The sequence below is a fragment of the Hylaeus anthracinus genome, unplaced genomic scaffold, assembly GCF_026225885.1.
Source record: "Hylaeus anthracinus isolate JK02 unplaced genomic scaffold, UHH_iyHylAnth1.0_haploid 11997, whole genome shotgun sequence".
NCBI lineage: Eukaryota > Metazoa > Arthropoda > Insecta > Hymenoptera > Colletidae > Hylaeus > Hylaeus anthracinus.
Window position 1 is genome coordinate 4,246,339 of NW_026534344.1, and position 69,490 is coordinate 4,315,828.

General features: G+C 42.9%; 7 protein-coding genes and 1 long non-coding RNA gene across 12 annotated transcripts in view; 2 read left to right on the forward strand and 6 right to left on the reverse strand.

Moving 5' to 3' along the window:
* Positions 1 to 15,341: 15,341 nt before the first annotated feature.
* Positions 15,342 to 16,955, reverse strand: LOC128889339 (uncharacterized). Its single transcript, XM_054146887.1, has 3 exons — positions 16,712 to 16,955; positions 15,973 to 16,443; positions 15,342 to 15,906 (listed from the first exon to the last, which is right to left on the reverse strand). Exons 1-3 carry the CDS (start codon positions 16,946 to 16,948, stop codon positions 15,622 to 15,624), a joined length of 993 nt encoding a protein of 330 aa, XP_054002862.1. The 5' UTR covers positions 16,949 to 16,955; the 3' UTR covers positions 15,342 to 15,621.
* A 2,189-nt stretch (positions 16,956 to 19,144) lies between these two features.
* LOC128889322 (5-oxoprolinase) lies at positions 19,145 to 28,017 on the reverse strand. Its single transcript, XM_054146863.1, has 20 exons — positions 26,969 to 28,017; positions 26,721 to 26,906; positions 26,421 to 26,659; positions 26,178 to 26,340; positions 26,011 to 26,096; positions 25,599 to 25,800; positions 25,202 to 25,462; positions 24,997 to 25,122; positions 24,714 to 24,915; positions 24,293 to 24,645; positions 23,909 to 24,186; positions 23,569 to 23,829; positions 21,443 to 21,548; positions 21,198 to 21,365; positions 20,875 to 21,119; positions 20,684 to 20,795; positions 20,378 to 20,602; positions 20,105 to 20,286; positions 19,553 to 19,712; positions 19,145 to 19,387 (listed from the first exon to the last, which is right to left on the reverse strand). Exons 1-20 carry the CDS (start codon positions 27,131 to 27,133, stop codon positions 19,247 to 19,249), a joined length of 3,861 nt encoding a protein of 1,286 aa, XP_054002838.1. The 5' UTR covers positions 27,134 to 28,017; the 3' UTR covers positions 19,145 to 19,246.
* A 131-nt stretch (positions 28,018 to 28,148) lies between these two features.
* LOC128889331 (long-chain fatty acid transport protein 4) lies at positions 28,149 to 37,200 on the reverse strand. 2 transcript variants are annotated; one of them, XM_054146876.1, is made up of 14 exons: positions 36,925 to 37,200; positions 31,465 to 31,615; positions 31,134 to 31,371; positions 30,818 to 31,046; positions 30,416 to 30,617; positions 30,142 to 30,334; positions 29,921 to 30,064; positions 29,583 to 29,720; positions 29,426 to 29,492; positions 29,258 to 29,348; positions 28,952 to 29,105; positions 28,827 to 28,882; positions 28,603 to 28,749; positions 28,149 to 28,496 (listed from the first exon to the last, which is right to left on the reverse strand). In XM_054146876.1, exons 1-13 carry the CDS (start codon positions 37,041 to 37,043, stop codon positions 28,651 to 28,653), a joined length of 1,881 nt encoding a protein of 626 aa, XP_054002851.1. In that variant the 5' UTR covers positions 37,044 to 37,200; the 3' UTR covers positions 28,149 to 28,496; positions 28,603 to 28,650. The 2 variants fall into 2 exon arrangements, with proteins under 2 accessions (XP_054002851.1, XP_054002850.1); XM_054146875.1 differs by having other exon boundaries at positions 28,149 to 28,749.
* A 651-nt stretch (positions 37,201 to 37,851) lies between these two features.
* On the reverse strand, positions 37,852 to 39,650 carry LOC128889345 (uncharacterized). Of its 2 annotated transcripts, XM_054146894.1 has the most exons (6): positions 39,452 to 39,650; positions 39,298 to 39,347; positions 39,149 to 39,208; positions 38,820 to 39,052; positions 38,279 to 38,354; positions 37,852 to 38,012 (listed from the first exon to the last, which is right to left on the reverse strand). In XM_054146894.1, exons 1-5 carry the CDS (start codon positions 39,515 to 39,517, stop codon positions 38,317 to 38,319), a joined length of 447 nt encoding a protein of 148 aa, XP_054002869.1. In that variant the 5' UTR covers positions 39,518 to 39,650; the 3' UTR covers positions 37,852 to 38,012; positions 38,279 to 38,316. The 2 variants fall into 2 exon arrangements, with proteins under 2 accessions (XP_054002869.1, XP_054002870.1); XM_054146895.1 differs by lacking the exon at positions 38,279 to 38,354.
* Positions 39,651 to 42,464: 2,814 nt separating this feature from the next.
* LOC128889330 (uncharacterized) lies at positions 42,465 to 66,018 on the reverse strand. The gene is made up of 8 exons (XM_054146873.1): positions 65,814 to 66,018; positions 64,351 to 65,594; positions 62,465 to 62,608; positions 57,130 to 57,307; positions 47,231 to 47,442; positions 45,259 to 45,350; positions 44,262 to 44,454; positions 42,465 to 43,678 (listed from the first exon to the last, which is right to left on the reverse strand). Exons 2-8 carry the CDS (start codon positions 65,255 to 65,257, stop codon positions 43,398 to 43,400), a joined length of 2,007 nt encoding a protein of 668 aa, XP_054002848.1. The 5' UTR covers positions 65,258 to 65,594; positions 65,814 to 66,018; the 3' UTR covers positions 42,465 to 43,397.
* LOC128889348 (uncharacterized) lies at positions 52,172 to 53,968 on the forward strand. The gene is made up of 2 exons (XR_008460425.1): positions 52,172 to 52,410; positions 53,061 to 53,968. It is a non-coding gene; the product is annotated as an uncharacterized LOC128889348 (long non-coding RNA).
* A 1,139-nt stretch (positions 66,019 to 67,157) lies between the features above and the next one.
* On the reverse strand, positions 67,158 to 68,212 carry LOC128889341 (phosphatidylinositol-glycan biosynthesis class F protein). 2 transcript variants are annotated; one of them, XM_054146889.1, is made up of 2 exons: positions 68,072 to 68,210; positions 67,158 to 68,005 (listed from the first exon to the last, which is right to left on the reverse strand). In XM_054146889.1, the coding sequence occupies exon 2, from the start codon at positions 67,979 to 67,981 to the stop codon at positions 67,274 to 67,276; it is 708 nt and encodes a 235-aa protein (XP_054002864.1). In that variant the 5' UTR covers positions 67,982 to 68,005; positions 68,072 to 68,210; the 3' UTR covers positions 67,158 to 67,273. The 2 variants fall into 2 exon arrangements, with proteins under 2 accessions (XP_054002864.1, XP_054002865.1); XM_054146890.1 differs by having other exon boundaries at positions 67,160 to 67,993; positions 68,072 to 68,212.
* The window catches only part of LOC128889319 (E3 ubiquitin-protein ligase listerin), a 7,547-nt gene continuing 6,078 nt past the window's right edge, over positions 68,022 to 69,490 (forward strand). The window contains exons 1-5 of one of the 2 annotated variants that reach the window (XM_054146859.1): positions 68,022 to 68,151; positions 68,442 to 68,494; positions 68,783 to 68,992; positions 69,051 to 69,317; positions 69,407 to 69,490. The exon at positions 69,407 to 69,490 is cut by the window's right edge and continues 32 nt beyond it. In XM_054146859.1, the coding sequence (XP_054002834.1) occupies positions 68,450 to 68,494; positions 68,783 to 68,992; positions 69,051 to 69,317; positions 69,407 to 69,490 (606 nt within the window). In that variant the 5' untranslated portion in view covers positions 68,022 to 68,151; positions 68,442 to 68,449. Of the gene's footprint in view, positions 68,152 to 68,351; positions 68,495 to 68,782; positions 68,993 to 69,050; positions 69,318 to 69,406 lie in introns of those variants that run through there. The other variant, XM_054146858.1, reaches the window with a different exon arrangement.

Below are 69,490 nucleotides of genomic sequence, written 5' to 3' on the forward strand. Positions count from 1 at the left end.
CAAACCAATATGCCTGTCTTCAACGTTTTACGGAAGTTGCTCGTAATTGTCCGCGATCGTGTTTCTACTTCCTTGGATCGACCGGGGTTGTTATCCCTGCGGCTAACGCGGTACAACCCTGACACTTTAATAACAATCCCAGCGAACTTCGTATCCCGATACAAATACCCCGACGTCTCTGGTATTGTTTTTCCAGCGGTTCGTTTCTTTCTGTCGCGGCCGTTTCTCGATTCAATCCGTTTTTCCGTTGATGCGCAGACCCAGGTAAGCTTCGAAAACATGTGACACGAAAGGAGAATATAATAAGAAGTAAAGCTACAACTTATTCTGCGAATAAATCGCAATTTACAGGTTCGGAGACTTCTATTGTTTGACGTTTTCTTCAAAAAAAAATAGTTATACTTGCGTTTTCGCACTGAAAATTTCTGAAAAATTTCTGCGAACAGCACGCGACCAACAAAGGAATGAGTGAGCAAGGGGGGGGGAGGATAACGTTGTTGAAATTCGAAATTCTGATCACGAGTATTTTAGGAGGATACGCAAGAGAAATAGAGTTGCGAACTCAGGATCAAAGGGTTTTATGGAAGTAGATTCCCCTCTTTTCTGAATTCTTCTTGCTTCCACAGGACGTGCAAGAGTCTTAGGGCACTCGCTGCATTTATATGCATGTTCTTCAAATACAATAGCTTCGCAATTTTTCATTTGGTACAGTAATAAACGTACTATCGAGCAAATTATTCGAAATTCGAACGATATTAAGGTATTATTTGTTGTTCGAATAAAAACCACTCAACTCTGACCCCGCGGTGTACAAATATCCTTACGTGGAACGAAACGGTCAATCCGCGTCGTCATCGCTTCTGGCTTCTCGATCGCCCTTAGGTTTATCGGCTTTCTGCGGAACGGGGGGTGGCTAGTTGGCTGGCGGAAAAATAGAGGGAACGTCTGGGAGAAAAACGAGGGGAAAAAATCTCGGTGGAGAAAGCACGAGCGTAGACAGTGCGCGCTGACAGGAAAAGAAGAGAAAGGGCAGGGTAATCTTCGTACCCAAGGGTGCGCTCGATTCAACGTCTGGATTTTACCAATCCCCGCGACTCGATGGCCGACCAGCAAGGAGGAGAACGATAGAAATACGCACGCTGGTGTGGGTGGCAGTTTGAACAGACCAAGGTGAAAAGGTAGTGCGTTTCGGTGTGCAACGACCACCGCAACTCGGTCCTTGGCTTTGGCTTACTGGCTCTCCCGAGGGTTGAAAGAGGTACCGCGAGGACTGAACGAGAGAGAGAGAGTTGCGGTCCCCGAGGAGCGCCGGCAACGAGACGTTGAGGATGAGTTGAATTCCACTTCAGGTCACGTGCGTACCGAGAGATGTTAATCCCATTCAAAACAGGCGTGGTCCAATTAAAGACAGCGGTCACCGTACAACCACCTTTTCATTCCGATTATTCTTCGCGATAACGTATTACCACCCTGAACGTTATAATGGGGCTGTCTGTTACGTTGGACCGAAAATTGTAATTGAATATTTATTTCTATTCCGTAATAAAGTATAATCGGATCGTAATAAAATTCAGATTTTTAAATCTAAAATAGCCAAGCTGTTCCTTCGGTTGTACAAACAGACATTTTGCGTTACGTACAGAGGTTTGCGTTTATGCTGAGAAAGTGACGGCTGTCTGCTTTTCGGAAAGCTTCGCAATTAAACTGCTTAAGCTATACGCGTCACTTGCGATCTTGAGTGTAGGGTAAACAGTCTCCGTAAAACGAGCATCTAAGAGCAGACTGAGTCCGAGTGAACTTGACTTTTGGCTTGTCGAGAGCTCGTGTGATCGAACAGGAAAAGTTAACAGAAACAATTACGTAAAATTTCCTGAGCGTATTCTATGAGAATATCTTTAATTATATGGCTCGAGACTCGCGTATAAATCTAAAGCTTGTTATGATTTCTGTGTAAATTCAATTAATTTAGGTTTGATATTGCAATTTTGTTCGAGCGTTATACATTTTTGCGGTTACAGCGATGTCGAGTACAGAACCGCGGTTAGACCTGGGGAATCCGCGGAGTTTGAATGATGAGAGGAGGAGAGATGACTAATTCATACGATAATTACGGGTCTGGAAAATGCGAGAGGAAAATGCCACGACGTAAAGATCCTTAATGTCGTCGGTGCAGCATCCTGCGACGAGGAGAGGCGAGGTTGGGGCGAGGGTGATGGGCTGTTGTATCGTCGCGGTAGCTGGTAATTACGATAAAGCTTAATTTTCTGCAGGATGCCAAGAAATGCGATTTGTGGCTAACCTCTACGGTGAGTCGTGTCGAGGGAGAGCTTTGGTCGTGATTCTTAGAAGAAAAGTAATGCGTAGGATAAACGTGATATATTGGAGTCGAAATATGCTTGCACTGGGTATTAAAGCAGGGCGTTAATTGCAATCGATTTCGGTCAGACAGGTGAACATTGCGGTGGACAGTCCGACTGCAATTCGGTTACCTTGATATTAATAAATTAATATCTCCTATATGTAGGAGTCTAAACGAAAAATAAGGCACGGGGATTCGAAACCCACGATCCTCGGATCCACAGTCGACCGCTTTACCTACGCGACCAATCCCGTACCCTACGTTTCGTGTTCTTATTTGACTCCTTATTGTTGGGTATGGGAGGCGCGGACACTACATATATCATTAAAACTTGTATCGTTCCTTTCTTTCTTCATCGTCGCGTCTTTTCAGTCGTCACCCCATTTTAACGCCATTTTATATACAGGTAACGATAGAACCAATATTGAATTAATATCATCGACACCAATTAGTAAATTATCATTTTACATTAAATGGCTTTGATACCTATATCAGTGCGTAACACACACTTGATACGTACATTAATGGTACAAATACGGCACCAGTACGAACAACTGGTACCAATATCATATGAAACGATTCCAAAGTGGAACTTCTCGAGTTACGTCGCATCGAGTTGTACGGATTTATATGCTACTGTTAACTCTGGTCTAATGATTTCACTTCCATCTCTACATTCAAGATTTTATACCTTACATCGCAAAATGAATAATACAAAGGAAGTATGAATAAGCATAATATACGTTATTCTGTGAATAATGGTCGAAATAATAGCTCGCGTTTAACATAGTTAGTCGGCAATCACGGTTCGGCCTCGACCAGAATTAGCCTTGAGTGAGCCCTCCTGCTCGCGTAGCAAAAGTGTGATTAATTATTGCATGTTCGGGGCAAACAATGGCCACTATTACGTCCACGAGGTCGCGTGGCTTTTGTTCCGAGTGTTTGATTTTTGGATGCACGGTACTTGGTCAAACTACAGACGATATTCGTAATGATCCACGATGTTTAAATAAGTAGAAAAAAAAAATTAAAAAGTATGTGCGTGGAATGTCGCGCGTAGGAGCGCTTATATGTTCGACGTGTAGGGTTAAAATAAAAATGGAACGAGGTACTAGATATCGACTCGAATCCTCTCGTCCGGAACAAATGCTTGGGTTTGATTTTCCAGTGAGTACTCGCGACACGGTAGATAATGATCGTCGGGGTAAATAACAGAACTGAATAAACAATAGCAGGGACCATAGTTCGAAATTAGCGGACTCGTTCGAACGATAACAGGAAGTCATCGCCGACGCGCCCTCAGGGCCACGGAAGCCGGTGTCTGAGAACTATTTAATGGTCCTCGCGTTCGCAAACAATGCGCCGGGCATGCATAACGCCGCCTTCAGAACCCGCTGATATTAACCAGGACGCGGGACCAACGTAGAGGAGAGGCCCACTAGCTATGCAAATACGTGTGATTTAATAGAGAGAGAGAGCTTCTGTGTGTGCACGTGAACGTTAACAAGCTTAAACGTGTGACGGAATTCGTTTTGCCAGCTCGTGACGCTATTTTCATCAGAAATTTAACAGAGAGCAGATTTTTTACCTTATTTAAAATGTCGGATAAACTAAAATCGCACTTGTCAAGAATATTTGATTCTACCCGATGATCAGGATCGAAGAGATTAAAAAGTTCAGAGATATTGGAATGGAAATGGGCTGTACGAATGAATTTTTATCTCCGGAATTATCAGCTGTACCGACGTGCTATTTTTGTTCGTTTGTATCGAAAAACCCTGGCCTATCGGATTAAATATTCTTTTAATAATCCGAAAAGTCGGACTTACGATACAAAAGAGTTTACTTTCGGTATCCTACAACTTTTCAATTTCTTAGCTTCTAGCACAATCTTACCAAGATATTTTTTTCAAGATTTAAATCCCTAAACATGCCAAAAAATAATATATTTTCAATCTGAAATTACCAGACTGTCTTTTTAATAAGCGGTGTGATTTACAAAGTGCAAGTACGATTCAGGCTCGTGGAATGAAAAGCTGCGAACGAAGCTCTAAGATGCATGATAATTAGAAAAAAAAAAAAAAAGAACGAAACCATGCAGTTCGAAAACGAGGCGGAAAACAGACGAGTTGAACAGTGTTTGCGGAACAACGGGCATCCGCATAGCAGACTGGTACGGCTTTAGCTTTCTGTTGGTATTAGTGATAAGTGCTTACGGATCACGCAGTACGGGTTGGCTGGGAGTTTAGCCCGCAGGCGAACGTTGATTCTTCGATTTAAAAACACTACCCTTGCAGGTTCGGTTCCATTTAAATGCAAATACGGCCGAGCACGGAAATTAAAGGCCCTAACGAGAGTGTCTTGTGTAGCATCGGGGACGTTAAGGGAGCCGGCTGCGAAACCGATTCAATTTCCTCGGCATTAAAATGAAACCGACACACCTCTTCGATGTGCGTTAAATCGGGCAAACGAATCGATTCGGGGTTGAACCGCGGCAAACGATATCGAAATATCGATAAATATCTTAAATGTAACGTTACACAATGAAAATCGGCAGTTGTTATTCGTCGAATGTATACGCAAATCTTTTGGCACAGATTTATCGTCGACTCTGCAAGGAGTTCGGAAGCATCCATGATAAATGATGTCGCATCTTGTCCGACTTATTCCCAAGAAAGTTTATGTTATACCGAATTAAATAACATGAAAATAAATGGAGTTTCTATGGGTACTCTTGTCGCATACAATACGCGTTACTATCAACTGCATACCAGCTTTCAAAGAGGAGTTGAACAAAGCCGAACCCTTTGCCGAGCCCTTCCGAATGCCGGCCCTGTTTGGCGTAGCTCGGATACTGAAAGTCTCTGGACTCGGCGTGATAAGAGAAACTCCTTAATGTCAAATCGATTATCGGGTACAGTCGAGAAAGTTGCCAGCAATCCGTAAAGAAAATAACCTCTGACCGATGGCATCTTGCCATCGCGGTTCGCGGCCTTGAAACTACGACAATTTTCCGCATATGTAAAAGAGTTATTCTCGGAGTGATTCATTCGTCCATTTATCTTTCGTTCCGAAGCCAAGAAATTGGAGTAGTACAGAGGTGTCACGGATAAGAACCTATAATTAATAGAAAAGCGATCAAGACACCATCGATCCAACATTTTCGCGATGACACCAATTGCCTAAAGTACCTGCATCAGGGATTCCTTTCAGACAACGCGCATACGATACTTAGGCGCCTTGCCATGGTTTTTAAGCATGGAATTACGTGGAAATAGCACAGATATTGACCAGCTTCCACAGCTCGATGCATATGCGACGGAGCTCTGCGAAATACATAGTTACGCAGTGATCCTATTCAAATCGTTATTTCACGCAACTTTTTCATAAAGGTACAGCACTATAGTTCTCGATCGCTTAATCGTAACATTAGAGGAACTAGCTCGCTACGTCTGAACATCCAAATTGATCGTCGTGGCTATTGCCGGAGGAAAGCCACCCGAAACCTCAGTTATCTGAACAAAATGCATAATGATAATTGCAGAAATTTTCCGTTTAGCTGGCCGCAATGTCTGTAAAATATGTTACACGTTGCGGCATAACGACGTCCATCTGTTACTTCCTGTGCAGCGTGCATTTTTTTTTTTTTATTCGACGAACATTTTACGCGCCAAGGGGAATATATTCGACGCGATTCCTGCATCGCGAAACAGTCACCGGATTTACTTTATTCGGTGAAATTACCCTTTCCACGGTCTGGTTGGCAGAAAAATCATCAACACAAAAATTTATTACTGCACATATTGCGAGCGAGGGCACACGAGGCCGAGACATCTTATTGGAGTCAGGTTTCATTAAAGTCTTCCCGTCATTCGCTTGAATTCGCAAAAGTGTAATTTTATGCCGCAACATAACCATCCGTGAGTTTTAATGACATTCCTGTATTTTCTTTTCCTTTGTATCTTCTTTCATTTATTTTGCGGCAAGACGTTCCCTACCGCTGGAGGGTTGAAATGAAAGAGTGCAACGCTTTAAAAATAACAGAATGTAATAAAATTGATAATAAAGCCTTCGTTGCATCAGCGAAATATAGCGTTCAAGCGTGAAGTAAGCAATTTTTAACCGGATAACAATTTTGCCGATCGATTGCTTCGCCGAGAAATTCACGTAGGCATAGCAAAGGCGTGTTACAATTCGATTACATCAACCCACACATGCTCGCACGAGCTTAATGCGTTCTCGCATCGGATAATTAAATTAACGAACTAATAAGACCAAGACGTGCCCAACTCTGCTCGCGCGCATCCTGATTGCCGCGCCATGTTACTGAAACGAACTTTGCCAACTTCTTCGATAAGTTCCAGCGATTTTTAATAACAGACCCGAGACGAAATCCCACCAGGGTTTGGAACGCAACAACTTCGCGATCGCAGCATCGCCGTCAGACGTGACGCAACGCGATCAATTTTCAAACCTATCTTCAATCCATTCGATTTCACGCAAACCGGTGCTCGCTATCATTATTAATTCGCGCTCGCGACACGCGAATTAATTTCGTTTGGCCCCGTTGTTCCAAAGTGGTTTTGATTCAACTGACCCGTTCCAGCTGCTCATACGAGCCGGGCCGAGTTCTATTCTTCCAAATCTATTTATTCAAATTAAACAAACCTTCGTCCCACGGCGATATCAGCCAGCCAAGAACGTGAGATCTTTCCACGGCGGCGTATGAATTTTCCAGGGAAAACTATTTCCCCGGCAAAGTGGAAAAGTCCGCGAACGCGTTTGATCGTCGCGAAAATTTATACACGATGGAAGACCGTGTCGTATTAAAAATGTAATGTTGAAAAAACACGCTCCGACGAAACGCGCATCGAAGGTACAAAGAAGCGACCGATGTTTTCCTTTCATTTTCGGTAGCGAAAATAAATACGATTTTTCAGTAGCGAGAATCCCTCTGCGGCGGACACGGAAATTGATTACCGCGGTCTTTTTCGTCTGTCACGATCCGAAAACGGCTGGGCCGTGTCGACGATACGTTGCGTGCTCGTTTCGTGATCTCTACAGAGTGATTCTAATTGCTGGGCCAAGTTTTAATTCCGCTCTAACGACAAATGTAGAGGACATTTTTCGGGAAAAGTGACAATGGACAGTGGAACGATAGTTAGGAAACTAAGATTTATGTTTTCGATACTTGTAACAGAATTCTTTTATAATTTCCTTCCTCGAATAACTCGGTACATTGAACGCAACTTAGATTGTGAAACGACTGATCGCAGATTGAAAGGAAAGCAAGGACGCGACAATTAGACTGCTCTTGTGGAAGTCGCGCGGAAAAATTGCCCTCTAATTGCGCCCCCGAAGAGGGTAAAGATAAGTAAGAACTCTCAATAGGGATGAAGCATGATTAAAAAGTAATCTTCCCCGTTGTTTAATTGTTCCTGAGAATCTTCTTCGCGCGTGCTCGCTTGCCAAGGTAATTTCAACCGGTGTCCGTCCTATAATTCCTTCCTGATTAACGCACTATAAGTTCGAATGAGTTTACAGGAATAAGAAACGACTTGTAATGTATGCAAATTAACGCTGGGGAGAGGGGGGGGGAAGAGAGAGAGAGAATACGAGTAAAGTTCTGCGTCTTAATAAACCGTCTGCTGTATAATGATCCGCCGCGAGGAATATAATAAAGGGATTTATACGCCAGCAATGTTCTATTAGCTGTCGAGAAACCAAAACGGCCGACGACTGTTAGCCATTTCGTCTCGTGGCGGGATTTTAATTCGACCGCTTGAAAAATCGACTTCTTCGTCGACTGCGTTTTACTAGGACCTTTGGATCATAAAATAACATCGTTAAAATTTTATACCGATATTCGGAGATTCGAATAAGTTACAGTGGACGCTATGCAGGTCACAGAATACAACTTAAAACTTTAAAGCCGTTTTCTTCGGAACGACTTTTCTTGACGTGGTTTTAACATGTTGAAAATACGTTCATGGTTGGAACTATATAACTATTCCAATTTTCGAACAAAAGTTTCCGAAATACACGTTCCTGAAATTCACGTTTTATCACTTGATAAACTAAGGATTATAAATTAAGTTGCTTATTCAGTTGCCCGCCTCGTTTTCACGTTCGTTGTCTACTCCGTCGCAAAAACGATACGCCGCTCCGTTTCTTCGTTCGAAACAAGGGGCTAATCAAATCTTTTTTCTACTTTTTCCTGTTTATTGAAAGATGTAGTTCGCTCCAAGCAAGATATCTGTCTATCAATTTTCAAAGAAAATAAACGCAATAAGATCTCTGGAAGGTACACGACGGGTCGCGGAATGCAATAAAATGCCTTCTAAAGGCCTGAAGGCGGTGGTATTACTTCGACTTCTATTAAGAACTGTCCAATAATTTTATCCGACGCTTCGGTGCTAATTTGTAGTAAACTTCTTACATTTTTGCAGCCTTGGTGAAATTATTTAAACATTTTTGGCTTGTATTAAGATCTTCTTCGGATTGTTAACGTTTAATCTAATTCATTAACGAGCAAGACGTTCGTTATTAGCAAGAGAAGGTGCTGTCAGGTTCGATCAATCGGAATATATCCCGTTAGAGTCCATCCATCGATAACAGGCAGATCCAACTAGTTCCAATCTCGGACAAAGCCTCGTTTCGCGTTAATCGATCGCGTAATCTGCGAATACCTTCTCGTAGTTTCGCAAGTGTTTACATAGGGGAAGACCGGAGTTTCTTGGTGAAACTTTGATGAGACCTGTCGACCTTTGCAAACGAGCCTAAAACGATGAACTGTTACCGTTACCCCAAAGTCAAAGTTCGACTTGCCGTTCGGTAATACGGCGTCCGATGTAATTGTGCTCGTCGAGTTGAGAGGCCCGTATTGCGTTTGCAAGTTAACTTCGACGTTACAGACATACAACATCAAACGCTTCGCCGGAGAATCGAATAATCGAGTCTGACAACGCTTACCTAAATTGGCTGGGCATTCGAAGCAACACACTCCAACCTCGACCAGTGATTTACAAACTTTTAAGAGATCCTGGCGTTAAAAAAAAAAGGGAACGAGAAAGAGGGGAGCCACTGGGGTTCGATGGGGTCGCTGAATCGGAATTTTTGCACGCGAGCCGAGTTCTCGAAATTGCTGTCGTTTACAATTTCTAACGAATTTTTGTAATCCGATCTCCGAATAAGTTGCGCGGCAGAATCTCGGGAAAGATATCGCACGAAATCATAATGTCTCCGACCCTAAAATTTCCAGCTCGTTCCGTTGCTCGATGAATTGGATAAAAGTAGGGGATTAAACGAGGTAAATGGAATCGAAACTGCATCCGCGACGCTCGCCTTCGAGGTCGTTAAAACTATCGAGTTATCGGTTCGCGCCGCTTGGCCAAGTTCTGCTGGTTGAAAACGGTACTTGTTAAGTATTTGAGAAGAGCGGAATTAACATTATTCCGCTCTGCATCCGCCCGAATAAACGGGCCACGTTCGTTGCCACTGCATGAAACATCGAGTATAAAAATGTATCGCTATTTTCTACCAAATTCAAATACCGCATGGCTGCGCGCGTTCATGCCTACTATAATTATGCGAATATGGATATCGAACGCGTTATTTAGCACTGGCTGAAATTACCGGAATCCCATTTACGCCGAGTTTACGGTGGCATTATGATCCTGATGCTCTTTTTCGCTGAGAGAAACCATTCCGGTCCGACGAGCCCGCTTGTTCGCGAACTTTTTTGCCGCGGCTCGGACACGATTTCGCTAATTGAAATTCTCCGCGATTAAGGTGACGAGCATTGGGTGGCCATTATTCACGAACTCTATTTGTTTTCGGGAAGTTCTTTCACCGCTGAAATATTTCACGCACGCAGCTCGGCAAGTATCAGACAGAGCCCTTCGCTGAAAAAGCTCCATTTTTCCGGTCAACTGTTCGCGAGTGATTTTATCTGGTAAACCTGCCGCTGCTCGTATGTTACAACCATTAACTTTGAACAAAAAAGAGGAGCGAACGATGCACGCGACGCGGGACTGAGTGTATTAAAACAAGCCGAGCGACGCTGAATATTATACGCAGTTTTTTGCTTCGAACGTTTGTTCTTTTACAGCAGATCGCTAACGTAACTTTTTGCTTTATTCTGAGATATTCTCGATTCGATTCGAACATTCCTTTCGTTATATTATCAAATTTACTTTTTCGTTTTATTGAATATAATAGTCTCGCAGAAATAACACGCGTTGTACAGGAAAAATATCGCATGGTGGAAGAACGCGTCGTCGATAATTACCCGTTAATTAACCGAGACCTCGTGTATATATTTTGCTCGTAATGAACTCGAGCCACGACGATATACCAGCCCATAAAGACAAACGTGCAATTGAGGCAGCGTTCGCGGTTTGCCAGCTACGTTTGAACACCAGCGAACCGAGCGGATCCTGTCTAGGTCAGGGTGGAGTTTGAAGAGCTCCTTGAAGCCACCGGCCGCAACGCTATGCACTCGAAGAAGCAACTTCCAAATCTCGAGTGACATCCTTGCCGCGGCGGCCACTCGAATGCGCGGTCCATAATTAAGGCTACGAGATAACGAAGATATCGTGAAGAACTGGCATAGCGGTAGAGGTGGCGACACACCTCTCGTACGTACGTGCCTTCCGCGAGGAGACAGAATGACGAGCTTTAAATGGACGAGGATGAGGCGATCAAAAGAACTTTACAACCTGAGACTGAATGCAACGGATTTCAAGAACGTCTACTTAACGTTTTACGCCGTCGCGACGAGTTGAAAAAATAACCTCGCATCTGGAAATTTTGTATCGAAGATAAGTATGTAATTTCATTTTTTAATTAATCCAAACGTAGAAGAGTACGATATAATTTTATTTTTCTCTAAACGTTACGATTGCACTGGAACAGCTATCTGTTTATCATTTGATCGGCAAAAAAACAACAACGGCGACGCGTTCTATCGCCGTTTTTATTACCTTTATCGCTGCTGCACTATTATTCATGCAAGCCAGAGGTCCATTCTCGCATTGATCGTTGCAGATGTATCGCGTTCGCATGAATTTTGTTGAAGCGCATATAGTCTCGCGCGCCTTGCACAGGTCATCCTTCAAACTTCTTTCAGCGTGTCCCGTTTTTGTTGTATCCCTCATGCATATTTCACAACGCGAATAGAGGGGATGCTAGTCTCCGTTTCCGCTTTATTTCAGTTCACCCGCAGGCCAGTCACTCTCCTTGTAGTTAACGCAACCGAACTCGTAAATCTCCATTCTCTCTGCCGCGATTTCTTGCATGTATGGATTCAGATATCGGTATTCCAGGTCCTGTTCGTACGTGATCCATTTTTCCTTGGGCAGACACGTTCGCAGAAAGTCCGTTTGCATCGCCCGTATGATCCTGGAAATTCCAGAATCCCGTCCGCCCGAGGGTTACATAGTTTCGAAGGAACCCGTCACGAGCAAAATATGCATGTCAACGAATATTCTCGCGGCGACGCGATACCAGAAATTCGTCGACAAAATTACCGAGGATTAACGAAGGATTGACAAGCATATTTCTGGGGATACCTAAAATTTCTTGCGTCCAATACGTTCTTCGGGAGTCGACGAAGAGCCGCCTTCACCAACGGGTCGTCGTGGTCGAACACGTCGTGTGTGTAGAGTCCGTACCTGTTATAACCGGACCAATTGAACAAAAATTTCCTAATTTTGTAACCATAGTTCGACCGTTGACTATCTCCACTCGGTCCACAGCTAGATGCACGCTTGGGTATTCGTAGTATCGTGGATACTCTCGACATCGCGACAAATTGAAACGTCGAAGGTAACCTTTGAGAAAGCTGACACGTGTCGTTGGGAAATCGATCGTCAGATGTCTTAATCGCTAGATGTATAAAGGATAATATAGTTGTTTCGTCTTCAAGTTAAAGCGCGTAAGTGAAATGTCATAGCGTTGGAAGTAGACGAACACATTGCTCGAATAGACATTATAGACTATTAAAAAATGCATTCGTTCAATCAAAGACGGTAGTTTATGTAGCTATCGACTGTGATCGAACTTTCGAACCAATAATTACGAGTTCCTGATCAAACTTTTCTAACTTTCAACGATGAACGATTTTCATGGATCGATTCCATCGTGATTCCGCGTAGGAGATTTCCGTAATCGAGGGAAAGATTTCGCAAACCGGTTGACTTTAGAGCGTGAAACGACTCCTCCGGCGCGCGACCCCAATTCGGAAAGAACTTCTAAAGAGTTTCGCATACCATTACGAGACAATGCTCCGCAGGACCAGCAAACACGTCTGCGCTCCTCCTTCTTGTGCAGTGGCTTCGCTCGTTCTTCCCTTACGTCATTACTCTAGGGCCATTCTAATATTGAGCAAACACCGGAATGGCTCCAGCAATGGCGTCACTAGAGACAGTGTCACCCACGAAGTAACCTCGAAGACTCCGATTTTTCTTTGACATTTCATATTTTTAGGGGACTATTTTTAGGACAATTCTTTGTTTTTCCTACTGTTTCGACTTACCAAAATAATAAAATAACAAATTTTATAGTCATTTATAGTAATTTCAGTACCTTCGCTTCCAATGGTGCCACACCGTGCAGCAGCCATCTAGCGACGTCATTGGACTCGAGTAGGTTGCTCGTCGCCGAGCAGAAAAATTATTCGTCGATCAACTTTCGTAAACTTTTCGCGCGATCGCCTCCCGAACAAGCTAACTCTGTTTAAAATTCAGCATCCGGTGTCTTGTTAGTTCGGAGATACGTCTATTACTCTGTAAACTCTTCCCATTTCTTTTAAGGCACGACGAAGACCGTGCGAGAAACTATGACAGTTTGTGCCTGAAATGAACTTGTCTTTTCTAGTAGGCAACGAGGTAGGATAGCAATCTTGAGCTTATAGAGCGGAGCCAGGCACGATAATCCACGTTAGAAACCGAAACTTCAATGTTTGCTTCGTATCGTTTCCCATCATCATCCGATGGCTGGTTCGCTGGCATTTAATTTCGCCTCCATCGCTTCGATTGATCCTCGTTAAGACGTCTATGTGGCGAAGGGGTAAAAGGAATTGTCTCAACATTTTTATCTATCGTTCTCGATATTTGAGTATACTTACTTTCTTCGCCCCAGCCTTGTAGGTAATTGTATGTAAAAGGTTTTTAAGCGCACTTCCCCTACGGTTCCAGTATTCTCTTTGGTAGATCGACTCTGCATACATTTACAGAGATGCGTTACACGTGGTCGGTGATGTAGGGAGGAATACGATTTATGTCAGTGGTTCCGTTGGTAACGTGCCACCGGCAGAGGGTGACCACCCCTTCGTCGTTCGCCGTGCTACGCAAGTTTCCGTTTCTATTCCGGTCCGTCCATGAACATCACGCGTACACGCGTGTTTCACCCATTTCGCATAGAAAATGTAACCTTTCCCCTGAACTCTAATTAATTCACCCCAAAACACCGTTCTTTACCTAGTCTCTTTGGCAATTTCACTTCCCTAGGTAAAATGATGCGCGAGAGGAAAAATTAAATGAATTGTTTTAAACTTAAAATTGTTGGTTCTCCGGTACCTTGAATGTTCTACGACAAGGCTGGTAGCTTGTTTCCATTCGCCAAACATCTATCGCATGTTCCCCCACGTAATTCATACACGTCAGCCGTAACATGCATAGGTCATTCCACGCCAAATCGATCACTTTTTGCAGACGGTGTCGAGGATTTTGTTGAAATTGAAATTGAAGTGAAATTATGATGTGTATTCGAAGTTTGCCGGTTTTTAATCGGGTGAACTTGCTCACTTTAATTTTGTTCCGGTTGTCAGTCAATGATCTAGAATTTCGAAATGCATAGAACGGGAAAACCCGACATTGCACGCTGGATCGTGCTACGTGAAATTAAACGATTTCCGTTTTTCGTCGAGAATCGACTCGAAAGGGAAAGAGATCGGTGCTTCGGCTTTTACGAGCTGCAGTATCTTTCGCGTCTTGATTTTTCCTCGGTCGACGAGCGAAGTAATTCGGGTGCACCGCACGATGCTCCTTCGAGTAGACACTGTGATCGAGGGACCCGACTCTTCGAGCTCCATTCGACGGAGTTACGGCCACGGCTGCGGACGAATAAAGCGCAAAAAGCGGATAATCCGTGAGAAATAATTCGCGTTGAAGGAAACGAAACAAATATCGTGTTCCCTCCCAGAATTTTCGATCGATCAGAGAGCATTATCGGTGCTATTTCTCCGTTGTTTCGTCGAAATGCTGTCGTTTTTCTTGTCGTATTTCTTGTCTGATTGCAGCGAGAGAAAAATGTTACAGGAATTCGAGAAATCGCTCAGTACGAGGGAAGAACGAGGTAGCAGACTTTGCGACGGGAACGTTCACGAATCGCTAATCGTGCCAATTACATGAAATCCAATATTTGAGATATTAATCAATTACGTTTAATCGAATCTTTTAAAAATTCCAACCAATTAATTTTAATAAGCCGAAGTTTCGGACATATATTTATGGAAACAGGACGATAGTAATGGGTAACGGATTTGCTCGTTAATTATACATTGTTCATCGAATCGCTATTAAGGAATACAGGAGTAGACTATGAATTAACCACTACTACTCTGATCGTTGCTCGGAGGCCTAACTATCGTTTATGTATTCAGTTGTGCACGATTCATTACTCTGTGTTCGTCATCAATCGTAATATCCTTTAATGATGGTCAGATTAGCGACCATGCGACTTACTTATCGATCCATCCGTTTTATTGCCACTGATATTTCGCTAACTAATTTTTCGCCAACTAGTTTCCCGAGAAATCTGACTGAGCGCGCGACGCTTCTTGTATGAATCGATAAAATCTCTTTTTTTTTTCGCACACAATTCGATCCTTCGCGATTCATTCCCGACGAAAGTATCCCTCGAGTTTCCTTGGTTTTATTTCAAAACCGTCTCTGTTCTCGTGATAGCTTAAGCTCGACAGTTTTCCTCGGTTCTTCGCCTCTTTTTATACATGTCCAGTTCGTCGATCCCCCCGACAGTTTACTTATCCGAACGAGATTAAGACAACACAAACGTCGATGAAACATCCAACTCCACCGTTCGCGTATTTTATTTCAGTAAAACATTAGGTAAGATGAAACAAAACTGTTACAAGCTAAATATACATATAGCGTTCTTCATTTATACCGAATTACCTATGAATTAAAATAACGTAATACATTTGTAACGTGCCATTAATTTTATCTAAACTTAAGAGGAGATCACGATCTTCCCGTGTTAGAATTTTCAGACAAATTGCCCAGCCCGACTGCCTTGTGCATACCAGATACTCCAGACTCTATGTTTCCCTTGACGTCGCGTAGCAAGCTCCTAGCATGCTCGAGTAAATTTCTCGGAGATCTAGAGTCTGTCTGCTGATTCACATTAGAACTCGTAGGCTTCAATGCCAGTCTGTTCATCACGAAGTCAACTAGCTTCCTGACGGGTTGCCCAGGTAAGCCAAATCCGAGATTCTCGAAACGTCGGTTTCGTATCAGGTCCAGCATCTGTGAGAAGCCACTCAGTTCATATTTTAAATATCGTGATCTTAGTATCGCCTACGTAATACGTACCGGAAGCTGTTCGTCGGATTGTGATCTATAGCTGTCAGATCGATCTTTCGCGTTTCTTTCCCCTGATAAACCGTGGCAAGGTTTCAATGAGTTAACCTCAGTGTTGGCCTCTTGCTCGCGTGAATTGATCGCCGAGTGTTGATCCTCGTAACGATCCACTGGAGAAGTCACGAACGAAGAATCGGTTCGTGGATCGGGGCTAGGTTTGTCGTTCGGATTGGACGGTTCAACGGAATCAGAAGCACGTGCATTGTGTCGAGCCTCGTCTTCTTTCGTTTCTAACGCGGTCACCGATCGCCGATTTAATACGTGAGAGCCCAAAGGGCTGTCTTCGGTACCGTTCTCCATCGAACCGGTAATGTCTGAATCAGGGCGGTGGACCAGTGGTCGTACATCGCCTAAATCTTCGTTCGAGGCGTCGAGCGTCTCGCCACGTCCGGATATTTGCTCGTTCCACGGTACAATGGGTTTCTGAAATAGTTCGGACGTTCAAATATCTACTCGTTTCTCCAGTTGTTAACCGGAAACTCGTGGTATGCATTTTCCTTCATCTTTATACAATCGCGAGTTGAGATTTATTAAACCAGAAGACAAACTGAACCAGTCGTATGTTTCCAATAAATTTAGAATGTAAAATGATCCTTCGAATATATCTCTATTTCCTTACGCAAAGAAGATACGAATGGAAAACAGCATGCAGAAATAATTAACGCTCTTTGTCGCAAGAAAGACGTCTTACCTGGTGGAACTTCGCCCGAAGAAGTCGCAGAAGTTTGTCAAAGGAATAGCTGATAGTTTCGTCCTTAGGCGTAATTACACGCCTATGGGGAAACGAGTTCTCCTGACTCGATTCCAAGTCCAAGGAATTTCCGTTGGCGCCATCAAGGAACGTCTGTTCGTCGCAGTAGATCGTTGGGAACGAGCAGATGGAATAACACGTAACTAGAAGAAGCACTCGGGATATCGCGAACTCCATGTTAATCTTAGATTGGTACTCTCGATCGATACGAATCGAATGCACCGATGTACGAAATCGTTGTTATATAGCCACACCTCGTGACATGTGTTCGAGAAGATTTATCGTTCCAACGATAAAATATCGTTGAAAGTTGCAATTAGCTACTACCTGCGGCACGATCGTCGGCTAATTGGTGTTTGCACAGTCTGGCAGTGTCCTGATCACGATCACAGAACGCGTACGAGATCGTTTGAGGAAGTTGATGGATACATGGAATTTTAGGGAATTGACAATCGTCGACGGACTAGTTAAACACAGGTGGTCCTGTCCGTTAAATTAAGTGACATCTCGAGGACGCTTCGAGAGGAAATGCCTATTAGAATTTCACATCCGATCGAGACTCGTCGAATCATGTTCGAAACGATTCAACTCTGACGTTCTATCCAGCCTCGAGCCCCGTCACCGTTCAGAACTCTCAGCAGTTGATGCTAGAATTCGCTAGTTTGAAAATATTTTCTCGTCGTTCCGTACGAAATTTTCTTACAACGACAGCAGGATTTCTGGAAAAACGAGCATCGGTTTTACTGTCGAGCGAGGCACGCGTCCGTATCGACGGGAAGGATATAAGTTTGCAGAAACGAAGGCGAAACTTCCTCGAACTATCGTCGTTTTTCACGCAACTTTTCTGCTACCTCTTTCGCGGGAGCCGGGGCATTCGTAAAATTTTCGCCGAAACTTTATCGTTTCCCGATCATAACGCGACGTACGTGTCCTCGATCCTTGGGCCTTCCCGCGATGAACTGAAACGGCTGCAGTTTGAAACACGCTGAGCGCAGTGATTCTTATAATTTTTAAATCACGGTGACGTACACCTGTAAGAGTTCGAGTAACTTTGAAATAATCGAACTTTTTGCGGTGAAAATCAACCGAATCTATCTTTCGAAATACGAACGTCTTATCTAAATGAGAATTTTGTCCGATCATAACCGTGAAAACAGATACCTCCGCCTCGCGTCAGACTCTTCCGATCTTTTCAATCAGAGCCCCTTGTGGGTCGTAATTGGCACTTTTTTGCGAAGGCAAGGGAAGCTTGCGCTCGTCCACGGCGAAAGCAACGTTACTAGCGGGGCCCCTGGTCCTTTGCTGGCCATCACGTACAACCGCCAGGATCAGTCGTTCATTCAGACAAGCTAATTGTGAACGAACCGTAACACGTCGCGTGCCGTGTTGCATTTTCATGCCCCGCCGGCTGGAGTTCCTTTACCCTGGGCGTCTTTCGTCGTGAAAAGAGCGGAGCACAAAGGAGTCCTCTGCTGTGCGGAAATCCACAAGAATGGGAGCACGACTCGTTCGTTTTTTCGCGCAATATTGCGTCGGCTCCCATCGATAACAATTCCCCTAGCATTTGCATTTAATGGTTACGAAGAAAGGGTATCGAATAATTTTCTATAAATCTCGCGTATCAAATACGGTTTATACCAGAAATCGCGCCGTCACGTTCCTGTTATTAATTATGTATCTTTACCGTTTATAAATTAAACATCAGCAAACGGTATATATTAAATTTCTATTTGAATATACAAACCGGCTTACCGATTCAAATTTCATAAAATGTTTCATAAATCTCATTTTGTGCTTTTTCGAACCTCTCTATTTATTTACCTGACATTTTTTTATATCGATGTTCGACGAATGTACGTTTTCACCAACAAGGATTCTATTTATCTTGCGAAAATATCAGCGGTCTGAATCCAGTATTTGAGGAGATTCGAATGTTTTTGCTACTCTCTGTAGCACTAATTGCACTTGCGAGGAATTTAGGAAGCGAACCATCCCGCCCCTGGTTTATGTGAAAGCACCTGCATTTCGCGAACAATAAAAGCATCTAAGAGAAGCGTTTCGTGCCGCTGGGCAAATGGAAATGTAATCGGAAGTTTCAAGCTGTATGTGTTCACAGCGTCGCGATATTTCGGCCAGCAATTACAGCGACCGGAAATGGGACAGGAGCCATCGTGTGCCCAATGAAGCGTGCTGGCAAATCGATGTTAGTTTCGGTAAATTCGATTCACCCGTCGCTTCCTATGCATCAAGACATTTCAAAATAAATGGAAGACCAATTGAAACCGTTCGATATTCTCGTTTGATATTACGTTTAAGTTATTTGGTTATTCTGAGAAGAATTTTGAAAGGAAGGGAATGGGAAGAACCTTTCGTAGAGTTAAAAGAGACATTTATTATTCTTGTTCAACAAAACTATAGAAACATTGTGCTTTATACTCCTCTTGGTAAGTAGCATCGTTGAGTGATTGTCGACAATTAGACAGACTCTTGCGCTTTTCGGTATTCAAAGACGCTTCCACGTTCGATGAATCCTTGGGGATTTCTTTGCGCTAACGGAACCTTTACACCTGGCGGGCCGTAGCCACCACCGCCAGGAGTCTCTAGGATAAATGTATCCTATGGACAGACAGATATAATTTGTTAAATTTGTAAGCGGACTTGTTCACCCTTAGCTCTTTCCTTTAAATAATTTCAAATTATCGACTATCGGTCAGTTGCCGTTTGGCCTGGCATTTCCAGCAAAACGGTGAAAGGACGAAGTTATCCTGGCGTGGTCCTTACCCCTGGATACACTGGTACAGCAGTTTTCGGACCCAAATTGATTTTCCGACCGTCAGCTCTTCTCAAAGTGTTTCGTCCACATTGTCCAGCCGATCCTCCCGCTAAACCTGGTGGACTGTGCACCCTTCTTTCCGTTAACACAGACAGCGTCATGGGAGCCCTACAATAAAGACATATAGTCTTATAGTAAAAACACTCTTTACTAGATAACAAAGACCATAGCGTTGCAGCCGGAAGGCGCTCCCGGAGCTGGAAGCGTGGGCGGGCGGTCAAACGTGTTAATTTTTAATCAAAATAAAATCTTTGAGTGCAACCCTGAAATTTTGCGTAGTTATAGTTTTTAACTGTAGAAATCGCGTAAAGCTATTGAAGTCTAGGTTCGCCTTCGGACTGAAACGCTATGCTCTTTGTTATCTAGTAAGGAGTGTTTTTAGATACAAATTTTCGCTCCACCTTATCATTCCTGGGTTTTCGTAGCCAGCTCTCCGTCTAATAGTATCGATGTGCAATTACGAGTCGTTCTACGCAGTTTCATAATAGTCGTTTAATTACCTGAAAGTTGTTTCACGGATGACACCATCGCCACCACGGTGAGCACCAGCCCCACCACTTCCTGGACGAAGGGAAAATTTATCGAGAATAACCGGATATCGAAGTTCCAGTATCTCTGGATCGGTGATCCTCGTGTTGGTCATGTGCGTATGTACTCCTCCTCTGCCGTCCCACGTTGGACCCTTTTTAATTCCGTGGGCAATAATTTTTTTAGTACGATTATGAAATTGGATACAGAAAACAAAATTAGCGCATATCAAGGAGACATCTCACAGCTCCACTGCCGCCAGCGACAGTTTCGTAGTATCCCCATTCTTCGGTGCCCAGTGTCACGTTGTTCATGCAACCCTGGGACGCAGCACAGGCTCCGAAAGCTTGCAAAACAACGTCAACGACACGTTGAGAAGTGAGGACGTTGCCACCGACCACCGCGGCGTCTTCCGACGGATCCAGGAGAGATCCCTTGGGTATAACTATCTCGACGGGCTTCAAACAACCCTAACGGTAGGCAAAAATTACGCAGAAAGTTAAACAACAGTCGTACACGAACCTGGATTTTCTAGAAAATTTCTGATCTACCTGGTTCAGAGGAACGTCTCGGCCAACGATTGACCTCAGACAGTAAATCAACGCTGAAAGAGTGATGGCGCGAGGTGCGTTACAGTTGCCCCACACTTCGTATCCGGTACCACTTCGGTATCAATACTTCGTTAAAATTGCAGTCTTTTTCTAGCTAATTACCTGCGCGAAACAATTAAAGGATTTCTTACGTGAAGTCACAGAGCGCCTCGCCTTTCTCGATGTCGATGCTTAAAGCAAATTTAATCGGGCTTCCATCATCCAGATAGTCCACTGCGGTTGCTCTGGTACTTCCGGTTTCTGCAAGAAGCTTCCTCCCGACTGATTTCAGCATGTCCCTCACCGCGACTTCTGCATTGCGTTGAATGTGACCCATGTACGCTTGGACGACTTCGAGACTGTATATATCGATCAATTCGTTCACCAACAGCGAACCCTGTATACAAAATTGAAAAATTTGTAGGAAAACGAAAATTCGTTGCTGTTAGAGAGGACGTTGGTACCGTATAATTACTTTGTGATTAGCTGCAATCTGAGCTTTCAAATCGCTGAGATTGTCAGACAAATTCCTGGTCCCGGAGCTTCCCGGAATCAATCCTGGAGCCATTAGTTCTTCCGTCAGTTCTTTTTCGCGTAATACGCCCTTGTGTACCAATAGAAAACTCTTGAAAGTCGCTCCTTCCTGTAAGAAAGTATGATCTGTTTATGAAGACTGGTTTAAATTTTATGAAGTCGAGGACACGTTCAATGTTTCCTCACCTGAAGCAACATTGTTGAATGTGGTGGCATAGAACCAGGCGTTATGCCTCCTATATCCGCATGATGGCCTCTGCTGGCCACGAAAAAAACTGGTTTCTCCACGTCTCTGCAAAAATGTGTATTTAAAATTTGTATGCATAATAATTTTAACCGAGAAAGAAACAGCGAGCTGAATTATTATTATATAAAAAATTATTTTCAGAAAACTCGTCTTCTGCATATTGCTTATAGTGAGATTTTAGCCTAAGTAGTGCTTTCATGCGGCCATAGATAACAGAGATATTCAGGTGTTCCCATTTAATTTCCCCACCCTGAACATGCTAGAATGGAAGCGGGTGGTCAGTGAACGGAAACCTTTCCTAGTGAATGTACACCTCCACTAAAGTAATCAGTGTATGTGCATTACACGGTATTATTTGCTCACATTCACTGGTGAAACGGTACCTCCGCTTCTCATCGTTAGCGAACGTTCTAGAATATGAACACCGACGCGCAGCCGCGGTTTATCCGTTACAGTTAAAGTAACAATTGCAATTGTATTATTAAAGATTTTTCAAAGGACTGTCTTGACGATTCATTCGAAAAATGCGTCAGTTTAATCTGTTTTACGACAAACTCAGGAAGGATCGCGAGCACTCTCGATTCAATGCCGTGTCCATGGACAGAGGCAAATACCTACGGTTAATTGATAAAGTGAAAAGCGTGAAAGGAAAGAGTAGAAAAGAAGGTAACGAGTACAAGTTTTTGAAACGCTACGATGTGCTGGAAGTGAATGGAATTGACAGGTTAATATCACCTATCAAAGAACCCGGTACTATCAAATATTTCGTGTACGACGAGGAGCTCTTCGACGTTCTAAACGATGCCCATACTACAACTGGTCATGGCGGGAGAGACCGAATGATGAAGCAACTGAGAAGTAGATACCAGAATGTAACTTACAGGGACGTTCAAACCTTCCTCAATCTTTGCGAGCCGTGCCAGCAGAAGCAAAAATGTAAACATAAGAATGCGTTCGTCAAACCGATGTCGTTAGAGGAATTCAATTCTAGATGTCAAGTAGACTTAATCGACTTTCGGTCGCATCCAGACGGTGACTACAAATTTATACTACATTATCAAGACTGGTCGACGAAATTCGTTATACTTAAACCGCTCGAATCGAAAACAGCAGACGAGGTATGCGAAAATATCATCGAGATCTTCGCACTTTTTGGCCCACCGTCTGTTTTGCAATCCGACACCGGTAAAGAGTACGTCGACAAAATTATGGATAGTTTGAAAAACTTCTGGCCCAACTTGAAAATAATCCACGATAAAGAGAGAGAAGGAGAGATTCAGGACGTAGAAAACATGCTCGTTACTTGGATGCAGGCAAATAATACGCCCAACTGGAGTCAAGGTTTAAAGTTCGTTCAGATGACGAAGAATAGTTCGTTCCGCGTTGATATCAAGCGGACTCCTTACGAAGCTATGTTTGGACGCTTACCTAACCAAGAGCTACCTCGTTCTAACATCTCACATAAAACCTTCCAGCTTATAAAGTCCGAGGAAGATCTAGAAAATACGACAGAAGATATTCACGCGTTCGAAAACGATGACTATCTTCAAAGTACAACAGTTCCGAGTACTCGTATCGGTTCGCATCAGGAAGGCTCGATGACAACCGATTCGGATGTGTCGATGAAAGAACTCGAGTCGATAAAAGAAGAACCGTTCGATTCTTTTTTCATTCAAACCGAAAGAACAGACAGAATCCCTGAAAACGATCCTGGAAGTGGCGATGCCCAGTCCGTCTTGGACACGGTTGCAGAAGTACAAGACAGGTTCTGTAGATTAAAACAACCCTTAAACAAGACTGTTAGTACAAGAACAGTTGCGCCTGCTCGCTCTCTTTTTAAGTGTTCGTGCACTATGAAATGCGAGGGTCTGAAGTGTAAATGCAAGAGGAATGGCACTTCGTGTACGTCGAAATGTCATAACTCTTCATCCTGCCGAAATAAATGAAAGCTTAAAAGATTTAATTATAAGATTTTTTTACCGTAATCGTTAGTAAATCTCTGTTACCCTTACTTTTACTCTTAACGAAATTTACTATCAGTTATTAAAGAAGGAGAAATAAGTACTTGTAGAATACAGGAGTTATGACAGTGAGATCCGGAAGATGCGAGCCGCCAGCCGAAGGATGATTCGCGAGGATCACGTCGCCCCGCGTGAATTCACCCTTGAAGACTTTCATTTGATATTGCACGGTCTCCTGCATAGCACCCAGATGTACGGGTATATGGGGCGCGTTGGAGACCAGCCCTCCGTCAGGACCGAAAACCGCGCAGGAGAAGTCCAAACGTTCCTTTATGTTCGTGGAGATGGAGGTTCTCTGAAGGATCCTTCGATAAGGAGGGTTCCCAATTTATGATACTCTCTGATTCGCAAGGTTCTCGTAAATGCATCTTATCGCTAATCTACCTGCCCATTTGTTCGGCGATACTCATGAAACGATGGGAGAAAATGCTGAGTTGAATGGCGTCCAACTCGGTCGTAACCTCTGTCTTCAGACCTTGACCGATCGTAATTTTCACGTCGCCGCGAGAAGTGATCGATGCTGTGCAGTCGGGCTCAATCAGGAGGGTGCTCAGGCTGTCCATTATAATAGCTGGTCCGTGTATCGCGTGTCCAGCCGACAGACGTTCCAATTTATACACTTTGGTTTCTAAATAACCATTTTCGAAGTACACCATAGTGGTCTGAAATGAATCAAGATGACGGGGAATAAATATTTGCAGCCTTTTTCAAGCTTCAAAAAATAGGAAAAAGTTCATCATTGGTAATAATTTTTTCCTGTTCGCTTGCCTTCTCCATCTTCGGAGGCTCGTTAGACGATGATAGAACCGAGTCTTCCTCCACGTCGGTTTTGCCCACTCCTCGCACCCTCAAGTCGTTCACCAGAATCTTTCGATTCGGCATAGTGAAACCGAATTCCATCTGATACCTTTCCAGGAACGGAGTAAGAAAATCGCCGTGTCGCGTGCCATCGGCGCTCCTTTGGCTCGGAGTGCACATCAGGGCACAGTCTGTCCCTTGATAACGTAGATGTAAAAATGGTTCCGTGATTATGCGAGCGTCCGTGAATCCTTGCGCGGACAGCTTCCCTCGGACCTTCTTCTCGAGGATGTTCAGACGTTCATCCAAGCGTGCGAATGATTCTAGACAGTTCGATCGTTTTAAAATATTCGAGATTAGTGTCTTTTTTGATCTCTTCAAGGAAACGTACCTTTCTCGTACACTTCCGCACTGGGTTCCTGAGCTTCTTCTACGACGTCTGCCAACGCCATTCCATAGGCCGACAAGATTCCCGCGTATTTGTGAACGAAAACAGTTCCCATGCCCAGCGAGCGTGCAATAGCACACGCGTGTTGCCCTCCCGCGCCTCCAAAACACGCCAACACGTGGCGAGACGTGTCGTAGCCTTTTGCCTGTTGCGATACAATGATAGAGTATTATTTCAGAGAACTAATTTTGTACGAGAACACGCAGAAATTAAGTAGAAATGATACCTGCGTCAAAGCACGTATTGGTCGACACATTGTTTCGTTGGCAACTCTGACGAATCCCATCGCCACTTCCTCGATCGTCATCTTGCCTTTCGACTTGTGATCCTCATTCGCTAGAAATTCGTTTATCTATAAACCAGAGTTTCGATAACATTAAGACTCGCTTCCGACAGCTTAATTAAAAGACAATCGATCGCCATGTACATACTTGATCTGTAAGCTTCTGGAATGACTCCATCGTACGCGATTTGTCCAAGGGCTCGTTTTCATTGGGGCCAAAAATTTTTGGAAAGTATTCAGGCAGCAGCCTTCCCAGAGCAAGGTTCGCATCGGTGACTGCTAGAGGACCGTTTTTCTTGTAGCACGCGGGTCCCGGATGGGCTCCTGCGCTCTCAGGTCCTACCTCGAAGAGACCCGACCTGAAGAAAAGCATGGATCCACCTCCTGCCGCAACTGTGTTCACGTCCAACTTCAACCCAGTTTCGTTACGTTTGAGAACATCGAACCATCGGCCCCCGTTTTGATCAACACTGAATTTATTTGGTCGACGGGAGATATTTCTGATTGAATTTTCTATGAAATTGTTTGTTGAAGAGTTGGAGTACCTGCGCAGCTTGAATCGTGACGCCTGCTGTAGTGCTTTCGTACACGTGCTCGTAGCTGCCCCCATAGCGGCTGACGTCGGTCGAGGTTCCACCCATGTCGAATCCAATCACGGGTAGATTGGTTTCCTTGCCATAAGTGGTCATCGCGTAACCAACAACACCGCCAGCTGGACCGGAGAGGATAGCTCGTGATCCGTTAAACCTATACGAAAAGACGCATTGAACTGATTGTTCTTCGATTCCATTGAAATCACAGTGTCTCTATTGCCGCCATTTCATCGGTGGTTATCGATGACAAGGTACACGTCGATGACTGTATACGTTGGTGAACGGGCAACGTGAAATACTAGTGATTCTCAGCGATTTCAATGCGTGCCATTGTTGGTTGCTGTTCTATTCAGTTTGCACTCACGAATTCATTGGAGTTAATCCACCGTCGCTTTGCATGAATAGTACGTTCACGTTTTTCAATTCGTCTTTGAATCCTGAGGAAAAGCCCTGAAACACAGTTACCGATTCGAAACACAGCGGCGCGTTATTCTACGGACACGACAGAATTATTGTCTAAATGGTATATACATGTAGGTACTGCTTGATGTGGGGCGTCAGGTACGCGTCAGCGCACGCAGTAAAGCCTCTAGGGACGATTCTCGTCATGGGCATGACTTCGTGAGAAAGGGACACCTGCGCAAACCCGGCTAGCCTTGCCAATTCGCCGACTCTGATTTCCTGTTCAGCGAACCTAAATTTAATGAACATGGAGTAAACAATAGCGTTGACACACTTTGGAAAATTTGGGAATCGATTTCCGCGATGACTGACATGTAACTGTGGGCTAGAACCACCGACAAACTCTCTATTCCGCATTGCCTTAGCTCCTCCAGGTCCTTCTTCAATCTTTCCTCGTCGAGTTCCTGCGTGACGAACAAATCCTCGCCCGTGGAACCCTTTACCTTTCGCCACTGTTTGGTGTCCAAGCGACACTTATCGGGCGAAGCAGGTATCGCTCTGCACCCGACTTCCACCACTTTCTTGTACAAGACCTCTGGCGTGACTACTTGCTGAAAAAAGAAACGTTGCTTCATAAAGCGGCTTTTTTCATTGCTTGGTTTAAATACCAACCAAGTCGAATATATTTGGCCGAGCTTGATTGCCTATGAAAAGAAGATCCCTGAAGCCTTCGTTTATAAGCAGAGCCATTTTCGCGCCTTTTCTCTCCAGGAGCGCGTTCGTGGCAACCGTCGTTCCCATTCGAATCCATGAGATCGTCGAAGCGTCTATCTGTCCATCGATATTTCGTCCTGTTTCCTGAAATTAAATAGAAACAAATGAATAAACATAAACAAACACAAACGGTTAAATAAAAATACCTGCTCGAGAATTCTACGAATCCCTTCGCGCGGAGCATCGTCGTAGTTGGCGGGATCCACCGACAGCAATTTCATCACTCGAACTTTGCCGCCTGGACATCTGGCGTACACGTCAGTAAACGTGCCACCGCGATCTATAGCAAACTCGAACTTCCCGTCGGTCATTTTTCCACGCTACTTGGTAGACGATCGAGTGCCTAAAGAGCTACGGAACTCACGCGCGCGTGCAACTGTTTCACGGGAGAGACGAAAATTTTCCAGATCGGTTGAATTCGGTGCACGATAACACGTTCGATAAGATTTCAAGCCCGAAGGATTTGAAGAGTGTAAATATAACAACGCGAGAGCAAACAGAGTGATCGGTATACACCGCACGATGTTCGATCGATAGATCGGTGCTTCTTCTGTCGTTGAGAGTTAATTTAACGAGATCCAATCGATTACAATCGAAACGAACCGTGCTCGCTCGGTCAATTCGAGTAGTTTATATCAATTATATCCGCGCGTTCCCATCGTGGATGACACATCGTGTTTATTTTGAGAAACAAAGATTTCGTTTGCCGTTCGGCAACGTCACGCACTCGATAGCAGCACTGTAGCGAGTGTTTTTCCATTTCCATGTCGCGACAAGTGCTATCTAATCAACGTGGAACGACCCATTGTGGCGTAACAAGCCCCTGAGGGATTGTTTACGTTTATATTTTTGGAAACCGGTTTTACCGCAAATCGCGATTCAATAGAACTGTCGGACTATAATTTCGTCAAGCGTTCACAAAGAATTCGAACGGTTTGTTATCCATCGGAACCATTGCTGCATTTGATAAAGAATATTTTCTGTATCGAACCGATAGTTTTATCATCGTTGTGTCGGTCTGGTAACGACGATGATCACTAGACTCGGCACACTGGGCACGAACGAGATCTGATTTTATCGTCGTATATTGCCAAAAGTTGTACAGTAGCTATAAAATATTTCTTATATCGAATCGTGACTTCGATCATCGAATACAGCTTCCACGAAACGTTTAGATTGGATAGCGAAACGTCGTTAATACCGCTATAACGAACGGGGTCACTGGACTCCGGAGACTGCGCACAAACTGTGTTTTTGTTTCATCGTAGTCGATACTGGGTGACCGAAATGTAAGGTTCTCCGAAAGGATAGCCTGGCTTGAATTGGTTTTTCTTAACAGAGAACAATTTATTAAACTATAACGAGAACTTTCATTTTACAGCGTTACTTTACAGTAGTTGGTGCATATCACTTCTGCTTACAAAATATTTTGAAGTCTTATTCTCTAGGAATCTGTCTTCCACAGTATATCTACACCCGCATCTAAGGAATTTTCCTCGGTAATTTTATCAATGTGCGTTCCTTAAACCTATACTCCATAGTTTATCCCGGTACTTGGAATCGCTGAGCGCCAAGTACAAAATTCGTAGAAAAAACATAAATGTATAACGTAAATATATAGATATAAATGGTCTACGGATTAATCCTAAACAAAAAGTGGGATATCGTAGAATCCTGTAAATATTCGTAAAAACGAAAGATCAATTGAACGTTTTCCGTTTTGGTAGAATTTCTCAGTCCGCTCCATAAATAAATAGAAATTGTACAAAACATGAATTACCCTATTTCTGTTTAAAACATTTCCTACAAAAAGTTCGGCACATCGATTTTATAGTGGAACCTTTCCCTCGATGATGTCGTTGTACAACTGCTCCGTCAGTCTGACGTAGACACCCGACTTTTCGAGGAAATAAACTGGGTCCGTGATCTGCAATCAGAATTGTTAATTTATTCGCTTTAAAATACGCGTAAATCGAAAGAAATGTAAGCAAAATAACGCGTTACCGTTTTAATATTATAGCCTTCTTGCTGGAGATTCCTCTTCTTCAGCTTAAACGTACCTAGGGTAACAAACATCCTCGTTTACCGGATCTAGACATATTCGAAACATAGATGATTGAAAAACTTGCCAGTTATCGGCAGCTCTGATACAACTCGGACGAAAAGAGGCCTAGCGTACGATGGTAGCAACTTCTTCACAGCTTCCGCCATTTCATCGATGTTGAGGGTATTATTTGGATCGTAAATAGCAACCATTCCGGCTTTGCCTTCGACTTTGGGTATCTATCGACGTCACAGAGTGTACAGGAATAATTTGTTCGCTATAGAATTAACTATTTTTTATATCATAACATCAGGACGATATTTAAAATCGGCACTCGTCCAAAATATTTTCGTCTCTTACAAAATATCGTTCGTCTCTAACTATCAATTACCTCGACACCGTAAACGGCTGCATCTTTCAAACCGATCGCATTGCTGATGACGGCCTCCACTTCGCAAGTGGCAACGTTCTCGCCGCGCCACCTACGACGGTAATTATAAAAATGAAATGATCGTTGACGAAAGGAATATCGAGGTATTAAAAAGACCGAAAGACTTGCCTGAAGGTGTCACCGGTCCTGTCTCTGAAGTAGAAGTAGCCGAGCTCATCCATAACCAAAATATCACCTGTTCGAAAAACGCGTTTTAATCATGGCGCGGATGTTTTCTCGCGGTTGTCGTACAAATAGACCGTTTTTGTTTTAACGAATCACCGACCAGAATTGAAGACGCGGTCGCCCTTCTTGAACACGTTGCGGAGGATCTTCTGCTCGGACGCTTTGCTGTCCACGTACCCGATGAAATCGTTCACTACCTTCTTCGAGTTTATCTTCCCCACGAAAACTCCCGGTTCACCTAAAAAAAAGAAAACGTACGGTAATAACAGCGAATACCGTCCTGGACGAAACGTCTATATTCGCCGAGAGACACAATACGTTCTCTCACTCGTAACGCGATAGGAAGTCTCCAGAATCAACGAGACGAACTATTCAAACATTACCCAACCTCGATAACATCGTCCAGCGTAACTTGTCGCACACTCTCGGTAAACTTACCAGGTTTACACCGTACACATAAACCATCCGGTCCTCTCACCGGTTCCCCGGTCTCCTCGTCAACCTTCAATAGACCTACAGGATAAAAAGAACCTGCGTACAACGGCACGAACCCCACGGCGCCAATTGTATTGTCGATGTTGACTGAAATGAAACGAGAAGAAATAATTGACTCCTTCGAATTCACGATCGAGGCATGTAAGCGAATTCTGTCGAGTTACCAAGGTTCGAGTTCCCTTCAGTGGCGCCGTAAAATTCGCCAATTTGCGGCACGCCGAATCTGTCCACGAATTTTTTCCAGATGTTCGGCCTTAGACCGTTTCCGTACATCAGTCGCACTTTGTGCTTGGTATCGCAAGGCCCTGGCGGAACGGCCAACAGATATCGACAGAGTTCGCCGATATATTGAGCGATCTACGATTGAAAATTTCAAAAGTCTTGGTCAGGCGTTGTGCGTCGTTCAAGTGCGATCGGCAACGCATTCGGATAACTTACCGTGCATTCGTAATGGACACAGTCCGGCCAAAATTTGGAAGCGCTGAAACGTTTACGAAGTACGACAGTGGCACCATTCAACAAAGCCTGGCCTACTCCGAGCACTCCTCCCGCCGAGTGATAAAGCGGCAGCGAATCGTAAATGCGATCCGTAGGTCGCACGTTTAACATCGAGTAAACGCCGCAAGACATCAGCATAAATCTGAAAACGCAATCCATTAACCATCGATGTTTCTACTGTAGAAAATGTCTCCAAGTATAATTTAGATTTTTTTACGCGGACACAATCACGAGTCGTAAAGTGTAAAACGATACGTGAACTTGTAATCTCTGTTATAAATTTAAGAGAAGATATAAAAGTATTCGATAAAAATTGGAAATGCATGTTTTGAAGTTCCCCACCTCAGGTTGGTGATAACGGCCGCCTTCGGCACCCCAGTGGTGCCCGACGTGTAGATGTAAATCAATTTGTCACGTGGACCAAGAGCAAGGTCGTCGACGAGAGGTGTCGGATCGATGCTGCGGATTTCCGTATTCAGATCGGTCGCTCTCTCCAAACGCTGCGTCTCCGACAAGTCCGACCACTGATACAGAGGCAAGTCCGAGATTTTCTCCCTTATATCACCAATCACTGCAGAAAAAGACATTATACGCCTCGGAGCTTATTTCGCGCTCTCCAGGTAGCACAAAACATCAAGAAAATAGAATTGAACGTTACCATTTTTGTATTCCGACCCAAATATTACGGCCTTGCAATTAGCCGCCTTCAAGCTGTGTACCAGAACATCCTGGCGCAGATTCGTGTTGATGAGCGCACCCACGAAGCCAACCTTGCTAAGACCCAGCCATATCCCTACGTACTCGGGACAACTGTCCATTATCAATGCGACACTGTCCCCGCGAGACAAGGATTTTGTGCGGAAGTAACGTCCCACGCGATTGCTGTATTCCTCCATCTGTGTTAGATTCGAGAACCGAAACACGGTATGTAGTACCTGCTTCGAGGGTATCAGAATCGAGGATATCAGAAACGAATGTTAACGACTTACATCCCGGAAGGTCCATTCCTTGTCCTCGAATATGAAAGCAATTTTGTCGGGGTGAGATGTGGCGATATTGGTGAACACCTTCGACACCGTCCACCCTCGCGATTCCCACCACCATAACACCATATTCACTCGAATGAATCTGTAGACACCCCTGTTACGACAGAAAACGTCTATTCAACCCTTTTCTCCCATCGTTGTTTTACATATATATATTTCTCGACAACTATTTAGCAATTATAACGAAGCGTGACGCGACTCCGCGTTTCACCCTACGTCAAACCCTCCACTGTCCGAGGGCTGGTTAACGATCGCGCTTATCGGGTAATTCGTCGAGGAGAATTAACATCGATTCGAATAGGTTTGATTCGATGTATTCCGCGCGGCACGTTTATGGGAAAGGGATCAGTCGGAAAAGGATTGAATGAAACGATTAGTTGGGAAGCGAATAGAGGTACGACCGATGAAAATCTCGAGCATGTTGCCCGAGTCGATAGTAACTCCTCCCTTCTCCTTGCCACACTCCCCTAATGTCACATCGTTTCCTTTCGGAATCAATTGGTTAATATCGCGGCCCGACACGCGCGTGACACGTATCACACGAGCGCAACCTTTCCGTCATTGCTCCTTTGACACTTGTCTGATTGCGACACTATTAGCCGAAGACGTTTGAAAATTTTCGTCAACCGCAAACGGACGTTTCAAAATTGCGAATACTCGCTACGGTTTGTGGTAAGCCTGCGTGTAAGCTCCGACTTGAATGGTGAACAAATTGTCAGGAATATCGATGAAGGGCTTGTATATCATTCATCGAATGAGACGAGTGGTTTTGTTGAAAGGACAAAGAAACGATAGAAATCTGCCCAGTTACACTTAATTCGAACGTCTCCCCTCTCGCGTACCGTCTTCTGAAAGATTACGTTTCTCTTCACCTTCGCCCTATGAATCATGGGGGAAGTAAATGTTGCCGTCTCGGACGATTACGCCTTTGTCAAAGCTCTCGTATCGCGGTGAACATACGACACCAGTGGTCGGACCCTAGCAGTGCTTCCACGGTGATTAAATGAAATCAAATAAAATAATGAAGCACGCTGCGTGCCAGGAGACACGAGGATAACCTGCAACTGTGGTTCGTCGCTCGCGGTTTCGTTGCGATACGTTAACCCCCGTGGCGTTGGTTCGTTAACACCTGTGTAAATCGGGAACTGGTACTCGTTAGTGCTCGCGAAATTCTCGATGCACCTGTATACATCATACAACCATCCCTCGAAACAAGTTCTGCCTGAAAAAACTTTCCTATTTCTAAAAATAAAAGAATTACTCATCTAGCTATATGTAAATGCCACGCGGCCTCTATGCTGAAAGCAATTACTGGGATCACGGTTCGAATAACAAAAACGAAAGAAATACCGTGCAATAAGAATACTTCCACTAAGCGCCTACCGTATCGACAGCATGTCTGAGACTTTGAAGCACGCTACGAATCGTGTCACTGAACAATAAGTGGTTCGAGCAGCTGCATGTTTAATTATCTCGAACAGTGTAATTGCCTTTTCCACGATAAATCATTTCCTAAGACACTATCACAGTATTCCGTTTCCTTGTTTTTATGTGTTCAAGCCAGACGTTACATGTATACGACAATTAATTGTACGTAACATAACATAAATAACGTGTCTCTTTGTTGCCTGTACGAAAAGAACCCGATATCGTTAACAATTTTCTTAAAAGTAATATTTGAACGCCGATTAGATATTTGGCTTAAATAGTTGTCAATCGTAGAGTTTATGCTTTGTTTAATTCGCATTAAGCCCCCGTAATGGGGGAAAAATTCTCAAGACAAAAAAAAAAAAATGTGGTCTTGTAGGAAACTGCACTGTATACAGTAAACACGGCGCAGGGCAAATGAGACGTTTACTCTTCGAGTCGCGATAGACCAACGCTTAATGGAATGTAAACGTTGGTATCCATCACTCGTTCACGAACAAGGACGCACGTTCAAGTGTTTATTCTTCGCATCGAGAGAGAATTTTGCAAATAACGATCACGCACGTTACGAGTTTTGCTTGCAACGCGGACAGTGATTATTAGTTCGCGATTACTTCTTGTGGGAGTCCTAAAACGAGAAAGGTGAGGCGCCGAGGATTCGAACCCACGATCCTCGGATCCACAGTCGAACGCGTTACCTACACGACCAGTCCCATAGCCTACGGTTCGTGCTCTCATTGAACTCCGTATACTTCGACTATGGAGGGACGAGACTCTTTTTCTACAGAGAAAAAATGAGAACGATGATGACACATTACCACAAAATACTTAAGAATAATACACCACCGTAATCATAAATAAGTGATTTATTCTTCATTGAACATAATTACTGATTTTTCATTAATCGTCATTTTTAACATTGATTCGTTCAATGTTGCGATAATTCGTTTCGTGAAGCAGCCGTCCTGTAATTGATTCCTGACGAGCCTCAGTCGTGGAACAAGGAAACGGAGCATTTTCATATGAACGGCATTGATTAAATTCCCCTCTGACGACCAGCAATAAATCTTCCTTCCCGACGAAGCTCAATTGTCGAACCAAAAGAAACAAGCAACGTATGGCAATCGATACCGGAGCATATTCCATCATTTCAACTAGCATGCCGTGACAAATGTCCGAACAATTTAATTATCCGCGCAGGAATGTTTCTGAAACATCGTCGTTGAGTGGAGACACGTGAAGTACATCGGTTCATTGCTCCAAAGTCTGTCTTCTTATTCTGCTTTTATTGATCCGATTCGTTTCGTATCGATTCCATTGTTTTCGAGGTTAGTGACAGCATATAGATACGTACTCGTGTTTCGCATATACTCTTTCTTTACTTTGAATAAAACCTAAACGATAGGAAAAGAAATTCTTTTAATCCGTTCAGTGTTCTCGTTCGGCATCCGTTGTTCCCATAAAATTCTGCCCAACTCTGGTTCTCGAGTATAATTGCGGGATCAACATCAATATCATTGAAGAAACTGTTTAAATTCCATGCACTTCATATTGGCTGTACAATGGTCGTGTCGCAGCTGCACAATGCACGAGATGCATCCGCCGACGAATGTGTGCAGGCTGATAGCCGAACAAATACACGCGGACGATGTATACTGGCACGGTGTATCAATTAAGGCTATTGATACCCGAGATGCCAGGGAAGACGAAATTTTCTCCGGGGTGTCCTTAAGGGAAGATGGACGAAATTTAATTTGAATATTTCATTGAACGTTGATCGATATTTTTATCGCGCTGTCCGTCACCGTCTCGCGTAGCGGTCCATTCCAAAGATTTTCGATACCGTTGTGTACTATTTACGCGGACTTTGGATGCACTTTATTTCGTCTCGACTAAGGACATTTTTACTAATTTACTCGTGTCTAAAGTTCGAACGTAAAACTAAAATTCTAATGTTTACAGTCATAGGTCAACAGTAATTACTCTTCCAGTAACGACATAATAAAAACATGTTACAGATTTAATGTGGACATTTTTATGTTCTACGAAGCAGCAGAACTGGTTATTTATACCTCGAAAAAAATTATTTTTACTACCCATAAAACTAGTACGTACAATACATTACCAAGTATTTTACAGCAAAGAAGACATTGTAAAAGAGGAGTAATAGTGTAGTATTTGCATTTGTTCGACGGAGATTGATTTACAGAACTTACGTTCCATAAGAAATCATGTTCGTAAAATCAATGTCAAACATCTGGCTACTTCTGTGAATTATGTAACGTTTACCAACAATTAGTTACCTACGTCTCGCAGGAGACGCGTTCGATTTCCTTCGAACCGTGCGCATATGATTGGCGTCGACTAAACCGAACCGATATCCGCGTCGATGTGACTCAACCATCTACATATTTATTTCAATCGATCGAGACGTTCGTCTAAACGGCCATTGATCGATGAGGGGTGGACCTGATCACGCATCGTCTTGGACGATGGACTCTCGATTCCGATTCACTGTGCAAAGTCGAGTAAAACGCGGTTTTCAGAAGAAGCAGATGATTTTTAAAGTGATATCGCCAAGAAATAATTTCCGGGAAAGGAATTTTAAACGGCCTTTAAGACAGACATCTTTGAATATTTTTCTGCCTAAAGCAAAGTCGTTTCATGCATTTTTAACGTTTTAACCATTGTATACTCTTAAAAGTAAACACACGATTAAGTGACCACGTTTATTGTAGGTAGCTGTATATCATGAAAAGAATTATCTATGATCAAACAATGTACATGGATATTTTTGCTGTTGAAATAATTTTACCTAATAATGATTCATTTACAACAAACAATGATTCCTTTGTTGGTTCCTTTACTTTGATTTTTAGAAGATTCGATATTTCTAATTGTTCCGAACCGCTCGAAATAGGTGGAAGGAGAGGCAGCTGATCGAATAAGGTAATGGTCATGTCGTATACAAACTAAACACTTCATGTATAGCTTCTGGAATACAGAAGTCCGTACATTTGAAGTGGAACTTGAAGTAAATAAAAATCATTTCGTGTAAGACTGAACAGAAAAAGAAGGTCACGAGAATCTGTTTAAATTTCTATAAGCATGCCTGTAAACGCGTGTCATGCATCACGAGAGACAAAAATCGCTCGTTCTCTCGTCAATTTTTATTCAATGTTTCATTTACGCCGCTTCTTTGGACGTTCGCTATCTTAAACTCGTGTAAACACGTGGTTCTCCGCGCATTAGCATTACACGTAGCAACAGACCTCGTTGTCAGAAAATTTACGTATACACCTGTTTCTCTATCGGCCTGGATGTTGTGCGTAATTTGATCAAAACCAAACCTTTGATAAAAATATTCATTTCTTCAACCAGTGTTTTTGGAAAAGATTATCAATGGCATTAAGGAACATGTTTTTTCTCATTTCTGAAAGTTGATTTTTACTCTTTCTCGTTTTATTTACGAACGTCAAACCTATCGTTTCACTGGCAAAACAAAATTATCTCTCAAGATTGCTATCGACTGGCGTTTATAATTTCTGATAGCCACCACTCGGTGAGACTTAACCCTTTCGCAGTTAAGAGAAGTACAAGTACGACCACTAAATTCATTTACTGCGATACATTCGCTGTTTTACTAAACCGTTGTGAGAGTAGGTCTCTTGTTAGCAACCGTATTCGAATATCGGTAGCGATTTCCATATAGTCGTGATTTTATTTTATTCGGTCTGGATAATAGCCTATCACACAAACAGAAAACTAATTTTTATAATAGGTAGTAGTGTGTCTGTGGGTCCACGCAACTCGTGCATCTCGATTAACTCCCAACGTGCGCATTAAAGAAACATTTTATGCAAAAGCTGCACGATTCTAAATTTGGAGCGCGCCGCAGCGGAACGATCGGTACGAATCGAAAGTACCATCTGGTTCGAAGGAAGATTCCACAAAGGTTCGTTTCGAGATACTCACAGCACATCTCTAGGTAAGGTCTTGTAGAGAGCGCAAATGACGCGTCGGCGGTTTCCGGTGAGCAAATAGGCACCGATAAATACGGTCAAAGCCGCGATCACCACTTCGTGCGCTCCCATGGCTCCGCGAGAGACGTACGCGCACTGATCAATCTATCGGCGCGCTATCGATCGTTTACACGGCGACGCAGAAGATCGTTGCTCGACGAAGGGAAACCCCACCGACGATAAGATCGAATTCGTTCGCCGTGCGCTGAAAGTTCGAGCACACCGAGCCACAACCGTACGACGACTGAACGAACGCGTGCATCCGCACGGTTATCCTTTGGCTCGCGTGTACGTGTGTAAGTACAAGCGTACTCGTGTCGTCTCCGTGGAACGTACAAGTGATCGTCATTGATATCCATTGGCGTAGCCCGCGCAAATTTCTTGGAGAGGATTGTTGGAAATTTGAATTTTATTTAGTATCACATTAAGAATTAAACGAGCTTCAAAGGTTCGCTAAGACGATCGACAGCACTGCCCGCGAGCATAGGTTATTAACATAAACTCTTATCGATATTTTTATGGAGCGCGAACTTTGCGCATTCAACCGCTGTCAAGCGCAGTGCAATTTTGCTTTTGGCAAGAACTTGCACGCACGCGTTCTTTGGCCTACAATATTCACTGACTTTTACTGATAAAGCTGATTAAATCTCGCGCAGTCGTGGCTTTTCGATCGACGCGATGTTCGTACAAATTTACAGCTCAACGGAGAATTAACTAACACGGATACGAAGAATGTAGATAAGATCGCGAACAGTCGAGGCGATTGTAAATAATTGGAATACGTCGTATATTAATAAATTGGTTAAAAAAGGAATATAGACGAACAATCGTGACGATATCGTTAGAGTCAGGTGGAGGAAGGTGACGCAGAGACCGCGGAGCGATTAAAAATAATAAGATATGTATTTATATAAACGTACGATTATAATACACGTATATACTCCATGAAAGACAGGTACAAATATACAACGTAGGTTCGTAAAGAATTGGATTTCAGTCTGGAAGGAGCTCTCGGTCACGAGTATTTCACGACGATGGATACTGAAAAATAAAACGCCAGTGATACGTATACGTAGTTTACGTGTCCGTTGATTGGGGAAAAAAGAATGGAAGCGAGACTGGGCACGTCGAGGGAGCATGAAAAGCGATAGAGAATGAAAGGAGATGCGCGTTTCAATAAAATCCTCGTACGATGAAAGGAAATTTCGCGCCGACTTGGTTGACTTCGTCGCCTGGGTGATAATTTCAGATGAAGAAAAAAGCTAACGAAACGGAGTAAATTATATTAGTGAAGAACTAGTGAATACCTGATATCGAACGATCGAAGCTCGCTAGACCGTGTTCGCTATCTGAGTACCAGGTAAAGCACCATGATGTCCAGAACTGAAAACGATACGCGTCGATCTGACTACGTGTGCTGCGTTAAAACGATCTTCAAATGACGACAAATGATTTGCAACGAAAAACAGAATTGTCCAGAGAATAAAAGAGAAAGTTTAGAGGGAAACAAAAGAACGGCGTGTGGTGAGCACAGACGTCAACCGAGTGCTTTGAACCGGAAATGCTCGATTTTGAATTAATATAAAAATCCTACTATTGTCAAATGTTGAACCGATTACAAATGCAACAAAGTTTCTCGACTACTCCTTTGTGTAAATTATAGCCTCTGTAATTGTAAAGCTCAATTTAGCTGGCCCATCTCGCGTTAGGACTTATCTTTTACCCAGAAATAATATTTGCCGTATCGGGCATTCCTGCTCCAAAGCAGAAGTGCGATAAGAGGAATTCTGTTAACAATATGCATACACTCATGCATGCTCAAGCTGACGCTCGAGTTTACTTATGTACCGATGATGCAGACGACGACCGTCACCGTGATGGCGACGAGAATGATTCTCGTCTTGAAGTTCTGAAGCCACGCTCGTTGCTGGGCCCTCTTCGCAGCCGCCCTGAACTCACCCCCGACCATGGACAAGCGATCGCTGGCTTCCTGAAGATCCTCCAGCCTCTCGCCCCGCTCCATCACCTTCTGAACGTTATCGCGCATCACTTCCGTTACCTCGTGGATTTGCAATCGAACGCTTGAATCCATAAACGTACATATTTACGACCAGGAATCATAATCTTATATATTTCTAACGTCGGGTGTAAAACAGAGAAGCGGAAGTCACAGTTACCTGTCCATTTTTCCATCCGTTTTGGACGTGTTCGTCTCCGTCGTGGATGTACTAGGTTGGCTGAAAAAAGAAAAAGAAGAAATATTAATACATATAGTAATAGATTTATATTAAATCTGTATTTGTAACGCTCGCGTAAATTAACTCACTTGAACAGCATGTTTTCATCAGGATCGCTATCGTGCTCCAGCAGCAACTCCTAAAGCAATGCGAATCGATTCAAAATTCCCGCCACGCAGCGAGATCTCGACGCAGCGCGCATCGATGTCATGGCGAACGTAAACGCAAGCAACGAACACTCACTTTTTCGTCCTTCGCAGCGGTTTGTATGTCCTCCCTGGACAAATTCCATTTGCTAGCAGCCGACATTTTCCCACTTAGGTATCCTGTCACCTGTGCTGCGTAAAACGAGTGATTAATTCCGCCGCGAAACGGACAGATCTCACGGTCACCGCTTCTAGCACCCGGATACTACAATCAAGACGTAGCCATTTTATCGTTATGTGCGTGGATGTACGTGGATGTACGGCGATCCTTTAATAAATTCCCCTTCTTCTTTTCAAAGCTCTAGATGGCGTTATTCAAATTAGCGCGCAGCGCTTTGGTCAATTTAAATTAACGAAAGCCTAAAGTCACTGCCAAGGGTACAGAAATTTTAGATTAAACCCAGTTTTCTTAGACTGTGATAAATTTTAATCGATTTGAACTCTACGAGGGGAATAATGACTCACAATAGGAGTAATATTAATGTTAAAACTAGTAAGTAAATATTAGACGTTGAATACAGGACCTCCATGTATTTCGCAAGCAATGATAACAAGAATTGTGAAATACTTTTACTTCTCGCGGCTATAATACTGTATATCTATATGTATAAAAAGATGAAATGTGGCGCACATCAGTGGCAAAACGCTCAAGTTTGTCGAGAAATAGTTCCCATTTGTCAACGCTAGATGCCGCCACCAAGTACGGCCTTACCGACATTTACGATATATTTATAATATTCGTATAATCTATTAAACTACGTCTAATAATGAACTTGTAATTATATTACAATCGTTTTAATACTAAACTACACCTTGAGAAACGCTTTCTGATGTACTTTTTTTCAATAAGATTTTTTTGTACTAGTCGCGACATATACCAGCGGATATCTCAAACTACTTCTCGACAAACTTGAGCGATCCTATGACAGATGGCGTTGCGTCCTTTTTATAGAAGTTTTCTTCTTAGATCGATAACGCGATTAAATTTAAATTACTTCCATGTACTGCGATATTGATAAAGAATGAATTTTAGGTAAACAGAGTAGAGTAGAGAAACACTTGTCGCGCATATTGCTTTTATTTCGACGTAAACACGCAAAGTCTAAGTTCTACTACAGATATCCAGTAAAATACGATAGTTAGCAAAATAAATTGATTGTCGTGTGAACGTACAGGTACTCTGTTCAAAACCAATATTAAACTTAGGATTTTTCAATGGCCCAAAGGTCGAGAAAAAAAGGAAAGTATTCTTTGGTCGAGTTCCTCGCGCTCCAGGTGTCGGTTTTTATAAAGTCGGAAAACGTTGATCATGCGGATGACGGATTGCAATGAAAAGTGCCAGACGAGCTTGCGCATATAAAAATAGACCAACCTTTCGGGGTTTCGTGGTGGTTCTGAAGTATGCATCTTCGCGATTACGATGGAACGATTGACAATGCATAAGGGGTCGAAGAGGAGCGAGAGGGCCTGTTGCGTTAATATCGAGGTTCATCGGGGATCGCGAACAACGACAAAAAATTCCAATATTTTATGGAACGACGAATCATCTTCCAAGAATATTCCAAAGCAATTCTCAAACTTTCTCAGCGTTTCACTTTTTTATTCTCTACAGCCGTTTAGCCTTTATTATTTTAAAAAATATATGCAGAACCTCGAGTAGCTTCAATTTATATTGCTTCTACTTACTTGTTGCCGTATAAGAACCGTACATTGTTCGTACACAACCTGACGATGGCGATTAATTTTTTCAAAGAAAAGATACTGCATTTATTCTAATCAAAAACATTGTTATTTTTTTTTATATAAAAGCAACATTGTTTTATATCATTACACGGCTCTTTGGCATCTGGCCAAATGAAACGCAGCTGAATTCTAGTGACTGTTTTTACACGCAGTGTATTCTGATATTTAGTTTAACGGTAATATTTTTGATTAGGTTCCGTCTCGAAAGATTGTTGAAAATTTAAATCAAATATATAAAGAGGGCCAAACCGTAGGGGTCGAAAACGTTTCGCTTGCATATACTACATAGCATATTAAAATGGTACAATAGGTCTATACACACACACGCACACATATACCGACAGGGAGAGACGTTCCTCCCGTCTTATACGTTTTTAGGCCGTCCCTACTCGATTGAATGCTGTTTCCTCAGTGATTTAGTACTCGTGGAAAACGACCAAACGATTCTTCCACTGGACAAGCGATTCTTAGACTTGATAAACTCGCGGCACAGTCTGGAGCGATGCTCTTCAAACTGTGGCATGGCACACTCATTTAACCGCTAAAGTACGCTGTATTTATACATAACATCGTGTCGTTTCGCGTCGCGCGAAGCGAATGGGACGTCCAGCGTCGTATTTGGACGTAACCAGCGTCCAATTAATTGTAAACGAAAGAGTGACGTTGCATCAGCTGCACGATTTTTAAAACGAAAGGTCGTAGAAGAATAATACTCGAGGAAAGTACCTTAAAATACCTCAAAGTACCTTTTGCCCATGGTTTTTCGTTTAAATAATTTAAGGAAGAGAGATACATGCGACGACGTGCGCGCGCGTCGCAACGAGAGAGACGAGGAGCACGTGTTACCCATTAGATCCTAATAAATAATCGAATAGGGTAGGAACGAGTCGCCAAAATTTACCAACGTTGTCGCTCGACGGATCCTTCGACCATTTGTCTTCGATTCTAATTTTGATGGCTGACGCACGTCGAACTTGCTGCGGCGCATATTGGTCCGCAATCAATTCCTAGGTGGAATTACGCTTTTATTTCCGGCCGACAATCGTGGCCATGAAAAATTGTCCGTGGAAAAGAGGGATCTCGACCAATCGAAACACTCATCAACCACGAAATTCTGCCAACGAATTTGGAATTCGTCGGAAACGCGTTTAACCCTTGTGCACTCCTCCGAAACAATATTTGGAGCGCAAAAGGACATCGATACTTCGATGGAGCATTCCCTTGTACGAAGCAGTCAATTTGGCACGAAGACCTTTATCGCGTTCGCGACTATCATTAGGTCGGAAAACCGTCCGCCACAGATCGCGCTATATTTGTCGATATTAATCCTGTTTGATATAACCCACGTTTCCATCGAACGTGGTATTTGTATCCTACGAATAAAATGTATTAAACGAGACAACTGAATATTCCGAACAATATGTCACACGTATGAGCCCAGCTCTATACTTCATGTTTTATTCGTTTATACGGAAATCGTATATGTAGGAATGCAACGATGTGACACGAATATTGGCGCGTCGCGTGTGAAGTAAATTATCGACATCTTTTTTTTTTTTTTTTTTTATCTATCAGATATGTTCCATCTTTTCGATAATAATTATATTTAACTTATTTTATATATGAACTCAGAAGATACGAGTCAGTATACGAAAGTTGCCTTTTCGATAGTCGTTTGTAAAAGTAAAGTAAAATTACGAAGGGATGCTCCTTGCTTCGAATTTGGTAGCACACACGCGTTCGAGGTGGTCCCTCGCTCGCAATCGCATTTCCACCTGTTTTCTACGATTGTGAACGATGTTTACTTACCACTGACGGGCAAACGGAAGATAAAGCAAATATTCGAGGGACGGAGCATGATTGGAAGGGCGAAAGTTTCCTTGTTTGCGCGTCCATCGAGTTTCCGGGACAGTGTTAGGCCTGAATTCGTTACACGGTAAAAGATTAGAATTAGACGTCACGATCCAGAATTCGAGGACCATTTCACCCACACACCGAACAGTGTTTTGACAAGATCAGAGGTGGAAGATCTCGTTAAGAAATCTCGGACTATCGATACACCCATTAAGCACCGATACTCAGCAGACAAAAATCGTGCGATCTTTGTGAATAATAAACTGGTACTTAACGGGTCAATCCCGACAGAAGGATTATTCGACAGCTTCGATTTATCAATATTTACAACGATTCGAGATTTATTCAACTCAGAGGAAATCGATTATCACCGTTGCACGATGTCCTTAGAGCACATGCAGATTCTCGCAGCTCTTGCTCTTGCTGTCGTTCATACAAATCTTGTTCAGTATTTCCCTGGCAAGGTTCAAACTGACAGCTGTCTTGCTACCATGAAGTTTCGATAGAATCTTTCCCTTGCTGCCCTGACGTTTCAGCTTCTTGTCGCGCATCTCGCGAAGCCGAATCTGCTTCAGGACACCCACCAGAAGTTCGTCCACGTTGTGCTGCATACCGCTGGACGTTTCGATGAACTTGCATTCCCTCGACGTCGCCAGCAGCTTTCCCTCTGCGAAAGAACACGGAATTCGATCACGGAATTCGCAACTGGGCCCGGAACTTCTCATCGAAATTCCAGCCATTTCGTTCGGCCTCGATACGCTCGCAATATCGCGTCTGTCTTTCAACCTTCGGCTTTGATATTCGTGAATTTTTGCGTAGCTCGGCTAACATCGAGCTTATTAAAACCTTGGCGTCCATAACGTGTGGAGAATTTTTATTCGTAGAGAGAGACGAATCGATCGAATCGGTTTAGCGTTCGTATTCAAGACCCAGTATTTCGAGTCGCAGATGAAAAACTATTTGGAAATCCTTCACCTGATTATTTATTTCTACGTTCGACCAATCGACGGATACATTCTCCTCGATCCTGCTAAACGAATATTTATCAAACCACCTTGCGTATACGGTCGACCAATAACAATTAGTAATTCTGATATCTTAGATATACGGATAGCGTAATGTTCCAAGAGATAAGGCCGAGCTTCTGTGTACTTTGAAACTTTGAAGATTTGTTCTCCCATCGCAACGTTGAAGATGCTAACCGTTATTGGTCCACCTTGCGTAATTACGGACTGCCTCAAGAATCTTACTGTTGGACGAGATTGTGCGACTTCTCGCGAGGTCGGACTTATTGCCAACGACGATAACGGTTCGTTCTTGGGTGTAGTGCTCCCTCCACAAGTAATGCAATATCTCCCCGGCTACCTCGAAGCTCGTCGGAGACACGATAGAGTAGACGACGATGCAGGCGTGGGGCTCGTACGTCGACAAAGAGTTCTCCACCTGCGCGACATTGATAAAGCTACTTACATACTTTCTCGTATCGGATACCTTCATACATTTTCCACTGTAACGTTGAACCGTTTTATATTACGTTGATAATCCCAAACAAATGGAAACAAATGAAAAACGATTCTTATCTTAATACAGACTTCTCGAATCGTTGCGATTTCTCTAAGCAAAAAATTTCCAATTTAATTTTGTTGACGTTGCTCGAGTAAAACCTTTCGGCCAACTTCAACGAATTCGAGCTGTCTTTCGCGAAGCAATTACCGCGTCGTTGAACAGTATCGCCGGGAATGAAAACCAAGGAGCTTTGCATCTAATAGCTTGGAACAGCAACTCTAGTTTACCCCCTTTCGAACCGACGATAATTGCACGGAGAACAATTATAAATATCAAACGAGAAGTTAAACGTCGAACTTGCACTGTGCTAGCGTAATACTCGTTCCTCTTAACGACTGATACTTCAGTATACTAAATACATCGAAGAACGCTTGCCGCACGAAATTCCCTGCTACGATAAACGAAAACGTTTAGAGAAAAAGTAAAGGAAACGCGTCTATGTCTTATTCGAAGTTCGATATCGTCCAAACGAACCGCTTCTTGATATCTATTCGATTCTATGCGACATTTATGTTTCCATTTATTTCGTGACCTCTTGTCTTTCCATTGGAGCAATTCAACCCACGAGAACGTTTAATTGCGAGGGAGAACGCGTTCGCACAATTTCAGGTGGACGCGCGTTGTCCCGCGACGCGGGTGCGTAGGTGAGCATCCCGAATTGGAAACGATAACGCCACTTACGCTCATCTCCACGTGAGGATGGTCGATGAACACCATTTCCGACTCCTCTCCGTCAAGTAGAATCGACACTGTCTTCTCTCCAAACTCGTCGTCTGTAACAATAACGCGGTCCATTGTTAAGGGTTGCGACCACCCTGACCTTTAAAAAAACAAGCCACGCTTCGAGAATGTTTAACGTAAGAACTATACTACGTGGGCAGATTAAATCTGAATAAAGCGCGCGTATTGTAAAGCTAACATATGTCACGATAGCCCACACCCTCGAGCAAGTAATATCTTTGTAAAAGCTTGAAGCAATAACGGCATTAAAGAGACGTCTCCTCAAAACACAAACGGTCCCGATGAATGGCGGGGGAATAAACCCGAGCGTAATCGCTTCAGCGCGGCACGGAATGTATAATAATTGTCCTGTAATAAGCGCGTCTGTGCGGACCAGCGGATACACCTGCAGCTGGTAGTCTCGTTAACGATCCGCATTGACAGAGCTACACGAAATTCTCATTACTGCTCAGCCAGCTGATCGCGTTTATTTCAACAACAACCGAGGGTGGTCTGCTGGGAAAATTATGAACGCGGCCTTCCTCGACAGACCAATGCCGTTACGTCGCCTTACATTGAATCTCTTTAACCTATTCTGTTCTGAAATAATTACGTCGATGACAGAGAATCATTTGAAACAACTGCGACAATATCTCGGGAGCAGATCGAAGCAATAAAGACACTCGATTTAACGGCGGAATTCAAATTCTATGGTAACAAAAGGTGAATCGGAACGGGATGTTATAAGAGCCCGATGGTTAGAACCGGAGAACGAAAGAAATTAATTAAAGGTAGCCTGACCGTTACAGATAGCGCTGAAAGGTGGCCAAGTAATGGAAACACTCATTAAATCAGAGCCTTTGCAGTGATCTCATGCATGCATTTATAATTAATATTGCTCGCGTAACCACGGAATTCCTTCCAGCCGAAGCGCGTCGGTGAGAAGTCCGCCAGGATCACTTCGCGGTTTCAAAGTGGAAGCGAAACTTGCAGCGGCCGTTGGAAACGCGAGGGAATAATTTCAGTTTCCGCTGGAAGTAATAATGTTTTCCTTTTTAACCATTTTTTTTTTTTACTTTTCTTTCACGAGTTTGTCCACCACGGTGCCAGATGTGAAAAATCTATTTGTCACTGGGGAGATTTAACCCTAGACAGGTAACCTTGTCAAAAAGTTTCATTAAAGCTAACCTGGGTCTCCGAGAACCGACAGCAAAGAGATCGATAGAATCCGGTAAAATTGAAGTTAGCGAACAATGCTACGGTACACGGTTGCTACCATTTCGGAGCCACGATACGTTCCATCAAGAACTTATTCTCCGTTCGCCGATGATCTTCTTTTCAACTCTTGCTGAAAAATTAGCCTTCCAGTGCTGCGACCAAGGAAAAGAATTTCCACGCGAGCAACGAACAGCACGACTCAGACGAAACTCAGCGAAACAACCCTTTTCGCTTCGATAATGGAATTTAGTTAAAGATCCAATTTCTTCGACAAAGTCCCTACCGATTACACGTGGAAAACGTGATTCGAAGCAGACTGCATCGAGAAAGGTGGATAACGATGCAGCTAGAGCAAGTAGTTGGCTCGACTCCAAACAAACCTTGAAATCCGACGAAAATCTTTGGCGCGTATAATTTGAGTACTGTGTATTCGAGTTTCGATAATTCCAGAACCGTAATGCGACTCATAGGATCGAAACAAAAGAAACGATGAAAGGGGGCATGGGTGAAAAGAGAGCGAATTCAGTCGTTATGTAAACGATGGATATTTCTGCACGCTAACGTTTTGAAAAGACTTACCGCGGTATTAAATAGAGCCTGCAAGGGACACTGAAACATTGTACTGATTACTGGATAAATAAAAGATGTCAGCGAGGGATACAGATTGTATCAAACGAATGCAGGTAATAGAAAGACGTTAACGATTGAAACATACCCAAACTGGCGTCGTACGTGTTCATGTACTCGCTGGTCATGAACTGCGAGACCAGCGCGGTTTTCCCGACACCGGAATCACCGAGCAAAACAACTCGATACTTTGGGATCTCTTCCTCGATCTCGTCGCTTTCTGTGCTGTCCGCGGCAACCCCTTGTCCGCTGCAACACGAACCCTCGAACGGCGATCTTTCCCCCGACACATTGCTGTTTCTGCAAACAAAGAGGACAAAGGGGGTAACACTTTGATTAATATAGTGCACGTTTTCAAGAAATAATTTTTGAGAAAGTGTGTAAAAACGATGTCACGTCGACCTCGATAAATACGTATCAACGTTGCTTTCGTCCTGCTTCGTGAACAGGAAAAAGTCATCACCATCGACGTCGAGTGAAATACGGGCTGCGAAATCGCAACCCCCTTTTCGAGCCACTACAAAGTTTCTAACAATAAGACGCGAACCGATTATACCCGTTCCATGGCGTTCGAGCAGGTGAAAGCTAAGAGGGTGTAAGCTAATGAGCCGAGAACGTTTGAATCGAATCTCTCGAATCATCGAGTCACCATCTGTAGTGCCCATGAAATCAATTTCTCTGACGATTGAATCTCTCGAATCGGTGGGAAACTACACGAAACGTTGCGTAAACACGAGAAACTTCCCGAAAGGAAAGTTCCCGACGTCGCGATTACCGTAAAACCAGATACAATACGGGTGTGTTTGGTCATTACCAACAATTCCCGATTCGAGAATGCGTCTTCGACCCCGATCAACAGGAGTCGCAAACGGCCGCAAGCCTTATCGATCGACGGACTAAACGAATTTACGTGCACGATGTCGGATACAAAGCGAACACGTGGAAAGGAGGCGGGAGACGCGGGATTAGCCTGGGGTCGGGTGGAAAATCAACGCAAAGCCAGTGGGTGGTTCTGCGCGATCAAACGCGACGCTGAGCATGAAACGGGAAAGCCTTTTTCCACCCCTCTGCTTCGACGAAGGCGCTTTACGACGTCTGGCGTGCGTAAGCTCGACTTGTGCCGAGAAATTCCAAGTTCCAATTCGCGCAAAACGCAACATTGATTGCAACTGTAACATCAAACAACGTGGATTACAAAATAATCCTTATGAAAGTAATCTTAATATATAAAAACGTAGTTTTCATAATAAAGTACGATAAAAACGAACTCCTACCGGAATCGAACCAAGTCCAGAGCAAAGATTCATTTTGCAACCTGACACTCTACCGACTGTGCCACTGGTCAATCGAAAGTTGAATATTTTTACAAATTTATTTCTCGAAAACGAAAGAGAATCGCTTGTTACTCCTCGGTTCCACGTTCGAGCAATATTTGAGATGCTAATGACTGGACGGCAATCGCGTGACTCCTAGATGCAACACGTGGCGGGTAAATATATTTAAATACGTCAGCAAATGGTAAACGCAAACGATACCATTTTGAGATCGTACATGAATGATCGATTGTCATCAGTTACGATCATCTTCTCGCGTTTATCGTCGCGTTGCGTTAGGACAGCGTGTTGCTTCCCGGCCAAGAACAATGCCCGTGCATTCCTCAGGCTTGGCACGTGTGTAAACCAACCACGAAGATGGCGCTGAAGATGTGGAGTTATATATAAACGGAGGATCCCGGTAAGAAAACGAAAAAACGGTGCAAATATTTACACCATCTATTTCAAGATAGGACCCAACCCATCGAGCAGAGCAATAATTCCCGTAACAACCCGATTTCTTTTAACAGAACAACTATCTTCTGCGTGTATCTACTTTATTTATATACTTATTTTGCGAAGAAGCTGTGACATGTATTCTAAATTCCAATAGTCTGACGCCAGCTGATGAGAAATTACGAATGCTTCTGTGACTCATTGCAAAGGCTGCACCATGTACAATAATAATAGTTCTTGTACAGTGGATTTCCTTTTGGCTCGAAATACTTTCCATAATCGTTGGCAAATATTAAAGTTTAATATGTTTTCATCGGTGTATAAACCTGGCGCAACAGCCAGCATCTCTAAACGATCAATCTTAACAGATAGTAGAAACAGTTTTCAATCCAGTTATCTCCTGCAGTTCAATTATTCTCCCGAATTGTTTAATAGTCGAAACTTCTTTCCAAAGAATCTCATTAACCCTCACCGAGCACTCCGTCGTCCAGGAGAACGTAAATTTATAGTCATTTCTACGTGTAAAAGGTTGCCGAAGAAGGAGAGCAGAGACGACGAAAACCTTTCACGAGACCCTGGAAACCGGCCACCCTGCGTGAAACTTATTCTCCTGAACGCGTTCCCTGCGGGATCCCTCTCGTAGGCCTAACTAACGCGGGCCACAAAGATGCTGTGACTATTTTCGGGAACTGTCTAATATTATAGAACTTGGAGAGAACCACAGCACGCGAAGACGACGGGGAAAAAATATGTTGAGAACGTGTCGTTGAAACCACGACGTTGACGTTGACGATGACAGGACGTCGACGAAATTATTGCTGGTAAACCTACTTAATAGAAGCGAATCCTAAGAATTAGATAATAAAAGAGAATAATTAAGAAATATTCATGTCGAGGTTTGCTTGTATAATTTTTGCTCGGATAACATTGCAAGGATGTATCGTTAAAAAAATATAGACACGTACATGCGAGAACTGGTACGTCCGAGTGTTAACAAGTTTCAATGCTTCGTAAATTTATTCTGGTTCCGAATAAAAGGAAAAGCTTCGGACCTCGGAACACCCTCGAATCGTTTCACGCCCGAATAGAATTTCAGTCGTGGATGTTCGGTAAATTCAATTTTGCACTTAAATTTATACAGTGAAAATCACCTTGGGCCAGCCTGTTACGGTGTGTAAAAATAGCGCAGCCTTAGTCATCATTTTGTTACAACAAATACATATAAATAAAGAGTTCTATTCTCGCGACGACGGATCTGCCTGGCAATGCTCTTAGCGCGCCAACGTCACGATGGAGCAATAATTAAGATTCCCGTCAAAATATCCGTAGAATTAATTGGGTCAGATTCGACATTGGCTGACAATTACCTCAAATAGGTTTATTTATCGCTCCGAACGCGACGGAACTTTGGACGATGCCCACGAAAATTCGATTCCACGGTCTAACTGATCCGTGATTCAGCGATTATGTGTTAGTCACGGACTAGGAAAAGTCTGTTACAATCACTCGTGACTCATGTTCCAGGCCCAGGAAATCGTGACTTCAAGTAGAAGAGACATAAATAAATCGTACCCGAACGAAACCTTCCTTCCGAACGACGATTTATTTTCTTCTTGGCTTAACGTTTCGATGATCGAATCGCGCTTCCAAATGTTAACTCGCGTGCAAATTAGTACGAACTAGAAAAAAAACCATCGGATAAAATATCTTGAGTCGTTTCACTTTGGCACGTCTCCTTTACTGAAATGAATCACGTCGAACCGATCGTAAGAAAACGTGTAAAGGAAATTCGCGAAGCTGGCAAAAATTCAACGAGCTTTTCCGCTGTAAACAGGGCTCGTGTGCCATAGCGCGGAATAATGCCAGAGCGTAAATCCTTCGCTCGACGATCGAGAATAATTTGCGAACGAAGGTGAACGCGAACTACTCGTAGTTCCTACGGTTATTTTTCACGTCGTGGAACACCGAGAAACGGAAATCGCGTGAAAACAGTTTCTATGTTACGGCTGGACAACATCCTATCCGATTACGAATCACCTCGAGACAACCAAACACCAGTTTCCGAGCGAACAATTACGGAAACCGAGTCCGCAGACTGTCTGGACCGCTTTAATTCGTACGAAACTCGAGTCGAGCTCTTCCACAACGTCCTCGATAATTAAACTCGGCGTTCCCGCATCTCGCGTGTTTCTCGAACGAGTAAAGTTTTACGACAATGCTCGGGAAGTACGTAGTCGTGCATTTTTTATCATGCGAATCTCGTCAAAGCTCGTAAAATCGTCCGCGAGATGCTGTTTCAGGAAGTTCCAAAGTACCGCACTTTTTCAGCATATCGGTGCAAGCAACGCGAAATAGAAATCTGTAATCGAAAGTCTCGTTAAAGTTATATCGCCAGGGAAACGAATAGAATAGAGTTCGCTTGATCAACGCAGCACGGTGGCTCGCCTTTCTCGGTTCATTTAATCGAACCTAACAAACGTCGATCCTAATTCCTTGGAAGATGAGTTCTTTCTCTCGAGTTACCCTCTCGAGACTTCCTCTCATTGAACTCGGGTTACTTGCTCCGGCTGTAGATCATCCTCTCGTTCTACACCGCGACGCAAGAGCCCTCGGTACATCTCAGAGAAAAATAACATACCTGTAAACGCATTACGGATCGCTATTTTCCTAGTAAAAGTATACCGCGTCCCGTAATTGTGAAACCTACGAAACTCGAATAACGATGTTCGTTGGTGATCATTATCATTATCCGAAAGGACAGCTTCATCTGTATGGTGCTCGATGGGTAACCAGACCAGGCAAATGTTTCTGTTGTGTCCGATCACGCGATCGCTCTTCAACGTCAAATACGTTTGGCAGTTTGAGTGAGTGATTACGCGGAGTGTTTTATGCGAATGACTACTGGGATGAATTTCGGACGAAAAATAACGAAAAACCCACGTCCGTAACGTTTACGTATATTATACGAGTTCAAAAGCTCGAGAGCACAATTGATATTGATGTTTAAAAAACAATATAGACAAGATTTTTTATCACGAGGGATAACTGCTGATACATTACCCTCAAATGTTGGCACTTTGCCGCTCGTACTTCCACTATACGATTACTCATAGTCGTTGACGATTCGCGGAGACGAAAGAATCATCGATTGTTGAGATCTCGCGATGCATCCCTGTCGGAAGAACATTGACTCAGCCGTCGAGATGCATACGTCGCGAGCCATTCGAAATTCCACGAATACTCCTCTTCGCGTCGTAAAAGCCGCTAAACACGTCGAACTTTTCTCTCCCCTTGATCCCCTGGCCAGTAAACCGTCTGTCACGTGACCGCGAACTTTCCCTCTCCCACGTCTGGATACCGGTTTAGAATAACCCGAAGCTCCGACGTTCGCACCATTCGCAAGTTCGATCCCGAGTTGTTCGCGCTCGATTCCTCATCCCTTGGAAACACCACCGAGCACCGACGCGGAACATTTCTTCCACGATGGAAGTCGCCAAAGGTGCGTGTGACAAATTCAATCCGACCCGCGATCAAATCCTTCATCTTCTATCTCCGAACTTTGCCGAGCCAGGTGTAACGGATCCGCAGATGCGAAATTTTGTTTCAATTTCCGCGATAATCACAGTTTTCGAAAAAGGCTCGTGGAAATCTGTCAGCTTGACTGAACGACTACCTTTTCAATCAGTTTTCGAGTTGGAGGCAGTTCGTTTCGGATAGAAAGTAGAAGTAAACATAGTTTTCAATTTATCTGCCTTCTCTGGATTCAAAGGAGGAATATTCTATCCAGGGAATAGTATTACCGTATCTGAACGTTGCTCTGGCACGGTAGAAATACAAAACGAGATTGTTTGATTCGAATTTTAATAGTGCACGCGCGCAACCCATCGCGCATTCCAACTCGATTATCTGAAAAATGAAAGCCCGCGTTGGAAAATTTCATTCTACAATTTCGATGCGTTTCAAAAAAGAACGACCTTCTGTCAAATCGAATCGCGCCACGAACGAAAGCAATTGTACTAGTAATTTAAAAATGCAAAATTTAATTATAACCAACCGAGAAAATGTATCGATCCCAACTGACAAACGCGTTCTATGCGCTGGTATAGGCTGGTCGAATTACTAATAGCTCGTGTGTTGTTTGTGCTCTAGTAAACGAATCCGCCGACAGTCTGATCGCACAGTCGTTGAACGTCTCGTCGGAGTCAACGTCCGTTTCGACGATGAAGTCCGTGCAAAGTGTCCAGTCCAAGTCGGTGATCGAGTCGTCCTCGTCGATAAAATCCGTGACCTCGTCGTCGACCAGGTCCCAGCAGTCGATGGAGTTCGAGGAGACGATCGAGTACAGCGACTAGAAGAGAAGCAACAACAGAAACCCTTTCTCGACGCCGTGCCACGCAGGGGAGGCTAGAACGCGGTATTTCTAACTCGACTCCAGCAACGGACGATCCACCGCCACCGTTTATTTTACGCGCTCCGTTCGAACATGCGGGCTTCGAGAGGAACGGCTGCAACAGTTTGGAAGGTTGTTCAACCTCTGATTCCAGATACGTCGAGCCACGGATCCTTTGTTCGCATTCAGCGTTTTCGTACGAAAGGAGCCGGGAAGAACGAACGCGAGGCAAAACGTTTACCATAGGACGATGTATACCAGACTCCCTCGGTTTTACCTCTCCACAGCCCCGACCAGATAAAATTTTTGAAAAGACTCATGGATCGAAGACGTACGCAGAGTCGAGTCGAACGACCGATCGACGGGTCAAGGCGTCCAGTAATCGGGGTGCGATACAGAAATAACCAGCGGCATTCTGTGCTGCGTGACAATGAGAAAAAGAAGAAGAAGAAAACGAGGGAACGTTTTGGAAGCCTTCGGCCACGAGCTGGCTCTCCTCCAATCGGCGTGGTTCACCGCCAATTACCTTCTCTTCCTAGGATTCACACCTCAATCGACTCTTCGATCCTCCTTTGAACGCGTAAACCTCTACATCACTGTCACGTATTCGATCCCAGACTTCGTTGCGGGTATTCGATAATCTTTGTATAATAAAGTTTCTAAGATACTTTGGCGCTTTTATTCGTTTCCATGCCAGCCTTCGTCCCTGCTTCCTCGGTTGCGGAATACATAAGCGCGGATACGGTAGATGGTGCACTTTCGTATAATGGAGCTCGTCGAATTTCAACGAGGCACGTGTCAGAATCGTAGACAGGATAACGAACAGAATATCGATAAATTCTAGGGTCTATCGAAGAATATGCCTTAATATATCTGTTGATCTTTTTCATCACTCACCTTTAGCATTTAAACGGTCAGTCGTTGCAATTTTGCAGATGCCCGATCAAGTTTGAACACGTTACATTATAAGATACCGTAACTGTCTCCATTTTCCTTTTGTTTTTCTTGTTGTCGTTGTTATTAAATTGTACGTGATATCAAGGGCAGATTGCCCGTAAATAAAGTATAAAGTACAAGTAAAGTATAAATATCTACAAAGTTTTAGGTAAAAAAAAAAAAAATCATCCTTCTGGTCGGTAGGATGAAATAAATTGGACGATAAACTCAATTCCTCCTGCCACTTGAAGTTACCACGAGAGAGTAAATTCGTTACCGCGAGTGACTAAATTCATTGCCACGAACGACGAGTTGACGATCTTTTCGCTAAAGTTGTCGTCGATCCATTCTCGCGACTAAGGGAAGGTGCCTGAGGGTAAGATGATACGCGGTGAGAGATATAAAAGGGAAAGCGACAGGGTTAAGGTAGGAGAAAATTCACTGTGTCTCCACCCCAAAATTAAGCGGGGCCCGCGGACTCGCGGGACACGCGGAAGATGTTGAAAATTTTACAGGCCACCCATGCTACGACGAGGGTTCTCGTTTACGACCTCCGGCTTCGCGAAAGCCAGACCCCCAAGGCCGCAGGGGAATTTCAATACCTTTGGTAAACAGGGTAAATATGCAAAGAGCACCGAAAACTTTCCAGGGAAACGAACGTACGTCGAGCTGAAAGACGAGTACCGGAAAGAAAAGGGATTCGTCAAGATAAATGCTGAACATACCGCCGAGGGTGAGACTCTGGATCGGTGCTTTCCAAAGTAGCGGACGAAAGAAAATCTTTGGGACAGAAAAATGTACATAATTTAAGGGGTTCTTCTAGTCCAGAACCTTAAAAATACCGATTTCTTCTTACATCTTACACCTTCAGGTTTCGAAAATATATTCCCAAAGTATTTAGGGATTTAAGATACACATTTTGCAGCAAAAGAATCACAAATTCCCGTTTTTCATCTTCCTACATAATCGTAGTGTACGATGCGTCGTAAAAAAAAAATCAAACAATCTTCCATCTGAGCCGCTTTTTTTCATACTGTTTAGAATAACCGAGATATTCTAGGCGAGCCAAGTTATAACTCAGCACCTAACACCATACAACGAATATTTTCCCTAAGCATTCATCCATAATAGGGTGGTTTGTCGACTGCGTCGAGCCACCGTTCCGTCTTATGAGATTTCAAAAACGTAACAGCAGAAGGAGTTCTCGGGGCGCAAGGGATTCAATTTTAAAACGTATTTCGTTTTTCCCATGAATTTCTCACTGCTTCGCAAACGAAGCTTGTATAATTTCATTAATCACGCAAAACACGAGGAAATTTGCACGATTCACTGTTCCGCTTTTCAACGCGATCGAATTATCGACCTCTCATCGCAACAAACTCGATCCTCTATCGTTCCATCGAAACGCAATTTCGATACAAACAACCGCTCGCGATCGTCGATTTCACCCCCTTTATCAGAGTATCGCGAGCGGATTAAATTTTTGGGGAGGGGAGGCCCGATTCTCATAAACCTCTATCGCGAGAATTATTTCACGGTGGGTTAGGTACAAACATCGTTCCTATGGGTAGAAACGATTTTTCTTTGTCACGGAAGGGAAGACTTATGGGCTATCGTAAGCGAAAGGTAGAGGGATCCGAACGGTGCGATCCTACGAGGTATCACGATTCGAGCAACTCCATTGGAAACATCACGCACCCTTGTACAGAAATAGGCAGAAATTAGTTGAAGGAATTGATAGCCAATTAAAATTCTGTGTAACGTATAATCGTATAGTTGATGGTCCTTTAATTTGATATACATTTATATTTGATATTTAGCAACAGCTGGACGATACCATTTCGATTATGCGAATTTATACAGTTTCTGGTGAGGATAGCGGCTTTGAATGACCAACAAAATTCATTTCCACTGTAGTCGAGTGTTCGATGAGCGCGCTCCATTAATTCTATTCCGACTAGATCCCCTAATGCCACGACGGTACAAAGGGCGAGAGGAATTGACGCTGAAGTAGAACGAGGCTTCAAGCGTGATTAGGTTACCGCGTCGCTGCGTAATTGAAATTGCACTGGTCAAATTTTGGATGACATACTTCCGTTTAACGTACATTGTATTTGACATTTCATCGGTCACGAAGAAAGATATCGATGTCACGATTCACGGAAAATCGATCAAACGAATTGTATTGGAAAGACTTTTCTGAATATTTGGGGGTATAACGGGTACAATACGAACGATTTGTCTATCTCGGACTGTAGATAATGATATAAGGCAAATAAAGCGGTCTTTAACCGGCTGAATGACACTCGACACGAAAACCGAATGTAACATGTCGAAAACTAATTAATTACGGCATAGTAACCTCGTGACACGGAAATTGGAATTAAATGCCGGCTGCGATAAGTCAGAGAGAACGTGACGTGATCGATGAACGACATGTCGCCCATTTTGCTTGTCATTGTTCCCGTTCTAGGTCGGATTCGACGCGATTCAATGGAAACGAAAAGAAGCCGGAATGCTAATGCTGAAAGTAGGAGAGCATAATCAGGCCAGTGTGTACGAAGAACGCGCTCCATTATCGGCTTCGATGTTTCCAAATCGTGGCCCATGGTATTGTTTATACGTAAATTTTATAGGGAAAACGTAACGGATCCTCCGCGAAAGATCGCTGTAAAACTGCCGAACGAAACGATTTTTTACTTATGTATGTCGAAATATAAAATAAGAATGAAAGTTTTACGGAGTAGAGACGTTTAACGAAGTGAAAAGCGAACAGTTAGCAACCGATACTCGCTGTAGAAGAACGAATTATCCCGTGAGAATGATACGCAACGTAATCGAAGGAAAGTAGGAGAACATATATTAGCGCCTATTTTATTCGTGATTGATTACCTGCTACTGTTGACGGAAGTGTTGCTCCTGCTGTGTCTCGAAATAATCGAATCGCCACGATTAACGACGCCTTTATGGGTGATGCTGAACGCCCGAAGTCGATAGAGATCGTCACCGGCTCTCGGGTTGTATGCTTTTTCTGGTAAACTGTGTACGCGTGGTCTGATGTGATCTGGCACTGCAACGTATCAACGATGGACAGTTAATTAAAGCTATGTTATTACCTCGAACGAGGCAACGTACACAATAGATATTGGCTGGACGTTTTGCTAATCAGATATTCCTCTTCGTTAACCGATAACGGAATCGATACTGTCGTTCGTTTCCGACACCTGTGAAACTCTATTGCACGTTAAAATAGGTCCTATTTCGCAGGATTATAACGCAGCACTTTAAAACTTTAGAATTAAGTTGAACAACTCGTATTCACCGTTAAATCGAGAACTCGCCGATCCAAAGACCTCGAGTTTGCATGTTAAACTTCTCATTAAATGTTCCGTCAACTTTCTTTCAACAGACCGTTCTCTCCAATCGCGAAAAAAAGAAGTCTTCAATTTTCGTTTAAACAGCTCGCGATTATTTTTCGCTTAAACTTTTTCAAGACCCCAATCGTGAAATGATTTCCGCGATCAGACGGTCGTAGAGAGCGATGGCAAAGCTTTGGCTTCAAGCACTTCGCAATTTCCCGCTGGAAAATTCGCCCGACTTTTCGAAAAGTCATATTTTGTCGCGTGTCGATGGCCAATTTTCATCCGCGTTTCTTTCAGGATGTGAAAAGCAAGGAAAAATCAATCGCTGGCCTTCCATTCACTCGTTCACGTCGTTCGTATTACAAAAGCTTGAAAACTTACTTTTATAGTGTTTAGTTTTTATATGGTACTCGTAAAGATTGTTATTTCTAAAAAGTAGCTGCGTGGAATGCCGGAAACTTATTAATTCTTCCCAGATATTTGGCAGACGATGCTGAACTTTGTCATCACAAATTCATTATATCATTTCATCGAAAATCGAATGTTACTGTACGTATTGTAAATGACTTAGTAACCATGTAGTATCAAATTAATTTAAATACAAACAATTAGCAGTTAGTTATGTCATTAAACCATAAACAACAGTCAGCCTTTACAATGAACTTAATTCTTTATAATTCGTAATGTTATTAATTTAGTATATCTCGAGTGTTAAAATAACATACCATACGATGCGGTGCATGTACCATTAGACGCGCTATTCATGAGAAGAACGCGCGACCGTCGAAATAACGAAAATTTCGTTGACGAAGCTCTCGAGTCAAAGGCAGGAAATTTAATTGATTCCACTCTGGAAAATTCCCGTAGAATTTTGTTCGATGGAACATATTTCTCTTCGGTATCGCGCAGGAATCGGACGCGTGTAATGTTTACGTTTATTTCGGGACTACTTCCAACTTCCATTAAAGTTTACTCCCAATTTTATCGATGAAACGATATTTTTGTACAGTACTTGTGCCCTGAAAATGTGTACTTCCCAGGATATATCTATTTACGAATGGAATTGACAGTATTGCGAATACGTTCACTATTCAACCGAAATGTGCAAAGAAGACCAGATCAGACCTGACATTTAGCCTGCACGTCGCGTAATATTCAAAGGGCAGCCTCTGTGACGTAGTGTAAGACAAATAGGGCTCTTTGCAGCGTTTACAGATCAGTCAAAGGTGGGCCAAGTATTCGTATTCTTATAATTCGGAATGTCCATCGTTCTCGGAAAGTGGATAATTACAAAGTAAACGTAAGTACTTATCCTTGGTACAACTATTTCCTTATCGCGTTCGGTCTAATTATAGATTACAGAAGAATCAATCTGAATTTACCGCTATTTAAGAATTGCACAAGCCACCGAGATCGTTACCGATTTTTTACTTAAACGGAATACTTTTCTTCCCCCGTGGACATTATATCTCCTCGTGCGCAATAATTCATCTTTTAATTAATTTCAACGAGCAATGCACCGGATTTAAATCGATTGTTCTATTATAAGGTAAATTAACGCCGGAAGGGCAACGAGATGACGTTTCTAATAGCCATCCACGCGCCACCAAATTGATTATTATCAATTCGTTGGTAGTTTAGAAGATGAAAATGTTCGTAATTATATTGGTAAGGACGCACAATTCAACGCCTTGTTTTTCTCAGCAATATAATAACAAACCTCCTCTTGTTTTACGCGAGCTGCACCACGTATTCAATTTCAACAAAACCCCTGACATCGTCCGCTACATATGATCGATTCCGCGTGGAATGACCCATGCGAGAGCAAAGTTCTCGATGAAAATTGTACCACGGTTCGACATTTAATGCAGTTACAACCGACGAGGCACTCAAGAAGTTCGTCGCCCGCCCAAGCTATTTAATTGCAGCAACGACACTGGCCGGAACTTCACTCCGTCGAAGTTACCGATTAGTTTTCGTCGGTTACGCGGGAAATTTCAATGCCACGAATGTTGGTTTAAGTAAGCGACTCACGTTTCAATTAATTAACCAGCAATTAATTTCGATCGTGCATGTCGATGCGACGCTGGGATCAGAGCTTGAGGCGGTTCGCGCGTGGCACGGGTAACTCAATTCGCCCAAGATTGGACGAGCAAATGTATCAGAATTTCGACATTGACCCAGAAATCCAATTGACCATTTTTCTCGTTAAAGGTGCCAAAATCGATTCGTCCATCTTCCCCTTTCGAATTCGAGACAGTACACGTCTCTGCATTCACTTGCAAAAATAACGATTCGAATAAATCTTATATCTACCAGACAAACATCTATCAATCTTTTATTCGTTTATTTTTTACTTTTCCAAGGCTTTCTCACTCGCGTTATCAAAATTCCAATACTTACGGTAGCGTCACGGTTCGCGGTCGCGATAATTTTCGTTGTAAACTTATTGATTTTCTATTTTTAGCCAACAGTCGCGATTGTTAGTCAGAATTTCTCATCTGTAAAAGGGGAAACTAATCATTATCAGAGAGAGAATTTATTTACTCTGGGCAAAATGAGTCGCGTATAACATTCTTAATTTCGCGTGGAATGGAATAGAAAGAATGGAATAGAAAGAAGAAGAACGGGTAAATCCTGAGTTAGGATTCCCATCCCTTCGCTCCGTCGATCGTTTCCGTGGTACTAGAAGGCCCAGCAAGGCCTCTGTTTACGGAAAGTATTTACCCAACGGACGTAGCCCGCGTAATTAATTTCCGGTGTGTAGATACGACCGCCTAGGATACTCGAAGGGTAATCCGTCAACGTAATACACTCGATTAGGTACTCTTGAGCTGCCTGGAAACCTTCTGGAAATTATCCTCACAATTTCGTGCGTGATATTGCTCCCTCCGCTAACTCGAACAGGAGGAGGAGACGAACGAGGGGTTCGTCTTTGACGAGCGTTTGAAGATCTGAAGTACCGATGGAAAATCGTGTCCTATTGGATCTGGGAAACGCTGGGTTATCTGGTCTCGCGACGTCCCGTCAACTCTCTGGACGAAAATATAAAAATCGATAACGTTCTAAATATCCGTAATATTTCTTGCGATTACCGTAATTAGAGTTTGCTGATTTGTATCGATTCCATCGTAAACCGAGCTATGTTGATTTTTGTTGAAACGACCGCCATAGAAATGGATGTTATTCTATTGCATACAATTCGTGGAAGTGAGTGAGACCGTACTTGAGAATATTCTCAATTTTTCATGGATACTCCCTGCTAGTGTGACACCGTAGAGAAAGTTTGGAGACATCAATCATTTCTGGAGATGTTAACACGCGTATATACGGTATTTACGACTTAGTAAATGGACGTTTCATCTGTTTCCGTAACAGTAAAGCGTCGGAATTATTCGGTGTCGTTGTCACGAAACTTCTCGTGACCCGATTTCTCGTTTGAACATGTCTGCTGGTCTTCCCGAGCGAACGTATTTTGTCTTGAACTTTAGAATAATAGAAACGGTGAAAATAGAACGCGTAGGTACAATACCGCACGCGTATCATATGATTATTCATTGCACAGATTTTTGTCGCAACGAACAACGCACTCGCAAAAACGTCGTTCTACATTTCCGTTGTATCTCGTTCTTCCTCGTAAAAGTGGCAAAACGTAGCTACAGCATACATTGACAATCGTTGCTTTCTACAATTACGGTCATATAAAACCTCGCTAAATTCCCTTCATTCTGTTTCTTTGCGACTTTGTCATCCGCCGAACTGTGACACTATAATTACAGTGACAAAGTCAAATATTGACGCGGTTCGCGCGCCACCGGCGCTACTCCATAATCGATCGACCACCCAGGAAAATCTACACGGCTACCTAGAGATAATTACTTAAGAAACAATTCACGCGATTCCCAATTTCCGCGACACAACCACTGAAAACAACGAATTATATCGAATACGTGTACACATTCATTTCGTTAGCGAAGACCTCGCTCCGCATTCGAATTGTGCATTCAAAGTTGAAACCAGGCCAAGCCGCACCGCGCCACCACCGTTTCCGATACCATTCGATACAAATAGCAGCGCAGTTACTGCGAAACTGTCGTTCGATTGTCACGACGCGACGGTGTTGTAAAAATTGCCGCGGGGGTGGCTTGGAAAAGGATCATGAAAACGCGTTGCGACCAAAAGATTGCCGCGTTACGTATACCGGCGTTAAAAAAATCTCGTGCGCGCTACCACCGATGCGTTGAAGTCATCGTCCAATGGGAAGTCAAACCGCCGTTGCACCTTTGTAACACTGTGCGAGAGATTTTCGCAGTCGAGTCTTAGTAATCACTAGACTGCGAATCTTTGTGCATTTATAGGAAATTTGAATGTGCGAGACCCTACAGAATACAAAAAATATGCAAGAATATAAACAAAATTGAAAGTAAAGTTCACGTTATAATATTTACAGAATAAAATGAATTCCTATTTAGCTTCAACTTTTGTAGGCACGTTCGCGAAGATTTTATTTCGCATAAAGACCCGCACTCTGGGTAATCGTAGTTCCGCGGAGTAATTGTTTTCGTGATTCCAATATTCTTAATGCTCGACAAACAAGAAGGAACAGCAAGTATCAAGCCTTTCTCCCTGCTTCGATCATCGCTGTAAGCTACAGTTAAGGAATTGCTCGTTCCGCCAAACGAAATTGGACAAATTGTCGAGGAGCATTACGGGCAAATGGTGCCATCCCCGTACTAATAAAACAGTAACAGCGCGTTTCATAGATGTTCACGTCATTCTGCCCAAATCGTGTTACGTTCAACGACCGTCCAAACCGAAGAAAAATAACCCTCCAGGGATGACTAACGAGAGAAAAATGTCCTTACCTGGTAGCTCAAGGAAGTTTGATGTTCTCCGCTGTCTGCCGCGGGGATGCGCGCTGAAATTCAACGGACCCACGTCCTCGTTGCTGACGTTCGACAAATTGGAGCATTGACTGTCACGGGAGCCACGTCTGGACGCCAGGTAGGCTGCAACGTACACAGAAACGTGGACGCGTGTGAGGATATTTCATCAAACACGAGATGGGAATTCATAATGCGAACCAGTTCAAAGGGATCGCCGCAGATAAACCGCCGTGACACAATGTGGTAAAAGCCAATAATTTCTAGCTGAGCGTCGCTGGTAAATGCCTGTGAAACACGTCAAACGACAATTCCTACTAGAAACGATCATTGCGACCAATTTTCTCGCGCTCGATCGCATTCGCGCGCACGAGGAACCTGTACCGGCTATCTCAGTATTTCTCGATCTGTGCCTAAACACGTGTTCCACTCGATAAAGCGCAACTTTTAGCGGATCTCCTAGCGTAGAATTTAACTCATGAATCGAAACTGCTTTTTTTTTATAACTGTACTTACGTGTTAGCCATTTTCATATGACATGCTTTCATCATCTGCGAGCGGACTCTAATTTGAGAAACGCTGAGCTAACTAAACGCGGCTGGAACTCGCGAACGGATTAAAGATCGAAGAGGATTACGGGATTACGTTCTCGAAATACAGCCTATGGCTTTCAGTCCTCCAGGATGGAGGAAGAAGGACGCTGTGAGGAATGAAAAGAATCGAATGAAACGCGACTCAAGGGGGTAGAAAAGGAGTAGAGATGGGACTGGTTCCGTTTTATTCTCCGACCTTTAAATGAGAATCCCATCAGGCCGGAGCTTAGGAGCAACCTGGGAAAAATGATTACACCCGAGCGATTCGATTTTGCGATCCTTTCTTTGTCTACGCGTTACCGATCTCGTAGACGGAACCTCGAATTCTATTGCATCGATTCATTTGTGAAAAATATTTTATTTGCAACTAACAAGTTTAAATTATTTAAAGAAAAAAAAAAAAGTTCTTAAATTGAAAAGTAATAATTTCAGTTCGAGCGAAGCATATAAAAGATCAAAATTCCTGTAGCCGCGAAACCGTAACCGATGAAACGATTATTTGAGCCATGTACGTGTCCTTATTCGTATTCCGCGGTTTCGTTCGACAATTCCCGCTGATTGCGAGACTCGACGCTCAACAGTGAAACGTGACGACGGCTCTCGCGCTCTAAAAACACGTCTCGTTATCGCATTTTGCGGATGCAAAAGAGATTTTTCAACCAGAATTACTTCCACCTGACGCAACAGCATCCTGCCGATTTTATGCGAAGCTTTCCTTCTCGGACAAGTGTTATGTTTATTATAATCGATTCGAACATCTCATTAGTCACGTAACGTCATACTGGAATTTAAGCCGATCTATCCGTGCTCGTTAATCGCCACGTGAGACCATTGTCTCGTGTACGATTTAATGTTCCAGTAATTAAACGTGTTACGTAATGTGTACGTAAATAATTCACGATTTTTACCAGTCACGAGGCCAACAGAGATCAATAAAAAATATTCTCGATACGGTGAATTCGGTAATACGTGGCAATGGGAAGTAATACTTTAACAACATTTGTTTACTCGTCGGCACGTGTTACTCCACTTCAATGGAACAATTACCGTCGTATGAAGATTCCTATAACTCAGAAATAAGGTCAAAGAGAACACGTGTCTAAACTTTTTAACAAAGTCTATCTCTAAACTGATCCCTCTACACGGTGACCTACTCAGCCCACGTCAGATGGGTCGCGACAAAATGTTCCCACAATGGTCATCTTAACGAGGACGACACACGGCGATGTCCACCAACAAAAATACAAGTAAACTGTAATCTAAAAGAACGCTCACCAAGACCGCCCTTCATCGAGCCTCTTCTCCTAGGACTGGACAGCAGAGTCACTTCCGTATCCGCATCCTCGATCTCCGTTAAATCGCTGGTTGATCTCCTCGCGACATTCCTCTCGTTTCTCCCGTAACCGAGATCGTCGTCTTTCTTCTGATTCTTCCCAACCTCGTCCAGGCAGCCCTGGCTTCGATTAAAGTGGCTGGTCCTCTTGGAATTCTTCTTATCGCTCGGACTGTCGCTCTTCTCCTTGAGCAACCCTTCCGCCGATGAGCCCATCGATCCACAGTTCTTATAACTAACATTGTTCTGCGGCTGGTGGTCGAGGCTCATCTCGGAGTGCTTCTGGGTAGACACCCCGTGAGACAACGGAGTGACGATCGTCGGAGACATGGGGCTCTTCGATCCGCTCAACCCGAAGCAGGAGTTCCTTCGATGATCAAAAGGCTTTGGACTCTTGGATCCAAAGCTCGACGAACTGGGTGATCTCTTCGGTGGCATAGGTGGCCCGGAGATTGGACTCTTCGGTGGATAGCTCATAGTCTTCCCCAGGCTCTTCCTTGCCTCGCAGAATTGAAATATCGGGGACTTTCTGCCTGGAGAGTGCAACAGGTCCCGATTCGGGCTCTTGGGACTTCTGCATCCTTGACGGACATAGTGGCTCGGGCTTCTAAGCGGGCAGTCGGGCTGATTGGCACAGGCAAACTTCTCGAAGTCAAAGTTCGCGTTGGGCGTCTCTGGATAGCACTCTGGCGGAAACTCAAAGACCAGCGGCGTACAAGGCGATTTGGTCACAGAGAGCTGCGTGGGGCTTCTCTGGCCACCGATTGGAATCGTTGGCAATTGCGGCAACTGACGGGGACTACGCGGAGATTTTAGATGTATCGATTGTCCGGGACTACTAGTCGCCATCTCGTAAACGTAACTTCCCTCGCTGACTTGACCGTTTCCTCTTCCTTTGATCGTGTCCTAGATCGTCCCTATTTCAATCTACCGAGGGAAGGGACCAACTTCTCCTCGGTTCATTGTACTCCCGCAGCGACGATGAAACGTAGGATTTTTCGTTCTCCTCGATCACCTTCAGTTCTCTCTGAGACACGGGTGAATCTTTCGCTGCAGATTGGATTCTCATCTCAGCTTGGTTTTCTTGCCTCTCTCGCGTGTTCAGCGTCGACGCTTTTCGGTGATGATTTCTCGTAACCGTGCAAGGGGTTTCGTTGATCTTCTTTGAAAGAGATCTTCTTTAAAGCTGAAAATTATTATTATTATTTTATAAAATACACGTAAAATCACGTAAACTAGTGTTTAATAGCACCACTATTTCCCTTACACCGCGAACACCACTCAAAATCACGCTACATAGCTCCTTACAGTACTCTAAATCGCAACAGGTATTCGATAAATATTTAAAATTACCTGTCGAAACGAAGTCATTGTCCATGAAAACCGTAAACTATTTTCAACTCACCAAACGCCTCGATTTTGCTGGCGAAGAATTAACCTGTTGATCGCGACCGTGCGAAAATCACCATCGCATTGTTTCGTCTTCGTCAGCAGTTACGAGTGTTTCTTGCTTGAGAAGGATAATCTCGTCGGAAGCTGTTGGCTCGCATTTAGTCTGATAACACGATAAAAGGAGCATCGATGGAAATTCAGTGACGCAGCGGGGGTATTTACATCATGAACATAGCACAGAAACCGTAGGTACCTCCTCGACAGAGGCTGGCGCGTTACTGAGGGGTTGGAGCCTACAGGCCACCGTCGATTCACCCCCGCCTCGATGTTCACCCTGCTCAACCTCCCACCTCACCACCGGCCCCGGGGCTTTCTTTCTCTCAGCACGTGTCTCTTTATCATTTCGATCCATTACGCTTCCACAAAAACTTCTGACGCTGACTGAGCCTCGAGGGCTTCTACCTGTGGCTGGACCTTTTTCACCCTCGAGAAAAAAAAAACCCGAATTACGGAATATATATAGCGAGAACATTTAGGCTTGACAATTTTGGGACTTTAATGTGCTCTTGTTGTGTTATCCGTATTCCGAAGTAGGATAATGTAACAAACTATCTGTATCGGTTGCTGAAACATACATAGTTCCTACAAAAGTTAAAGAAACCATTCGGATTTGCTCATAAGTATAATTGTTGAAACATTGCGAGATGAATTCAGCAATTCTAAGATTCAAACTTATACTTTTCCTGTAAAAACTGAGTGAAATACTGACAGTAACATTCGTATTATAATAATTGCCGGGTAAAATAAATTCGTACTTTGGTTCAGTATTTGTAGATTCGTTTTTAAAGAAAAGATATCAAAGGATATACTAAAAAACGTGTCAGAAGATATTCAAATTACGGCCTTTTTCGCGGGTATTTTAACTAATGAGCGAAGCCACCTAGTAGTAGATAGGCCGAACTATTTTTCGGAGTTTGGTCAGCGCCTCTATCGGGAAAACGCTCAAGTTTGTCCTCGATAGTTCCTTTTTTTACTGCTAGATGGCGCAATTTGCACTGTTTTTACCGACATAGTCGGTGCATTACCATCATGTCGGTTAAAAAAAAAAACAGTATAAATGGCGCCATCTAACATTGAAAATAGGAACTAATCGAGGACAAACTTGAGCGTTTTCTCGATAGAGGCGCTGACCAAACTTGGAAAAATTAGTTCGGGATAGTGACCACCAGATGGCGATTAAATCGAATAAACAATATTTGAATTCTTTTTTGTTTAATTTATATTATGTAACAAATTAGTCTAAAATAATACGTACACGTGTTGATACACAAATATTTAAAGGATATTACACTTAAATTACTTTATTCACATTGTTCAACTCATGACTCATGACATTAAGCATTGTAAAATCTTATTCTAAAATGTCATAATTTGTAAATAAATTATTATGACTATCTGTGTAAATATTATTATTTATCTATGAACTTTTTTGGCTAATTTTAACATAGGTAGGGTTTTTGCAAGAGTAATAAAGTGTGCAATCATGTAGCCAAGAAGAGCACCTATTACACATGGTATTGGCCAAGCTTGCCATGGTCGATCCCAATCTAATGGAATTACAATAGCTCCTAACCATGTACCTAGAAGTGTAGCTTGAATATTAATCTTTACAGCATCCACTAAGACATTCCCTTTTTGAGATTGTGTTCCTGTCATGATTTCTAATACACCATCCACTCCTAAGTGCAAACTGGCAGGAACAAATGTAAGAGTAGTTAATGTGAGAGTCAGCATGATAGTTTCTTCGTGATGCATAAATACAGGTGCACCGAATAGTATAATTATAATATAATATATAACAGACAAAAGAAAAGCAGCCAATAAAAATTTAAAAATTTCTTTCAAATATTTTGACCAAGACTTTCTAGCTTTTGAGGATGTTCTTAATTCAGTCTTCCCTATAATTATTGAATCAGATTGAAACATAGGAAACAGTAACTTTATCACTTCTGCAAAAAGCAGAATTAATAATACTGGGATAAATTTGTACTTTCCCACGTTGTACAAGTTGTCATTTAACTTGAGTAATATCAGAATACCAGGAAAGTAAATGCAAGTGAAAGAACAATAGGATAATAACAATCTTTGACCCAATTTGTTTCCAACTGTCATGTTTGTCATAGCTTCCTTAACCTGTAATCAAAACTAACACGTGTGCATAATAAGAAAATAACAAAAACAAAAGTTTGCATAAATTTAGTAGTTTCTTACTTGGTGTAAAATAAAACGGTTCTTCTCAATACAGTATTTGTTATGTTATCATATTTACACGATTATCATCGTGTTTCATTGTATGTACCATTTTTCGTTGCAATGATTAATAATACATTCGTACATTTTATTTTTCAACAAAGTATTAATGCCGAACTGCATAAAAATTATCAAATTAAATAGTAGTTTATTTCAATTTTTCATTAAATTTCAAAAAATATATCACGATTAGATAGCGTACATTGGCGTACATATCACACGAAAACATTGAGAAATCAGCTGTTACCTGTTACAAACGTGTTCCTGGCATAAAATTGAACTAATAAAATTAATGTACAATTACAAGATCTATTTCCTGTTGTTTTTGCAGTAATTATCATGGGGAAGAAGAAACAAGCCCAACGAACAAAAAATAATGCAAGGGTAAGCGAAAGTCTATCAATAATAAAGAAATCATAGGTTAAATTTTGTTGTTATGAAAACTTCGTATTCTGACATTATATTTACTTTTCCTTTTTAACGATAAATGTAGTAGTAGTAATTTGGCTTCTTTGACTGCTTAATGAAATAATGAAATATTGTTTAAAAACATTACAACATTTTTATTATGTTTAACATGTACTGCATACCTATATTTTTTCCATTATCTTTCTATAATAATTAATAAAGTAAACGTAACTTTAATATTAGTGAATTTCTTGTAAATTCTAGCCATCAAGTAGCAGTCGAAGTGCTGAACTATTAGGTTCTGCAATGCCAAATTTTGTTGGTTTCGCAGCAGTGAAAGATGGTGGATATATACCTGTATTACCAGGTTTATCACTTTGTAGCATAAATGAGATAGAAATGAGTAACATTGATAATAATTTTCAAATAGTGTTAAAGAAAATGAATAAAAAAGATGCAACAACAAAGTACAAGGTAATATATAAGTATCAAATGTCTAAGCAATAGGAAAACTCAAATGTTGCTCTTTCAGGCCTTACAAGAATTTGCTGTCATGTGTAGAGACTCAGAATTATCAGCAGTTGAGGGAATGTTGCCATTCTGGCCACGGAAATATTGTGCCTTAGCTATAGATGTAGAACATAGAGTGAGAGAAGCTGCACAATTGGCACATGCAGCCCTTGTCAAACGGGTAGGGAAGGGCATAGCAGTGTATTTAAAACAATTAGCAGGAGCCTGGTTTACTTCACAACATGATACATACCCCCCTGCTGCATCAGCTGCTATCAATTCGTTCAATGTAAATTATAAAATGCTAATCATAAAACTCATGAAAATAATCAAGTTGATTTGTAATTGTTTAATGGAATATCTTTTATATGCATATAGGACACATTTCCACCAAGGAAAATGATTGATGCCATTGTGCATTGTCAACAGGAAATTTTAACATATATCTGTGATAACATTACT

Coding starts and splice junctions, on each gene's coding strand:
- LOC128889339 (XM_054146887.1), bottom strand. CDS start 16,948: ATGGAGTTCGCGATATCCCGAGTGCTTCTTCTAGTTACGTGTTATTCC. Junction 16,444..16,711: donor TTCGGGCGAAGTTCCACCAG/GTAAGACGTCTT, acceptor GAACTATTTCAG/AAACCCATTGTACCGTGGAA. Junction 15,907..15,972: donor AATCCGACGAACAGCTTCCG/GTACGTATTACG, acceptor GGCTTCTCACAG/ATGCTGGACCTGATACGAAA.
- LOC128889331 (XM_054146876.1), bottom strand. CDS start 37,043: ATGGGAGCGCACGAAGTGGTGATCGCGGCTTTGACCGTATTTATCGGT. Junction 31,372..31,464: donor AGGAATGGACCTTCCGGGAT/GTAAGTCGTTAA, acceptor AATCTAACACAG/ATGGAGGAATACAGCAATCG. Junction 31,047..31,133: donor TGGGTCGGAATACAAAAATG/GTAACGTTCAAT, acceptor CTTTTTCTGCAG/TGATTGGTGATATAAGGGAG.
- LOC128889322 (XM_054146863.1), bottom strand. CDS start 27,133: ATGACCGACGGGAAGTTCGAGTTTGCTATAGATCGCGGTGGCACGTTT. Junction 24,646..24,713: donor TGCGGAAGTGTACGAGAAAG/GTACGTTTCCTT, acceptor CGAACTGTCTAG/AATCATTCGCACGCTTGGAT. Junction 21,366..21,442: donor ATTCAACAATGTTGCTTCAG/GTGAGGAAACAT, acceptor ACTTTCTTACAG/GAAGGAGCGACTTTCAAGAG.
- LOC128889345 (XM_054146894.1), bottom strand. CDS start 39,517: ATGTCGGCTGCTAGCAAATGGAATTTGTCCAGGGAGGACATACAAACC. Junction 39,348..39,451: donor CCGCTGCGAAGGACGAAAAA/GTGAGTGTTCGT, acceptor GCATTGCTTTAG/GAGTTGCTGCTGGAGCACGA. Junction 39,053..39,148: donor ACGGATGGAAAAATGGACAG/GTAACTGTGACT, acceptor TATGGATTCAAG/CGTTCGATTGCAAATCCACG.
- LOC128889341 (XM_054146889.1), bottom strand. CDS start 67,981: ATGACAAACATGACAGTTGGAAACAAATTGGGTCAAAGATTGTTATTA.
- LOC128889330 (XM_054146873.1), bottom strand. CDS start 65,257: ATGGCGACTAGTAGTCCCGGACAATCGATACATCTAAAATCTCCGCGT. Junction 47,443..57,129: donor ACTTCCGTCAACAGTAGCAG/GTAATCAATCAC, acceptor CTTTGTTTGCAG/AAACAGCAATGTGTCGGGGG. Junction 44,455..45,258: donor ATCCTCACGTGGAGATGAGC/GTAAGTGGCGTT, acceptor AATGTCGCGCAG/GTGGAGAACTCTTTGTCGAC.